Source organism: Chiloscyllium punctatum, chromosome 25 (genome assembly GCF_047496795.1).
Source record: "Chiloscyllium punctatum isolate Juve2018m chromosome 25, sChiPun1.3, whole genome shotgun sequence".
NCBI lineage: Eukaryota > Metazoa > Chordata > Chondrichthyes > Orectolobiformes > Hemiscylliidae > Chiloscyllium > Chiloscyllium punctatum.
In genome coordinates, this window is record NC_092763.1 from 39,571,100 (window position 1) to 39,643,188 (window position 72,089).

At 44.0% G+C, this 72,089-nt stretch overlaps 2 protein-coding genes across 3 annotated transcripts; both read right to left on the minus strand.

Annotated features, from left to right (window-relative positions):
• Nucleotides 1–12,017: 12,017 nt before the first annotated feature.
• On the minus strand, nucleotides 12,018–18,467 carry LOC140495871 (methionine--tRNA ligase, mitochondrial-like). Its single transcript, XM_072595082.1, has 3 exons — nucleotides 18,056–18,467; nucleotides 14,443–14,777; nucleotides 12,018–13,933 (listed from the first exon to the last, which is right to left on the minus strand). Exons 1-3 carry the CDS (start codon nucleotides 18,369–18,371, stop codon nucleotides 12,749–12,751), a joined length of 1,836 nt encoding a protein of 611 aa, XP_072451183.1. The 5' UTR covers nucleotides 18,372–18,467; the 3' UTR covers nucleotides 12,018–12,748.
• Nucleotides 18,468–25,734: 7,267 nt separating this feature from the next.
• On the minus strand, nucleotides 25,735–49,536 carry ccnb3 (cyclin B3). Of its 2 annotated transcripts, XM_072595087.1 has the most exons (12): nucleotides 49,319–49,536; nucleotides 48,867–49,003; nucleotides 45,917–46,000; nucleotides 45,646–45,761; nucleotides 44,749–44,866; nucleotides 42,049–42,147; nucleotides 41,279–41,371; nucleotides 38,875–39,012; nucleotides 33,564–33,719; nucleotides 32,950–33,099; nucleotides 32,342–32,472; nucleotides 25,735–27,089 (listed from the first exon to the last, which is right to left on the minus strand). In XM_072595087.1, the coding sequence occupies exons 2-12, from the start codon at nucleotides 48,936–48,938 to the stop codon at nucleotides 27,014–27,016; spliced, it is 1,233 nt and encodes a 410-aa protein (XP_072451188.1). In that variant the 5' UTR covers nucleotides 48,939–49,003; nucleotides 49,319–49,536; the 3' UTR covers nucleotides 25,735–27,013. The 2 variants fall into 2 exon arrangements, with proteins under 2 accessions (XP_072451188.1, XP_072451189.1); XM_072595088.1 differs by lacking the exon at nucleotides 33,564–33,719.
• Between the last annotated feature and the right edge of the window lie 22,553 nt (nucleotides 49,537–72,089).

Here is a 72,089-nt window from a genome sequence, read left to right on the forward strand (position 1 = left end):
CTAGCCAATATTTCCTCACCATTAGCGTTGGATCTACCTACTGTCAGTGAACGTGGGTCTGCTGATGTGCAACAATATTCTCACGTTAAAAGATATCCCATACAAGGCACCTACCTAGACGCTCCTGAAGGCTTCCTTCGAGAAATGCAACATAGAGGTCAACGCATTGAAGACTGTTGTGCAAGAAAAAGTGACTTGAAGGAAACTCCTGCATGAAGGTACACAACTCTTTGAGAACACCCATCGGCAAGAAGAAATATGAATAGGAACCTGAGAAAGGAATGCTAGCAATTTGAAGGACTAGCTCCACTTGCTGGAAACACCTGCCATTTGTCTGGTTGGGGATGCTGCGGTGGGATCGGATTCATCAGCCACACACGGACCCACAGGAACCCATGCCCAGTGACATGGAATTTCCGAGGTGGACAACCCATACTAGCTAGCTAGTGATTACTGTCGACAGTGAGAAAAACACAAACTGAAATATTCAGCAGGGCAAGCTGCATTTGTGAAGGGGAAATGATTACTCAGAGTCAATAGAGAACAATAACATTTCCTTCTTTGTGGATATTGCTTGTTCTGCTAAGTATTTCCAGCATTTTATTAAATGAAACGATATTTGGATGTGTGCACTCAAGTAGGGCAAAAATTACACTGCACCGGCTACTATCACTGCCAACTCCTATCCTAAAATAAAACTTTATTCAGGCAAGGTATTGAAATGTATTTTAAGTGTCAGGATTACCCACTTTTTAAAAAAAAAACCCAGTATGAAATCATTGCTCGGGTTGAGCTGGAAATATTAGAGTACGATTGCAAAGAAAAAAATGATTGTTGGACTGGATTTCCTTCCGTCAGGCAGTATTTGCTGTTTTGCATTATTTTAAAAGGGAGGAAGAAGACAGTTTCGGGATAGCGACCATGTGGCAAGTTCAGAGACTGAATACCTGCAGAAAGCTCGGTGATTGGCTTTTTTTATGAAGCAACTAATGAGTGTGTCTTCCCAACGGCCAGACTGAGAAAGTGAGCAAGCGTTTAGAGATCGGGTTTCACTGAAATAACAAACGTGCCGTGCAGTTTCATAACGGATGTGGGTGGTCTGAAAGTCAGCATTAGGTGCAGCTGTAGAGATATCAACGGTTTGTAAGAAAAAATCACTGCCTAAAACTACAGGAGAAGAGTTTTTGGTTTTGCGCCTGATCAGCTAAGCGTTTGCTTTTAAGACTCGTAAAACTTCGAAATCTTAATCTGATTTTTGTAAATTTATAAAAGTGATTAAGGTGAAGGCATTTTAAAATTATATTTAGTGAAAACAAACCCAGTATATCCAACCTTTCTTCATACCTAAAATCCCCCATCCAAGTAAACCTTTTCTCCAAAGCATCCACATCCTTCCGATAGTGTGGTGACCTAACCTGTGTGCAATATCCCAAGTGTGGCTAACTAAAGCTATATAAAGCTGCAGTATAACTTGTCTATCCTTACAGTCAATGCCTCTTCCAATGAAGGCAAGCATGCCATTGGCCTTTTTTTACTACCTTATCTACCTGCACTGCCACCTTCAGTGATCTGTGAACTTACATACCCAGATCCCACTACATATCAATACCCCTTAAGGGTTCTGCCATTCACTGTATAATTTCCACCTTGACCTTCCAAAGAGCGTCACCTCACATTTGTCCAAATTAAACTCCATCTGCCATTTTTCTGCCCAAGCCTCCAACTGATTTATATTCTGCTGTATCCTCCTCACTACCCACAACTTCACCAATCTTGATATCATCCACAAACTTAATTAGACCAGTTATGTTTTCTTTCAAATTATTTACGTAGACCATCATTATCCACAATCTCCATTCTGAAAAGCATCCTTCCACCAGTACCCTCTGTCTCCTATGATTAAGCCAGTTCTGTATCCAGCTTGCCAGATCATGTGACTTTACCTATTGTACCAGTCTGCTATGAGGGTCCTTGTCAAAGGCTTTACCGAAAACAAGGTGGACAACATTAACCACTTTTCCCTCATCAATTATCTTTGTCACCTCCTCAAAAAACTTGATCGTTACTGAGGCACAATTTCCCCTGTACAAAACCATGCTGTCTATCACTAATAATTTGCTTCTAAATGTGTATAGACCTTGCTCTTCAGAATTTCATCCAGTAATTTCCCTACAATTTCCCTAGGGTGGGGGAGTCCAGAACTAGACGGTATAGGTTTAGGTTGAGAGGGAAAAGATATAAAGGAGACCTAAGGGGCAACCTTTTCGTGCAGAGGATGGCACGTGTATGGAATGAGCTCCCAGAGGAAGTGGTGGAGGCTGGTAGAATTACAACATTTAAAAGGCATTTGGATGGGTATATGAATAGGAAGGGTTTGGAGGGATATGGGCTGGGTGCTTGCAGGTGGGACTAGAATTGGGTTGGGATATCTGGTCGGCATGGACGAGTTGGACCGAAGTGTCTGCTTCCGTGCAGTACATCTCTATGACTCTATGACCAAAATGAGACTCTCGGGCCTGTAATTTCCTGGATTATCCCTGCTACCCTTCTTAAACAATCAGTCCTCTGGGATCTCATCTGTGACCAACACCTCTTTCTGTTTAGGAGCAACTTAGCTTAGAAACTCGACATTCTCTTCCCTGAGATCATCCTCCGCCAATTCCCTCTCTTTGGTGAATACTGACACAAAGCATTCATTTAAGACCTCACCTACCTCTTCTGGCTCCACACATAGATTTCCACCTTTGTCCTTGAGTGGGCCAACCCTTTCTCTGGTTACCCTCTTGCTTTTATATATGTATAAAAAGCCTTGGGATTCTCCTTAATCCATTTTTCATGGTCTCTTTAGCCCTTCTAATTCAAGGTCATAATATCCCTGGTCATCCAAGGTTCATGTAACTTGCCCTACCTGTCCTTCATTCTAACAGGAACATACTACTGCGGTACTGTCGTTTACATTACTCCCACAGGTCCGATGTAGATTTACCCTCAAACAGCCACCTCCAATCAAAATTCTTCAGTTCCTGCCTAATGTTGCTTTAGCTCGCTTTTCCCCCCAACTTAACACCTTCACCCAAGGACCGCTGTTATCTCGATCCATGAGTATCTTAAAACTCACAGTATTATGTTCACTACTCCCTCACTGAAATGCTCCCTCACTGAAACTTCACTCACCTGGCCAGGCTCATTTCCCAAAACCAGGTCCAGTACAACCCCTTCCCTTTGGACTATTTAGATATTGTGTCAAGAATCCCTCCTGAATGGTCCTTACAAATTCTGCGCCATCCAAACTCCTAGCACGTAGTGAGTTCCAGTCAATATAGGGAAAGTTAAATCATCTACAACAACCCTGAAATTTTTACACCTTTCCAAAATCAGTCTACGTATTCTCTCCTCCATGTCCTGCTGACTGTTGAGAGGCCTGTAGTATACCCCCAACATTGTAATTTTATCTTTCCTATTACTGAGTTCTCCCAGTATTGCCTCATTGCATAAGTCCTCTGATGTATCCTCCCTCAGTACAGCTGTGAGACACTCTTTTTCCAGTAATGCAACTCCCCCACCCTTTTCCATCCCTTTCTATCACACCTGAAACATCCAAATCCTGGGGCATTCAGCAGCCAGTCCTACCCCTCTTTCAGCCAAGTCTCTGTAATTGCAATAATGTCATAGCTCCAAGTACTAACCAATGCTCCGAATTCATCTACCAAACCTATTATACTTCTCACATTTCTCTTTTCAGCAGCCTTTCCCTACCTGTTCTTGATCTTAATGTTTGCTTTGATTTCTAACTCTCCCTCAATTTCTACATGTACTACCCTACTCCTCTGGTTTCTATCCCCCACCACATTAGGTTAAACCCTCTACCAAGTATCCGCCCTCCAAGGACATCCATACCATTTGTTACAGGTCCCATCTCCCCCAGAACGAGTTCAAATGCCCCATGAATCTGAAACCTTCCCCCCCCTCACCATCTTTTCAGCACATGTTCATCCTATACATCCTCCTGTTTCTACTCTGACTAGCTCATGGTACTGGTAGTAATCCTGAAATAACTACGTTGAGGTCCTACATTTCAAACTCCTTCCTAGTTCCCTATATTCTGCTTTTAAGATCTTATCTCTTTTTTTTAAACCTATTTCATTAATCCCAACATGTACCATGACCGCTGGCTATTCACCCTCCCCTCAAGCATGCCCTGCAACTAATCAGAGACATCCAGAACCCTAGCATCAGGAGTCTCGTTTGCAGCCACTGAAACACCTACCTGTCCGCTTACAATTGAATCCTCTATAACTGTAGCATGCTATGCCTATCTGTCCCTCCCTCTCCAGCAGAGCCAATTATTATGCCACAAATTTGGCTGCTGCTATTATCCCTGGAGAGGCCATTCCCCTCAATAGTATCCAAAATGGTATATCTGTTTTGCAGGGGAATAGCTACAGGAGATTTCTGCACCGCCTGATTAGCCCTCCTGCTCGTGTGGATGAGTGGTCTGAAAAGTCTGTTTCTACGTATATGACTCTATTTCACCTTGGCAGAATATTGACCTTTGAATGTTCTCCACCAAATTTACTAATGAGAGCTTAAGATTCTCTTTGATATCACCTTTGTCACCTTCTGTGGAATCTTTGCTGCATCTATTTTACTGTATCTCTATGGACCTTGATAAGTGTAGGCCCTTCTGGTACTGTGCATCTCATATCAACATCCTTCTCTTCACAGATACTGATTGACCAACTGAGTGTCTCCAGCACTTTATTTTTACTTTACTTTCTCTATATTGGTGCTATGTCGCTGGTGATAAAAAAGCCATAGCTTGTATCCAACAACATAATGTCACAGCACTCAAGCACATTTTGAAGTGATGTACATTATGTCACCAACCACTGTTGTATGAAATGTTTACATAGCTAAACATCTATCCACACAAAAAGCAGAGTTGCAGAAAGTCTGGGGGAGTTATTGAATATTTTCATTTATTTTACAGTGAATATGAAACATATATCCCAACCATGGACAGTTTATGTGGATATTCAATGTAAATTTATGTCAGCTTGTCATATGAAAACACAATTGTCAGTTGTATCACACTTCTTTTTCATACTCTGAATTAGGAAAGTAATCAGACCTATAAATGTAGTTATTCCATTTGTGTATGCTATTCCTGAACACCTATTCTGCCCCATCTCATGGGAGAGACAAAAGTTAACACTGAGGCACAGACAATTCAAGGAACATCAACAACAAAACAAAAATCTTCTCTGACCCTTCAAATGCAATTAGAAAATCCCAAAAGTTTCTAAACTACTGGCTATTGCCACAGATTATACCCTCCTTCTACTATGATTTCCAAAAATAGTTTAACATCTTTTTAAGGACTGTAACGTGGCTGTACTTTCAATCAGGTTATGTTAAGGTGAGGCTGAGGCTATCAAAATAATTTTTAAACAGGAGGATGACATAAATGGGGAGCTGGTGGAATTGAACACTGTCAGACTCAAGCAGAGCCTTTCAAGTGTGGGTCGTGGAAAATTACTCGAGACAGTCCATTTTGTTGGAGACAAGACCGAGATCTAGAAGCACAAATTAGATAATATTTCCTCCTGCTGCTGTTCTTAAACTAATAAGGCAGATTGTTGTTTTGTTAACCAAGCTGTTAATTTCTGAGTCAGTTACGGCAGTTTGCCCATTTAGTGCATACCTCCAAGGGAACTTATGAAATAAAATCTAAACTACCTAAAATCATGGAAATACTCAGCAGGTCTGGCAGCACTTGCATACAGAGAAACAATTAACATTTCGGGTCAATAATCTTTCATCAGCACACAAAAGTGTTAGAAATGTACCAGCTTTTAAGAATGTAGCAGCCAGAAAACAGCTTGAAAAGACAAGAGAACAATACTGAATTTCTGTTATAGTATAATGATGTACTGAAACCATTTTACTTGGAACAAATAAATGAAAGTATCCAATAACTTCCCCAAACTTTCTGCAAACTGTAATTTTTGCGTGGATAGAGGTTTAACTGTGTAAACATTTCTTACAGTGGTTGATGATGTAATGTACAACTCAAAAACAATAAAGATCTGATACTCCATTACGGACAGTATAAGCCAATATTTCCCTCTGTTACACTTTATAATCCAATTAGTTTTTAAACCAGGTATTGATTCAAGCCATGTGAAGGTGCAGGATGTATGATAGTTCCCCATTATTATCCGAAGTTTATATTTGCTATTTTAATCTCTTACTACAATCTGTGTTGATCCATTTAGCTTGAACATAGGTACAAAATAAAAACTGTCCACTACAGCACATAAAATGATTTTTTATGCACAGATGATCTTTGTGTGAAGCAAAAATAGATTAAGGGTAGTCATAATTTACACTGCATTCAAGGACAATAATTTTCAGAATTCCAGCCATTGATTTATGAACTACTGCCATCTAGTGCAGTAAAATTGATCTAAATCATCCAAAAGTATAGGTATTGATTCCTGAAAAGCAAAAGAAAAACATAGAACAAGCATGATAATAAACAAACAGTCTATTTGAATTCTGAAAGAGAACTCAAATACATCAGGTGCAGTTCTATTCCTCCAATGTTTTGATCAAAAACTTAAATCCGCTCACTAATAATTACAAATTATCACAACACAGGACAACATACACCCTACGTTTAGGTCCATTACATGCTTGGCATGAAAGGTGAATGAGCCCATTGCACAAAACGGAGGGTCGGTGTGGACTTGTTGGGCCAAAGGGCCTGTTTCCACACTGTAGGGAATCTAATCTAAAAAAAATGTTGATTGTCTTGGTTTTAAGTTCACTAGTACAGCTTTAGCAGTTTACATAAGCATATAAGAACATAAAAATTAGGAAAAGGAGTCGGTCATCTGGCCCTTCGAGCCTGCTCTGCCATTTAACAAGTTTATGGCTGATCTTTTCGTAGACTCCGATCCATTTAGAGTCATAGAGATGTACAGCAAGGAAACAGACCCTTCGGTCCAACCCGTCCATGCCGTCCAGATATCCCAACCCAATCTAGTCCCAGCTGCCAGCACTCGGCCCATATCCCTCCAAACCCTTCCTATTCATATACCCATCCAAATGCCTATTAAATGCCTCCACCACATCCTCTGGCAGCTCATTCCGTACATGTACCACCCTCTGTGAAAAAGTTGCCCCTTAGGTCTCTTTTATATCTTTCCCCTCTCACCCTAAACCTATGCCCCCCTAGTTCTGGACTCCCCGACCCCAGGGAAAAGACTTTGTCTATGTATCCTATCCATGCCCCTCATAATTTTGTAAACCTCTATAAAGGTCACCCCTCAGCCTCCGACGTCCCAGGGAAAACAGCTCCAGCCTGTTCAGACACTTCCTGTAGCTCAGATCCTCCAACCCTGGCAACATCCTTGTAAATCTTTTCTGAACCCTTTCAAGTTTCACAACATCTTTCCGATAGGAAGGAGACCAGAACTGCACGCAATATTCCAATGTTCTGTACAGCCGCAACATGGCCTCCCAACTTCTGTACTCAATACTCTGACCAATAAAGGAAAGCATACCAAACACCTTCTTCACTATCCTACCTACCTGCAACTCCGCTTTCAAGGAGCTATGAACCTGCACTCCAAGGTCTCTTTGTTCAGTAACACTCCCTAGGACCTTACCATTAAGTGAATAAGTCCTGCTAAGATTTGCTTTCCCAAAATGTAGCACCTCGCATTTATCGGAATTAAACTCCCATCTGCCACTTCTCAGCCCATTGTCCCATCTGGTCCAGATCCTCTCACCACATCCCTTAATTCCTTTATTGTTCAAAAAAAATCTATCTTAGCCCTAAAATTGTTGACTGAAGTAGTGACAACTACTTCACTGGACAAGGAATTCCATAGATTTACAATCTTCTGGGGTTGTACATGCTGAATTAGATAATTAAGGGATATGAGAATAGTGCAAGAAGGTGGAGTGAGGTAGAAGTTCAGCCATTTCTCACCAGCTCGGGTTCTATAAGGGCAATTTGCACATCATGTATCAGTGTAAATAATCATTAATTGTTGATGTGACAAGCTAAGCTTCTGCTATTAATGACCATATTAGGGTATCACCACAGTTAAGATTCTGCAATGGGGGGAGAATTCAGGTTTGATCCTAGCATTCAGTTGGTTTCCAAATTTGAGTAGTAAGAGCGAGGGAGAAACAGCTCACTCTAAACAATGCTTTGCAATCCTCAGATAAAGCCCAAGGACAACAAAAGAAAAATAAATAGTACAACGAGTCCTTTTCTGTATGAAAGAATTGGTGGACTGACACATCCACACACCAGAACAACAAATACAATAACTTACCTTGACAAACTTAAAAACTATCTGGAAATTAAAAGCCAAGTTAATGAAGTTGACTTTATATACAGGGAATGTAAATTTATATTATCATAAACACAAAAGGTAGAGTCTCATAATTAACTATACATACATCGTAGAAAGGACTGTACTGCATTGACATCAAAATAGCTCCTAAAATTGCAAAGTTATGTCAACACAAGCCTATTCATTCACCTCACAAAGCCACGTTGGCAAAGGTTTAGGATCAGTAAACCTACTATAAATAAAGTGACAACAGTTTAAGAAAAGCAGCTGATCGATAAGTAGTTGGTATTTCATGTTTTAATAAATAAATTATTTCTGTTAAAACATTCAATAGGCATGACAAGACATCGGGGTTCATGTAGTGTTCATTTTTTGATTGATTTGGAACTCCAGTGTGTTTCTCTTACCCCAAATATGTCTCAGTGCAGAAAATGTTGTCAGCTTGAACAGCTCTTATACCACATTTCTAAACTTGAGTGGCAGCTGAAATTGTGTTCAATTGCATATCTGAGGCATAAAGCACAATAGCTGACAACAGTGTGGTAAGACTACAAGGCTGAGTTCTTCATGCATACCATGTATCTTGATGTGTTCACATAATTCCTTTGGTTATGTGGTAGACTGGGAATGGGTGATCACAAAGGCATTCAAAGAACACAATAGGCAGTAAAGTCCAGAGCACATTTCAGTCTAACCAATATTTGTTTCATAGTAGTGAGTGATGATTCCTTTGAGGAATCTAACTAGGGACAACTCCACAGGTGTCTCAGCTGTTTAGTGGCAGAAGAAAATTTGGGAAAACAATACTGTTAAGGGATTCTACAGTTGGAGGACAAATATTTGCAGCCACTGACATTGATCTAAGATAGCATGTTGCCTCCTTGATGCCAGAATTAATTAAGTCACTGAGCAGCTGCAAAACACTCGTGAGGAGGCCACCCAGCAAACGTGATTCATGTCAGTAACAAATTGTATAGGCAGAAAGAAAAACAAGGCCCCACATGAAGATTTTAGGAAGAGAACTAACAAGCAGAACCATAAACTCACCAAAATGCTCCTAGTGCTATCTGCTAGCCAGAAAAGGACAGACGAATTAATGACTGGATAAATGGTGCAGGAAGACAGACTTCTGATTTCTGCTACACCTGAATCAATTGAAGAAAGACTGTATCTGTACAAGGTAGACAGTCACAAATCTGATCATGTTTAATAAGTGTTTTAAACAACTTGTCAAATGATGTAAATCTAGAGGTTATTTCAGAGGAAAAACATATTGCACATAGAACTGGCCAAGACAGATGACAATATAGTTAAGCAATAGCGTGGAATTAAGTGAAGTCAGAGGGATTGGAGGAAGATCGAATTTAGATTTGTATTTTCTAATCAACCTATTCACAGATGGTATGACAACTCTGGGGCAGGTGGGACTGGAACCCTTGTCTTCTAGCTCAGAGTTAGGTGCACTACCACATTGCCACAAGTACCCTTCTAAATTAGTTTATGTTTGTGAATATACAGAGTGTGGTAAACAGGCTTGCTGAGCTGCAGACTCAGGTTGCCACTGTGACTGCAATATTATGACAATAATGGAGAACTGCCTCAAAAATAGACAGACAGTCATTAAACTCTAGCGCTGGAAAAAGCACACAGGTCAGACAGCATCTGAGGAGGAGCGAAGTCGACGTTTCGGGGAGGATCTTCACCAGCACGGAGGAAGGGTCGTCCCGAAACATCGACTCTCCTCCTCAGATGCTGCCTGATCTGCCGTGCTTTGTCCAGTGCCATTCTTTATTGACTCAAAAATAGACAGAACTGGGATTAAATACTCCTGGCCTCAAAGTGTTCAAAAATAATGATGAAAATATGCAAGAGGGATGGCTGTATTTAGAAAAAAAAAGTGTACGGGATAGTGAGAGGATACCTTGGAGTTATTGAGGACAATTAATTTGGGTAGAACTGAGCAATAACAGATCTCTAAACTGCAGACAGTTCTCCTATAACACAATAGTTGCATTCCTGTGCTATGTCATGTCGTGTTATAGAAAATTGTACAATAGAAGTAATGAGGCCTGTGGGAAATACTGAGTTAGGGACTCCAGTTTAATGAGCCTGCCCATTTCTGGTCTGTTACAGAAATACAAAGTTGTTATAAGCAAAATTTCCCGATGTATTGTTATATTTCCAGCTTTCCGGATTCTGGATAAACTCCACTCCACTAGGAGCTGGAAATATAACAATACATCAGGAAATTTTGCTTATATTTCCAGCTCCTAGTGGAGTGGAGTTTATCCAGAATCCGGCTCTCTGCCATTAAACTTTGTGAAACATTCGTAAGTTTTTTTTGGCATGAGTAAAATCTTCTTTTTGAAGGGATGGCTAAAGGGGTGGGATTCTCTGAACGGCTGGAGGTTTGGGTCTCTGGTTTCAGAGAGAATGAAGGACTGAGACCCTCAGTTTCACCCCTCTTTCAAATTGAGACTGGGTGAGCTTGGATGAGGCATAACGTGGTGATGGGTGGGGGCGCAATGGTCTGCCCATAGTATCATACCACCCCTCTCCAAATACATACACTCTCTTGTAATGTCACTGCGTCTTGAAGCTTCAGATAGCCAGCAATTAAGCCTCTGCTTAACAAAAGGCCCTACTTACTCTCCAACAATCGCTGGACATCACTGCATTTGCACCTTCTTTCGCTCCTCATCTCTCTCTCTCTCTCCTCACTCCTTGGCAACCCACTAATTCCATGCATGATTCATGTAAGCATTCCAGCAAAGTATTCCAATGGACACTTCCCCGATCTTAGTTGTAGTTAGAAGCAAAAAAAAATACACACACACACGCGCACGCGACAACCTGTTGCACTAGATCAGACATACAGAGTAAGGTGAGGCTAATACTATTGATTAGTCATAGACATCCAATTGATTAGAAGGGACAATAGTAAAGTGGATATATTGCTGCCTGAATGGCAGGTAATAGACAGCCATGGATTTTTTGTTGTATGGGTGGTAAGTATAGAGGGAGGCTCCTCACCCATGGGATCAGTACAGGGATGGCACAGTAATTAGCACTGCTGCCTCACAGCACCAGGGACCCAGGTTCGATTCCAGCCTCGGGCGACTGTCTGTGTGGAGTATGCACATTCTCCCTGTGTCTGTGTGGGTTTCCTCCCACAGTCCAAAGATGTGCAGGTCAGGTGAATTGGCCATGTTAAATTGCCCATAGTGATAGATACATTAGGTGGGAGTAGGTGAATGGGTCTGGGTGGGTTACTCTCCAGAGAGTCGGTGTGGACTTGTTGGGCCGAAGGGCCTGTTTCCATACTGTAGGGAATCTAATCCTCAAATTAGTGCTCACCCACAGGATACAATTTCAAAATTTGCAATTAACAAAACACTTGGCAGTATAATGATCTCAGTAATAAAAGTAGACCAATTGGTTAGAAGGCAGACATGGCAGAAAGGTTTAATACAGAGGCAGATTTTGTCAGCAAGGATAAGATACAAGAGCTACAGGAGCAAAGGAACCTGGGAATGTATGAAAAAAAATGCCAAAGGTGGCAGGTTGAGAAAGCGATTAATAAGGTAATGAAAATCCTGGGTTTTGAGTGGAGGCACAGATGTAAAATCAAGTTTTAATAAACTTCTATAAAACACAGATTTGGCTTCAAGTGAAGTAATTTTGTTCAATTCTGGACACTACACTCTAGGAAGAACAAAATGGCATCACAGAAAGTGCAGTAAAGATTAATGAAAATTATTCCAGGATAAGGAATTTCAATAATGCGGTTAGAGTGGAGAAGCTATCCTCAAAGTTGTGGTGAGATCTGATGGAGGTGTCCAAAATCATAAGTTGTCTGGATAAAGTAAGCAGGGAGAAAATGCTGTCATCAGAAGAAGCACAAGAACAAGAGCACACCAATGTAAAGTGAACAGCATAAGTTCTATAGGCAACACAAGGAAAAATCCTTCTAAGCCACAATATAGTGAGCATTTAAAGTCTGGAATGTATAGCCTGAAAGTATAGTGGAGGCAAATTCTACCCTGGCTTTCTAAATGGCAATTATTTGAAGAGAAAAAGGTCTGCAGTGCTATAAGTAAAAGGCAGGAAAGTGAGACTAACCAAATTGCTCTTGTAGAGTGCTGATGTGGGCACCATAAGCCAAAATGGCTGCCTTCTAGGCTGTAAAGATTCGATAAAAAGCGAGTTATTTTATAAATCTATAAAAATTGAAAAACACATTTGTCATTGAGTGCAAAAGTATTTTATATCAACATTATTATAATATTGAAAGCACTGTCACTGCCAACAAATCTGCAATATGTTGAGGACATCAGAAACATGTGGTTGAAATTTAGTAGTTCAAATTCAATTTAGAATTTCATTTTACAATTGCCTTGATTTTTGTTTTGTGCTTTATTAATCCTTTCTAACCTATTGAACAAAAGTCCTGGATCAGGCCCCAGTTTTCTTCCTTCAAAAAGACATACATTATTATGATATTTGGCCAAGAAGTTCAATTGTCTCCAACTTCGTTCCTGTAGTCCAACAGCCAACCGCGAAAGCAATCTGTCAGCAATTGTTGGGATCACTGGCTGTAAAAGGGTTCCATAAATGCGTAAGCACTCCAAAGTCACATGAAGTATTGTATCCAACCAGCAACAATCTTCAATGCTTTTTCGGTCAAGTTTCCAGGGAGCATGCCGTTGGAAAAAGCCATTGGTTAACCGAATGCGAAAACTGATAGCTTCCAGAGCTTTATAAATTTGAAACTTTTCAAAGTAATGCTCAACTTCTAAAGGAAGTTGCTCAACCAACTGGATCATTTTGTAATCCTCAGTTGTTGCTCTACTTGAATGACCCATGCAGGGTATTTTAGGAAAACACTGGTTTGAAAAATATGAGTAGATTTGGTCAGGATTCATGCGTGTGCCTGTACACCGGTTAAGGAGGCCTCCCAATGCATCTGCAAGCTCTGCATTTAGAACTTTAAGCACTTTATCATCATAATAGTCACAGTCTGTTTCTGGCACACCTTGCCGTAGCAAAAAATATCTGAGGCCATCAGCAGTGTACACAGAAAATTGTTGCAGGGGATCAATAACATTTCCAAGGCTTTTGGACATCTTCTGGCCATTGACTGTCCAATGTGAATGTACACAGATTTGCTTTGGTAATTGCAGACCAGCTGCCATCAGGAAAGCAGGCCAATATACAGTATGGAATTTAAGAATATCTTTTCCAACAATGTGATTTACTCTAGGCCACAAATGATTGTGATCCTTTGGGTAACCTGCTACAGTAAGGTAATTAACTAAGGCATCGAGCCATACATAAATTGTTTGTGTTGAATCTCCAGGAACTGGGATACCCCACTTCAAACGATTCCTCTGTCGTGACACTGATAAATCTGGAATTTCTTCCTGAAGCCAATGAACAACAATGTGATGGAACTTTTCAGGATATATCGCATGTGGATTCTCCTTTAACCACTCTAACAGCATAGGCCTGAACTTAGACAGCCTGAACACGTAATTGTTTTCTTTAGTCCATTCTACCTGTAGATCAGAAACACAGTTTAGAACAAATTTATTTCAAAAAATAAAAGCAGCTTCAATTTTCCCAAGGTAATAATTGCACGCTTTTGATTAGATAGAGTAAATGCTCCTTGTGGACAGACTAAGTTTTATTTATATAAATGTAAAAAGTCACTTCTATTAAACGTGCCTAGCACACAGCTCACAAAGATCACAAATGATGCAGCAGCATGATCTTTCAAGATTAGACAAGGACACATTTCAAAACAATGCAGAGGAAGGTTTATTCATCAGCAACCTCATTTATGGCAATTAAAGCATTACAGAAGTAAATAAAATTAAATTTTAAAAAAGACTAAAAATGCTGATTCTGCACACAGCAACATACTGAATAGCCAAATATGTTGTTCCTTTCCATTAACATCTACCCCAATGTGCAGATCTCAAATAATGCTCCTAACAGAGTACTGATTATATCTGAACATTGATCATAATACTGAACATTCTAACAATATCATATATAGGTTTACCTTATGTCCACTTTCCAAAGACACTTTAATAATATTCCCATCGGAGTCTTTTCTTTCCACAACTTGCGAATCAGACAGGAATGTCTCATCTGGAACAGAATACCATCCCTCATATGTCCCTTGGTAGAGGTACCCTTTCTCACGCAAGACACACCAAAAATGTTGGACAGCATTTTTGTGACGCTCTTCTGTGGTTCGAATGTAATCTGTGTATGAAACTAGGGATTGTTGGAATAACATCCTGAAATCTTTGGACACTCTGGAACAAAATTTCAATGGGTCTTCAGCTGTAGCATCTGCAGCTTGTTGAATCTTCAGGCCATGCTCATCTGTCCCTGAAATAATTTGCAAAGTGATGTTACACAAGACTACCTAGTACTGTAGGTAATACAGTAGTACTACTTAGTAGTGTAGTGTAGCTATCAACATCAGAATACACATCTGCCCAGAGTTTGCCCTCAGTGATAAAATAATTGGTTTAGCTGGTCACTTTCTTCACAACTTCCAGCAGACTTTTTGCAGGCTTTTCAGCAGCATTTCCAATTTGCCAGACCTTTGTTTCAGTGCAGCACCCTCGACAGAGGATCAGTAATGGAGCAAGCAAAAGGGACACCCAATGAGATCAAAGCATCTTCACTAAAACAATGCCCAAAACCAACAAAATAGATAAAATAAATTACATTTAAGTCCTGTAAAATGGAAAGAAAACAAATAGTTTGGAAATATAGATGCGATCAAGGGAGAGATAAGAGCTATCGGAAAAAGTAAACGTGGGATAGAGGAACAGTTGGATCTGAGAGGACTAATAACATCAATCACTAAAAGCTACAACACATATTGGCAAGGTCACAAGCAAATCAAGCATGAGGTTTTGCTTCAAGAGGACAGAGCTGAAAAGTATGGAAGTTATGCTAAACCTCCATCAAATCCCGTTAGACCACATCTAAAAAGGGTATTGCATGCAGTTCTGGTCCCCATACTGTACAGAGGATTTGGTGACATTGGTGAGGGTGCAGAGAATATTTACCAGGGTGATACCAGTAATGCATGGAAATACATATCTGGAAAGTATTAACAAGCTTGGTCTCTTTTCTCATGCGATAAGAGGTTAAGGGTAGGCCTGGTAGTGGTAATTTTAAAAAGAGAAAGGTTTTGATGCAACAGATGGAAAGAAAGCATCTGCTTTTGGGAGGGATCACCAATATAAGATTGGCAGCAAGAAATCAAAAAGAATTCAGGAAAAAACATACTTCACCCAAAGAATGGTAACATTGTGGACCACACTGCCACTGAGTGAGAGACTAGTTTACATTCAAAGAGAAACTAGACAACAATAAGAAAAAGAGAAAGGAATACCTGGGTACAATAGTAGGCTCAGTTGAGAAATGATGGGAGGTAGTTTGAGCACAGCATAAATACCAACACAGCTGCTTTTCTCCACTGTCTTTTTTAATCCTTTGCCAGTTAATGAGATTCCACATGTAAAATTAATTCTTTAGGCCCAGTTCAATAATTTTTATTAATTACATCAAGAACTTTTTCCTGATGCCAACGTTTACAATGGTCTTCAGTGCAGAGCCAGCTGAAGTGATTTCAGCATTGAGTTCACTGAAATGTACATCCTGAGGGGAATAGGGTATTGCTGACAGCAAATTAGAGTCATAGAGATGTACACCACAGAAAAAGACCCTTTGGTCCAACTCGTTCATGCCCATCAGATATCCTAACCCAATCTAGTCCCACCTGCCAGCACCCGACCCATATACCTCCAAACTCCGACTATTCGTATACCCATTCAGACGCTTTTTAAAATGTTGCAATTGTACCACTTCCTCTGGCAGTTCATTCCATATACGTAACACCCTGTGCGTGAAAATGTTGACCCTTAGATCTCTCTTATATCTTTCCCCTCTCACCATAAACCTTTGCCCTCTAGTTCTGGACTCCCACACCCCAAGGAAAAGACTTGGTCTATTTATCCTATCCATGCCCCTCAATTCTGTAAAGCTTTACAAGGTCACCCCTCAGCCTGACACTCCAGGGAAAACAGCCCCAGCCTATTCAACCTCTCCCTATAGCTCAAATCCTCCAACCCTGGCAACATCCTTGTAAACCTTCTCTGAACCCTTTCAAGTTTCACAACATCTTTCCGATAGAAAGGAGACCAGAATTGCACGCAACATTCCAACAGTTGCCTAACCAATGTCTTGTGCAGCTGCAACACGACCTCCCAACTCCTGTACTCAATACTCTGACCAATAAAGGAAAGCATTCTTCACTTTCAAGGAGCTATGAACCTGCACTCCAAGGTCTCTTTGCTCAGCAACACTCCCAAGAACCTTATCATTAAGTCATTTTAAGATTTGATTTCTCAAAATGCAGCACCTCACATTTATTTAAATTAAACCCCATCTACCACTTCTCCGTTCATTGACCCACCTGTTGTAATCTGAGATAACTTTCTTTGTTGTCCACTACACTTCCAATTTTGGCATCATCTGCAAACTTACTAACTATGCCTCTTATGCTCACACCCAAATAATTTATATAAATGATGAAAAGTAGTGGATCCAGCACCGATCTTTGTGGCACTCCACTGGTCACAGGCCTCCAGTCTGAAAAACAACCCTCCACTACCACTCTCTGTCTTCTACCTTTGAGCCAGTTCTGTACCCAAATGGCTAGTTCTCCCTGTATTCCATGAGATCTAACCTTTACATTCATTTGACAACACCCTCCAAACCAATGGCATCTAACATCTAATACAAGAGCAGCGGACACATGTAAATATCACTACCTGCTAATTCAGTTCCAAGCCATACACCACTGTGACTTGGAACTATATCACCATCCCTTAGCCACCACTGGATTCAAATTCTGCAACTCACTGCCTACATATGGACTGCAGCAAATTAAATCAACAGCTCACCATACCTTCTCAAGGTTAATTATGAATGGGCAACAAATGCTAGCCTAAGCAGCAAATACTTACACCCTACGAATGAATTTTTAATATCTGAATTGGTATTTTAAAGCACGATTAAATATGCAGCCATCATATGGGCTCAGCACTGTTTCTAGGCATACTCAATCAAGAGAGTTCATCATACAGTGCAATTTTGTGAAGTATCTTTTGGTTTAAAATACTTCCTAGTACCTGAATCTTCACACGCACAAGCATATATCTGACACAGCAGCACATTAGGAAATTATCGTAATAGAACAAGACTCAATGTGAACCTGACTGCAAAAAGTAGCAGATGTCATCGGCTGCCGAATGCCATTCTCTCTGCAACTAAATCATGTGGGAATATCAGAAGAAAACGCGATCGATCCTCGTTAAGATTTTTCAGCACTGCAAGGGAAACCTCCCATTTGTTCAAATCATTGGGTAACACAGAAAAAAGTTACGTTTTGGTGTCAACCCCGCAATAAGCTCAGTGACATTTCACACACAAACTTAATTGCTGCAAAACTTACGGGAAACTTTCACTCAATATAAGCGCAACCCGCTAAATCCACTGAATATAAAATTGTGCCCGCTCCCACCGTTCAATAACCTGGATGTTTGAGGCGCAGTGCCCTGGCTTAACCGGCTGCTGCTTCCCCGTACCTGTTGTAAACTTGACTTCATGCCCGCGTAAAACCTTGGAGCGGTACAAGGCGTCCGCCAGCACCGCCGAGTACAGGTGCCCGATGTGGGGACTCGCATTCACATAGAAGATGGGCGTGGTGATGAGGGAGGGGCCGCCACAGGCCGCACAGCCTGAACAACGGCTGCAGGGAACACGGGCAGGCCGAGGAGGAAGAGCAGGACGCTCCGGGCATGCCAGGTGGCCAAGGACCCTCGTGTTGCCATGGGGCGACCAGGGCCGCCATAAGCCGGGAGGCGACGGGAACACGAGCTGCCGGGATACAAAGCCCCTCATCCCGGGAGACGGCCGGGGGGGTTAAGGCCACCTACTGTCTAACACGCATGCGTACTAACCGGGCATTAACACGCATGCCCATCAGCCGAGCCGTTCTCTTTTGCGCATGCCCATTCGTAACCAATCCACACATAGGTCTTGGCAGCCAATCAGAATTCAAATCTCGACAACATGAGGACCTATAGATGTTGTAAATCTGAAAGGTGTTGGTAAGACTCCACTTGGGCACAGTTTAAATCCCCTTATTTGAGGAGAGATATAGTGGTATTGGAGGTAGTTCAGAGACGATTCACGATTTGGACCTGCTGGTATTGGACAGGGGTGTAGAAAGTTAAAAATCTCACAACACCAGGTTATAGTCTTAATTGGAAGCACTAGCTTTCAGAGCGACACCCCTTCACAATCACCTAATGAAGGAGAGGGCACTCTGAATGGTAGTGTGCTTCCAATTAAACATGTTGGACTATAACCTGGTGTTGTGAGATTTTTAACAGAGAAGATTCACGAGATTGAATCCGGAGATGAGGGGTTTGTTGTATGAAGACAGATTGAACAGTTTAGGCTTATGCCCCCCCGGAATTTAGAAGAATGAGGGAATTTCAAATTGAGGTATTCAAGATGATAAAAGGTGTGGATGAAATAGACGTGGGTGGATGCTTCCTCTTGAGTGACATACTTGGACCATAAATCATAGTCTGAGGAGAGGGGGTAGCAAATTTAAAAGAGCATTGAGGAGAAAGTGCTTGTGAATCTGTGGAATTCACTACCCCAAAGTGTGATGGATGTGAGGGCAGTGAGTAAAGTTAAGGAGGAGTTAGGCAGATTTTTAATTAGTAATGGGTTGAAGGGATGTGGACAGAAGGCAGAAAAATGGATTTGAGGAGCATATCAACCATGATTGAATAGTGGAGCAGACTCAAACAGCCAAATGGCCTAATTCTGCTCCTATAATTTAAGTAGTTATGAAACCAAAACAGAAATTCCTGGAGAAACCTATCACCAGCAGGTATGGTAGCATCCGTAAGGAAAAAGCAGTGTTAATGTTTCAGGTCTGGATATGAAGAATCACTGAACTCGAAACATTAACTCTGTTTTCTCTCTACAGATCCTGCCAGACCTGCTGAGTTTCTCCAGCAATTTGTGTTTTAGAATTTAAATCACATTTGACTTCCAGATACTGCTTGAGCCCATTCTCCACGAACAGTGCTGAAGCACAGGGATAGACCACACTCTGCCATTCTCCCTAAATCCTGCAGCACTAAAAGGTACCAGCTCTTCCCAATAAGCAGACATTTCCCCCAAACTCCTGAAGCAAAGTGAGATATTAGATCTTGATACTGGACTTCAGGGGTTATGTTACGAGGAAAGATTATACAAATTAGGCCTTTATTGTTTAGAATTTAGAAGGCTAAAGAGTGAGCTGATTTGAAGCCTTCAAGATATTTATAGGAAAAGTCAGTGTAAAGTTAAACATTTTCTACTGTTGAAGATTTGACAACTGGGGTACCTTATCTAAAAATTAGGGCCAGACCATTTCAGAAAAGATGTTAGCAAGCACTTCTACAAAGAGGAGTGGACATTTGGAACATTCTTCCACAAATGGCAGTTGACGCTAGATCCATTGATAATGTTACATCTGAGAGAGATAAATTTTTGTTACAGCAAAGATATTATGGGATATGGGTCAACAGCAGATTTATGGAGGTAGACCACAGATCAGCCATGATCTCATCGAATAATGAAACAGGATCAAGGGGCTGACTGGCCAGTCCTGTTCCTATGTTCATACATGGTGTAAATGCCTGGAAAGTTTCAAGTTATGATCAGCTGATTTGCACTGCCTATGCAAATGTTTCTCCAAACATATCATTAGGGACTTGGCCCAGATTTGAAGGAATTATCTAGGTACTTATCATGGAAGTTCACCAGTTTAAGCTATCATGTAAATTCAGTTAAAAATCACATAACACCAGGTTATATTCCATCAGGTTTATTTGGAAGTACAAGCATTCAGAGCACGCTCCAAAAGCTTGTACTTCCAAATAAACCTGATGGAATATAACCTGGTGTTATGTGATTTTTAACTTTCTCCACCCTAGTCCAACACTGGCATCTCCACATCATGCTGTAACTCCGATTAGGAGAAAGTGAGAACTGCAGATACTGGGCATCAGTGTTGAAATGTAATTGAACTGAGCATCACAATGGGGGTTACCCGCCCATCCCCACAATCAACTCAACAATTCAACTCACGTCTAGCCCCCATGCTCTCAAACTGACTAGACACTCATTGAAAAACCTCAATCTTTAAAAATGGCAGCTACTGTTGTAAACAAGGCATATCTTCCTTTCATCTGTCTTCTTTGACGCTTGATAATCTTGCCTTGGAGCCTGCATTAATCCATTTTAAAGATTTAGATGGAGAGGAATTTGTTAAGTATGTACAAGACAATTTTCTGATTCAGTATGTGGATGTACCTACTACAGAAGGTGCAAAACTTGACCTACTCTTGGGAAATAAGGCAGGGCAGGTGACGGAGGTGTCAGTGGGGGAGCACTTTGGGGCCAGCGACCAGAATTCTATTAGTTTTAAAATAGTGATGGAAAAGGATAGACCAGATCTAAAAGTTGAAGTTCTAAATTGGAGAAAGGCCAGTTTTGACAATATTAGACACGAACTTTCAAAAGCCAATAGGAGGCAGATGTTCGCAGGTAAAGGGACGGCTGGAAAGTGGGAAACCTTCAGAAATGAGATAACACAGAATCCAGAGAAGGTATATTCCTGTCAGGGTGAAATGGAAGGCTGGTAGGTATAGGGGATGCTGGATGACTAAAAAAATTGAGGGTTTAAGAAAAAGAAGGAAGCGTATGTCAAATATAAACAGGATAGATTGAGTGGATCCTGAGAAGAGTTTAAAGAAAGTAGGAGTATACTTAAAAGGGAAATCAGGAGGGCAAAACAGGGACATGATAGCTTTGGCAAATAGAATTACAGAGAATCCAAAGGGGTTTTAACAAATATATTAAGGACAAAAGGGTAACTCGGGAGAGAATAGGACCCCTCAAAGATCAGCAAGGCAGCCTTTGTGTGGAGCCACAAAAGAAAAAATGAGGGAGATACTAAATGAATACTTTGCATCAGTATTTACTGTGGAAAGGATATGGAAGATATAGACTGTAGGGAAATAGATGGTGACATCTTGCAAAATATCCAGATGACAGAGGAGGAAGTGCTGGATGTCTTGAAATGGTTAAAGGTGGATAAATCTCCAGGACCTGATCAGGTGTACTTGAGAACTCTGTGGGAAGCTAGAGAAATGATTGCTTGGCCTCTTGCGAAGATATTTGTATCATTGATAGTCACAGGTGAGGTGCCGAAAGACTGGAGGTTGGCAAATGTGGTGCCACTGTTTAAGAAGGGCGGTAAAGACAAGCCAGGGAACTATAGACCAGTGAGCCTGACCTCAGTGGTGGGCAGGTTGTTGGAGGGATCCTGAGGGACAGGATGTACATGTATTTGGAAAGGCAAGGACTGATTTGGGATAGTCAATATGGCTTTGCACATGGGAAATCATGTCTCACAAACTTGATTGAGTTTTTTGAAGTAGTAACAAAGAGGATTGATGAGGGCAGAGCAGTAGATGTGATCTATATGGACTTCAGTAAGGCATTCAACAAGGTTCCCCACGGGAGACTGATTAGCAAGGTTAGATCTAACGGAATACAGGGAGAACTAGCCATTTGGATGCAGAACTGGCTGAAAGGTAGAAGACAGAGGGTGGTGGTGGAGGGTTGTTTTTCAGACTGGAGGCCTGTGACCAGTGGAATGCCACAAGGATCGGTGCTGGGTCCTCTACTTTTTGTCACTTACATAGATGATTTGGATGCAAGCATAAAAGAGGTAGTTAGTAAGTTTGCAGATGACACCAAAATTGGAGGTGTAGTGGACAGTGAAGAGGGTTACCTCAGATTACAACAGGATCTTGACCAGATGGGCCAATGGGCTGAGAAGTGGCAGATGGAGTTTAATTCAGATAAATGCAAGGTGCTGCATTTTGGGAAAGCAAATCTTAGCAGGAATTATACACTTAATGGTAAGGTCCTAGGGAGTATTGCTGAAGAAACCTTGGAGTGCAGGTTCATAGCTCCTTGAAAGAGTCACGGGTAAATAGAATAGTGAAGGCGGCGTTTGGAATGCTTTCCTTTATTGTCCAGACTATCGAGTACAGGAGTTGGGAGGTCATGTTGCGGCTGTACAGGACATTGGTTAGGCCACTGTTGGAATATTGCGTGCAATCCTGGTCTCCTTCCTATTGGAAAGATGTTGTGAAACTTAAAGGGGTTCAGAAAAGGTTTAACAAGGATGTTGCTAGGGTTGGAGGATCTGAGCTACAGGGAGAGGCTGAACAGGCTGGGACTGTTTTCCCTGGAGCGTCGGATGCTGAGGGGTGACCTCTGAGGTTTACAAAATTATGAGGGGTATGGATAGGATAAAAAGGCAAAGTCTTTTCCCTGGGGTCAGGGAGTCCAGAACTAGAGGACATTGGTTTAGGGAGAGAGGGGATAGATATAGATATAGATATAGATATATATAAAAAAAAAGACCTAAGGGCAACTTTTTCATGCAAAGGATGGTAGGTGTATGGAATGAGCTGCCAGAGGATGTGGTGGAGGCTGGTACAATTGCAACATTTAAGAGGCATTTGGATGGGTATATGAATAGGAAGGGTTTGGAGGGATATGGGCCAGATGCTGGCAGGTGAGACTAGATTGGGTTGGGATATCTGGACGGCATGAACGGGTTGGACCGAAAGGTCTGTTTCCAGGCTGTACATCTCTACTACTCTTAAGTTTTGGCTAAAAGTACAAGTATAGTCAGAGCACAAAAAATTGCATCAAATGGAAAATATGGATCATAATATTTTTTCCATATTCAACATTTGTTGTTTAACAGATCCCATGGATTGGCAAGACTGGACTTTTTTTCCCCATGCTTCTGTAAGAAATTGGCTGACTTCTGTTCCTTTCAGCTCCTTAAGCTTGCACCACCATTCAATAGGAGCATGGCTGAATCAGTATTCTTCCCATCCACATTCCTGACCTTTCCCCATATCAGTCAAAATCACATGCTCAAGAATCTCAGCTTTCATTTATACACTAGGACTTAACTCAAACCAGAGAGGAAATTCCTCATCTCAGTCTTTAATTCACACCCCTTTATTTGGAAACTATGCCCAATGGTTTTAGAGTCTCCCTGAAAGGGAAATTTCCTCATAGCATTTACCTGTCAAGCCCCTTAAGAATCTAATTTGTTGCAATGAGACCACCTCTCATTCCTCTAAACATCAATGAGGAGAGGCCTAAACTGTTTAGCCTTTGCTTACAAGGCAATCTCTCCATACCAGGGATCATCCTAGAGAACCTTCTCTGAATCATCTCCAAAGTTATATCTTTCCTTAAATAAAGGGGACCAAAACTACTCAGTACTCCTTATATGATCTCACCATCATCTTGTGCAATTACAGTATTACTTTGCTACTGTTATACTCTATTCCCTTGAAAATAAGGATGAACTGTCTATTTGCTTTTCTGATTACCTGCAGCATGGTTTTCTATGTTTAACTTACTGATACTTCTAAGTCTTTGTTTTAAAGCTTATTGCATTTTTGTGGTTCTTTAGTTCCTCCTTCCAAAGTGAACAACTTCATTCTCCTAAACTATACTCCATATACTAACTGTTTGCCCACTCACTTAACCTATCAATTTCTCCATAAACTATTCACTTCCGTTGAAGTCATTAATATATACATCATAAACAGTTGATTTCCAGCACTGATCTCTGCAGAACCTCACTAGTCACAGGTCACCATCTTGAAGAACTCCTGCCAATGAGCCAATTCTCTATCCATGCCAAAATACTGCCTAAAAGACAATGGACTGAGTTATTGACAATCTTAAGATACTTTAGCAAGTGTCCTCAGGTAGTCTAGATACAACACACATCTACCTGTTCCCCTCTAACCACACTAGTTGAGGCTTCATTAAAAAAAAGTCAGTCAACAATTATTTCCCTTTCATGAAGCCATGCTGTCACTACTTGATTATGTTTTTCTAAATGTTCTGTTATCATCTTAATAATTGATTCTAATACTTTCCAACAATTGATAGTTATCCACTTTTTGAACAGAGTTGTCATATTAACAGCTTTCCAATCCATTGGCACTTCAGAATTCAATGATTTTGGAAAATTACTGATGACTACAAAAGGCTAAACTGTACAATTAGAATTGTTTGAGATTATGGAATCAAAACAGAAAAAAGGTACAGTTTGGCCCATCGTTATTGCAGTGGACTTAAGATGCTTAGGGCTAAGGACACAAAAGTAGATCAATACCAAATCATAATTTACATAGCATTGGAATAGTAATTTGTGCCAGACTGTGGCCCCACAGCACATTAGCGATGCACTTCCACACAAACTAGCAAAATTCAGAAAGATAAAGGAACAATTAGAATACAGAGGCAGCAACATGCTAGGAGTCTACCAACATGGGAACAGTAATCATTGGAGGATTGATCAGCAAGTTCACAGATGATAAAAATTGATGACATGGTCAATAGCAAAGGAAAAAACCCTTAGACTACAGGTTTAGGCAGACTGGGCAGAACAATGACAAATGGAATTTTAAATCCAAAAGTGAGAGGATATATTTTAAGAGGACTAATGAGGTAAGGGTGAGGGGGGAGTGGGTGGTGAATCTACATCAAATTGATCTTCTGGAAATTTTACTAAAAATGTTCTGGAGCTCAATTTTAAAGTATTGATAAGTTGATAACATTCAAGCTAGTGACCATGGTCTTCAACAACCAATTCTGCTCAGAGCTCTAATTACATTTAGTTCCAATATAGGACTTTGATCCAGTCACTCATGTTAAGTACATCAAATGATGCACATTTGTTCAATCTGAACCCTGTATTCAGAAGATGAAAACTCTGCATTTAGTGCAAATATTTACTGAGGGATTTTTTTTTTGGAAAAAATGAGAGAGAGGTTTAGATCTGGTCTGAAAATCCTGCGTGGTAACTGAAGGTATCAAAGACTTGAAGCTGTTTGATTAACACTAATGTCCCTTGCAAAAAACAGGAACAAAAACCCACACAAATTTCAAATCTGAAAGGAAAGATCAAACATATGAAAATAGATACTTTGGCCAATATTTGGTTCAAAAATACTTAGATTATTGAGATCAAGGAGCCCATTTTTGATTATGTGACTTAGCAATCAATCATTAAACAGTGACAGGAAGATCACTAAAAAAAAGGCAGACAACATATACAGCACATTAAAATAATGCATCTTAATTCATTCCTACAAGAATGCCCATGGCTCTTATTTAATAAGAAATGCTGAAAGCAGAATCAGAAGTATCCAAACATATACATATTTATATACTTTTTTCACATGTAACAAACTATTTGCTGAAAAAGCAAAACAAAATACGATATAAAATGACAGAGCTTCCAAAGCATAGCTTAAATAGTTTCAAAGTTAATATTAACAGGTTAAACATCACAAATGGTACAATTAACAGAAACACATTGAAATACTTTGCACTTGAAAATAATTTACAATTTGACCCCTGAAACAAGCCAAAAAATGGTTTATAATTAAAAAGGAGAACTTTAAATTTTACTATTTACCAGTAACATTAGAGATCCAAAGTTAACAAACATTATTTCTTCTGAGCAAGTGTATTACATTCTTAGCTAAGCTAGATAATTTTAATATCGTGCACTAATTTTCAAATAGTTTGGTTGCAAACACAGTTGGCTGCATGCATTTTTTTTTCAGGATCTTTCTACAACAGGGTGGAATAGGTGGATCAAATCAAGCAACAATAAAGACACTTAGTCAACTGTGAGGTGAAGGGGAAAAAGATGAAGAGTTTACAAGTTAATCATTAAAGTTGTGTCATTCTGCAGCACTTGTAGTTTCAAAGGGCTAGAGAGTAGATGGTGTAGTTGTCCTTGCATCTTTCCCCTCTTTTCCCAATCTACAGGAACTTCTGACAAAATGTAGAAATAGGGAGGGGTGAAAATTTACTTACATTCAGTTCAAAAGAAAGGAACAATTTCACTAACAGTGACAGAACATCATGTGAGGACACTCAGTACCCTAATTCTTTCAACAAGATTTTTTTTAAATCTACAATGTTAAGAATTGTTACTTTTTTAAAACTTGAAGTTTAAGATATCAAACCGTCTAATATATTCAGTGGTTATTTATTAACAACATAAAAAGAAACAAGCTGTGCCATGTTTTTCACAGGCCAATAGCTCATGGTCACTTACACCATATTCAAAGTTTTAGATTGAAGAGGGAAAAAAAAATTGTTGAACTTCATGTTTTGAACAGATCAGCCTCTTCTCACTTCTTTAGTTATTTTGTTATTCAATTGAATTTGAATGTTACATAATAAAAGTAACAATTATGATTAATTACACAATTGCTTCTGCTTAGCAGAGGTATAGTAAAGCAATATTACACAAGTATTTACACAATAATATATACACATGTAATCAGCTTTATGACTATGGGTGATACAGCACCACTTCCCCGGACTGTCTGGATTTGATCGGATCATGTGTCCACCTTAAGCTGGTCTTCTAACTTCAAAACGTCAATGGGTGGGATTTTTGCTACTTCAAAGAATACCCTAAAACAAAAGACAAGTAAAACTCAAGGACAAAAGTAAATATGAGGAAGTGAATATAGGAGGAGAACTAAATTAGGACTACTTTCAGCTGCAACTTTGGTTACAGTTGAGACACTTGCTTTTTCACAGATTTCAAGCTCACACTTAACCAGACCTAATGTATTGCACACCAAAACTCACCAGCTGCATCAGATGTGGATTAGTGTAAAAGTTACCTGCTGCTGCAACCAAGTGGCCATTCTTAAATTGTAAAAAATAAAAAGAATAAAGATGCAGGGATTTAAATTAGTCAAATGGTGAGAAACTAGAAACTGTCAAAAGAAAGAGGATTAACATCTCATGGACAGATGCAAAATAGCAATCTAAAAGATCTTATGGTGTGTTGGCCTGTCTTATGGGGGCTATAATTCAAAAATGAGGAAGTCTCTGCTGATGAGCAAATCTAAAACTTGGGAGGTACTCACTCAAGATAAAGAGATGATCTTTGATGAGAGGAGAAATTGTTTCACTCAAAGAACTGAGAATCTTTAGAATTCAGAGAAGTGTAGACACTCCATCATTGATGATATTTAAGGCTGGGATAGACAGATTATTGGTCTCAGAAACAAGGCTTTATTGGAAATGGGTAGACAAATGATGTTTAAAGCCCAAGATCAGCCAGCAATTGCATTAATAGTGGAGCAGACTTGACAGACTTCACTCCTACTCATGTTCTACACACAGTCTCAAGTCAAACCCTATGTGGAATACTGTAATCATAAGACAATATAGGAGAAGTATAGCCATGCAGCCTTAAGTCTGCAACAACATTTCAATCATGACTGACTTTTCTCAACCCCATTCTTTTGTTTTGCCCTCCCCCATAACTTTTAATCCCCTTACTAATCAAAGACCTTCAAATGACTTGGCCTGCAGTTTTCTGTGGCAATGAGTTCCACAATCATTATGGCATTACAGCAGCTCAGAAAGAATGTTCACCTGATTGACAATTAGGAATGAGCAACCACGCTGCCAGCCACATATCCCCAGAAAGATGATATAGAACATAGAACAATACAGCACAGAACAGGCCCTTCGGTCCACGATGTTGTGCCAAACATTTGTCCTAGCTGAAGCACCCATCCATGTACCTATCCAATTGCTGCTTAAAGGTCACCAATGATTCTGACTCTGCCACTCCCACAGGCAGCACACATTCCATGCCCCCACCACTCTCTGGGTAAAGAACCTACTCCTGACATCCCCCCTATACCTTCCACCCTTCACCTTAAATTTGTGTCCCCTTGTAACACTGTTGTACCTGGGGAAAAAGTCTGACTGTCTACTCTATCTATTCCCCTGATCATCTTATAAACCTCTATCAAGTCACCCCTCATCCTTCGCTGTTCCAATGAGAGGAGGCCTGGCACTCAACTTATCCTCATACGACCTATTCTCCATTCCAGGCAACATCCTGGTAAATCTCCTCTGCATCCTCTCCAAAGCTTCCACATCTTCCCTAAAGTGAGGTGACCAGAACTGCACACAGTACTCCAAATGTGGCCTTACCAAGGTCCTGTACAGCTGCAACATCACTTCATGACTCTTGAATTCAATCCCTCTGCTAATGAACGCTAATACACCATAGGCCTTCTTGCAAACTCTATCTACCTGAGTGGCAACTTTCAAAGAGCTATGAACATAGACCCCCAAGATCCCTCTGCTCCTCCACCTTACTAAGAACCCTACCGTTAACCCTGTATTCCGAATTCTTATTTGTCCTTCCAAAATGGACAACCTCACACTTGACAGGGTTGAACTCCATCTGCAACTCCTCAGCCCAGCTCTGCATCATATCCAAGTCCCTTTGCAGCCGACAACAGCTCTCCTCACTATCCACAACTCCACCAATCTTCGTATCAGCTGCAAATTTACTGACCCACCCTTTGACTCCCTCTTCCAAGTCATTAATAAAAATTACAAACAGAGGACCCAGAACTGATCCCTGCAGAACTCCACTTGTAACTAGGCTCCAGGCTGAATATTTACCATCTACCACCACTCTCTGACTTCGACCGGTTAGCCAGTTTTTTATCCAACTGGCCAAACTTCCCACTATCCCATGCCTCCTGACTTTCTGCATAAGCCTACCACTGGGAACCTTATCAAATGCCTTACTAAAATCCATGTACACCACATCCATTGCTCTACCCTCATCCACATGCTTGGTCACCTCCTCGAAGAATTCAATAAGACTTGTAAGGCAAGACCTACCCCTCACAAATCAGTGCTGGCTGTCCCTGATCAAGCAGTGTCTTTCCAGATACTCATAAATCCTATCCCTCAGTACCCTTTCCATTACGTTGCCTATCACCGAAGACTAACTGGCCTGCAATTCCTGGGGTTATCTTTATTCCTTTTTTTTGAACAGGGGCACAACATTCTCCACTCTCCAGTCCCCTGCTACCACCCCCATTGACAGTAAAGACAAAAAGATCATTGCCAACAGCTCTGCAATTTCATCTCTTGCTTCCCACAATCCTGGGATATATCCCGTCAGGCCTGGGGGACTTGTCTATCCTCAAGATTTTCAAAATGCCCAACACATCTTCCTTCCTAACAAGTATCTCTTCTAGCTTACCAGTCAGTTTCATACTCTCCTCTTCAACAATACGGTCCCTCTCATTTGTAAATACTGAAGAAAAGTACTCATTCAAGACCTCTCCTATCTCTTCCGACTCAACACACAGTCTCCCACTACTGTCCTTGATCAGTCCTACCCTCTTACTCGTCATTCTCATGTTTCTCACATATGCATAAAATGCCTTGGGGTTATCCTTGATCCTACCTGCCAAAGATTTTTCATGCCCTTTCTTAGCTCTCCTAATCCCTTTCATCAGCTCCCTTCTGGCTATCCTGTATCCCTCCAATGCTCTGTCTGAACCTTGTTTCCTCAACCTTATGTAAGCCTGCTTCTTACAAGACATTCAACCTCCCTTGTCAACCAAGGTTCCCTCACATGACCATCTCTTTCCTGCCTGATAGGTACATACATATCAAGGACACGTTGTATCTGTTCCTTGAAAAAGTTCCACATTTCCACGACATCCTTCCCTGACAGCCTATGCTCCCAACTTATGCTCCTCTGATCTTGTCTTACAGCATCATATTTACCCTCCCCCCAATTGTAAAACTTACCCTGTTGCACGCACCTATATCTCTCCAGTAGTCACCAGAATTATCCTGGGGAATTAATAGGCTAAGTTAAGGTCAATTTTCATAAACTTGCATCTTCCCTCGACTGCAAAGTAGGGAGGCATTATTTAATTCCAAATAAAAGTAGTAATTCAGTGAAACTTATTTTATTAATAATGTTCAAAGGGGGTACACAGAAGGACACCATTCAGGAGCTAAATCAGGAAGCAGAGATATGGAGGCCACAAACATTTACAATATCCATGAATAATTTGGATGAGGAAAGTGAATGTATCATAGCCAAGTTTGTACATGACAAAAATAGTTTGAAAGACAAGTGTCAAAGCGGATGCAGAGTTTACACAGAGATATACAGTTCCAGTGAGTGGACAAAAACTTGGCAGAAGGAATATAATGTGGGAAAACATGAGGTCATGCACTTTGGCAGGAAGTTAGAGGAGTAATGATTATTTAAAATAGAGAAAGGCTGCAGCAAGTTAAATTAGAGGGGGATTTGGGAAACCTAATGCTTATATCACAAAAGGACAAAGGGCAAACAGGGCAGTTCAGTGGTTAGCACCTAGGGACCCAGGTTCGATTCCAGCCTCTGGCGACTGTCTGTCTAGAGTTTGCACATTCTCCTTTTGACTGCATGGTTTTCCTCCAGGTGCTCCGGTTTCTTCCCACAATCCAAAGATGTGCAGGTTAGGTGAATTGGCCGTGCTAAACTGCCCGTCGTATTCAGGCATGTGTAGGCTAGGTACATTAGTCAGGGGTAAGAGTAGAGTGGTAGGGGAATGGGCAGGTTACTCTGAGGGTCGGTGTACTTGTTGTGTCAAAAGGGCCCGTTTCCACACTGTGGAAATTCTATGAAATGTTGGCTTACACTTCAAAGAGGTTGGAGTACAGAAATAACAGTCTTGCTAATATTAAATAAGGCAGTAGTTACATCACAGCTAGAATATTGAGCAGTTTTTGTCTCCTGATCCAAGGAAAGATGCACATTGGAGACAGTCCAGAGAGGATTCACTCGGTCGATCCCAGGTATAGAGGGATTGTCTTATGACAGGAGCTTGAGTAGATTGGGCCTGTACTCCGACTTAAGGAAAATGAAAGGCAACTGAAACATACAAGATTCTTAGAGGAATGAACAAAACTGCAGATTGTGCAAAGACTAATCGGGTCAGAATTCTACTGACTGGAGGCAAGAAGAATGAGAGGTGATCACATTGAAATATACAGAGTTGTGAAGGGGGCTTTTGAAGGCAAATGCTGACAGGATTTTTCACCTCATAGGAGTCCAGAACCAGATCATAATCTCCAAGTAAGGGATCACCTCGTTCAGATGGAGATGAGAATTTTCTTCAGAGGGTCACAAATCAGTGGTATTCTTCACCATATTGGCTGTGGAGACTGAGTTAAATGTACTCAAGGCTAAGAAACTCATTTTTGATCAGTCGGAAAAGAGAGCAGGGATGTTGAGGATTATCAGATGATCTAACTAATGATAGAGCAGACCAATGGGATGAAAAGCCTACTCCTTCTCAAGTCACTTCCCAGGAGCGTGTGGGGAGCTGGGACCAAATGAAGTGTCAAGGGAGGTGGTGTATTGATTTTTAATCCATAAGAATCTAAGGAAAAAATAGGAGGTACATCAGCTATGATCTAACTGAATGGTGAAATAGGCTCAAGATATTAACTAGAGTTGTGTGGGGTGCTGGAAAAGCACAGCAGGTCAGACAGCATCCGAGGAGCAGGAAAATCAATGTTTTGGGCAGAAGCCTTTCATAGTTCCTGAAGGGCAGCTTTGGTCCAAAACATCAATTCTCCTTCTCCTCTGATGATGCCTGACCTGCTGTGCTTTTGTCAACACCACATTCTCTATTCTAACCTCCAGCACCTTCACCTAAAAAGAGATAACTAGCTCACTCGCTCCCATGAAATTTCAAATCAAACGCCATAGCACTTCCTAGGGTTTTCACAGCACGTTCTCAGACCATAACTAACTTAAGTGTGCCATGTCCACTGTCTCCCTTAAATAGTTTAAAATGTTACCAGATACACAATCAACTTCTTACTTGTGAGCATACTTGTACCGAACAGCCTTCAGCTTTTCATCTGGCTTACTGTAAAGCAAAAGGTTTAGTCTCCTCAGCAGCGAGTGCAAGTCAGTGACATGATATCCAGTGTAATGTTCCAGAGTCGGAGTCTAAAATACAAGAGAATCTGGTGAGCTGGATTGCCTATTTCATGGTGATTTCAAGTTAATATAGGTCCACCGAAATATGTTAATAAGCTAATCGTATCCTCAGGTTAGGATTTCATAATTACTTAAACAGCAGGGACAGCACAAAAGAGCACAGCATGCTGGAGCACTAATACATTGTGCCAATAGTGGCACAATGTCAACTACTCCCCCACTCCTTCCCTGACCCAGCACTCAGCCACACTATTCTTGGGAAAATACACAGAGCAGATTTAATATTCTGCTTCAGTTTCCCACTTTTCCCTTTTGGGAACTGGAATCTACTGCACAATTCTCACACATCCCAGTAGCTGGTTCAGAGCAGAGCAGAGGTCGATAAGCAGAAAACTTGGTAGAACCACATTGTAAAACCACAGGGAAATAAAAAGGACAGGAGTGCAGAAGACAGTCTCTGAATATGCCAACTCAGTTTATGCTCACCCATCCTCCAAGCTCTTTCATCTTGAGGGCTAGTAGCAGGCAGGATGCTGCTAATTTAGAAGCACTCTCCCAGATAAACTCATATTCCTGCAGGGTCAACTCACAGATATAACGTGCAAGCGTCAATGTCTCAAGGTTGGCTCTAGCACACTGTAAATATTCAGATGGAAATAGATTCAGAAGATTAATCTCAGATTGCTCAAAACTAAAGCAATATTTCCAAGTAAATGTGACAAAATAATTCATGAACCGCACTAACAAAATGCTGACATGCTAGTCAAATAACTTCCCCTTCTAACACTCAGTGCTTCAATCCAGTTTTCCTCCCCATAACAAATGCATCATTTTAGTTACATTATAAACCATAAACAAGTGCCCAAGCAATCCTTCACAACACTAAAAAGGTGTCAAAATCTCTTTCAGCAATGTCTGTGTTGAATCCCTACATCACGGATAGAGGACTTTTGGCCCGTCAATGCTTCACCAACCGCCCAAAAGATCATCCCACCCAGAAGAGGAGTAAACAAAACTGTTTGGGGTCAAATTAGTATGTTCCCTTACTAGTACACTACACAACAGGAAAAATTCAAATTATACAAAACAAAGTGACCAACCTTTGCATATCTTCTCAAGAATCGATAGGCCACAGGAATATTAATATCAAACTTCAGGGTTCGGAGAATGCTAACCTCCATTGAGAGTAGTTCCTCCCTTTGGTACGCATCATCACAGATGTACAAGAAATCATCCACACAGGGAGGACACCGCTCCTGGAAATGATAAATGTGCATCAACCCAATCCACACTGAAGGCAGCTTACCATCTAAACAATGGTTCCTGCTCCAGCAGCCACTCAGACTTAATCCATGATCCAGTAGATAAAAGATTTAGAGGATTAGTATTTTTCTTTGTCAAAATACCCATGTTGACAGTGTCCAGAGTTATTCAGTAAATATTGTTATAATGGCCTCATTTGCAATGAGACTGCAGCCAAGATCAGCTAAGCCTTTCATTCCAATACCATTCATTAAAGCACAAGCAAAATGACTGGAAGAGCGTGGAGCAGGTTGGGAGAGGGGACCTACTCAATAAGGGCAGCAGGAGCTAAAACCTAGTGACAGAGCTCCTTCAACTTATTTTAGACGAGTCTGAACTAAAGTGTGACACCACTGGAAACCAGGTAGGCGATTGTTAAATATTTCTTTCATATTTCATTTGATTGGCCAAGTGGTTTTAAAAAAAACAAACAATGATATTAAGGCTTAAAAGTAGTTAGGAAATTTACTTTAAAATAAGCAAAACCCAAAACTCAGGAAAGAGACTCAATGTCGGCATTTGAACCATGCTGGGATCAGTGTCCTGGGTGAATTGTATAACAAGGGCAGTGAATAGCAATTTCCAATAATTAGTGGCAGAGTAGGGAGGAAATTGAACTCTATTGAAGGGAAGTTTAAAAATACTTATTAAAAAATACCAAGAGTAGAGTTGCAAGATAGTAAAAAAAAAGTGATAATCAGAATGTGACAGGAAGGGATAGCAATTATTAGCAAAAGCATGCAGCAGAAATTGCAACAAAGTAATATGATTAAAAAGCCAAAAGCTTAAAGTCCTTTCTCTGAATGCATGCAGCATTTGTAACAACATTGACAAGTTAAATGGTGCAAATATAAATAAATACAACTTGATAGCCATCACTGACATGGTTGCAGGGGGACCAGGTCTGGGAAGTCAACGTTCAAAAGGTATTCAAATATTCTGGACAAATAGGCAAAGGGGAAAGGTGGGGTAACTTTGTTTAAAAAAAGGGATAGTATCATTGTGGTGTTGAGTGGTTATATGGGTCCAGTGGATTGTGATGCAAGTATCAGTTTGGATGTAAATAAGGAATAGAAATGGAAAGTAGTTATGGGTGAGATGGGAGAGGAGAGTCATCTATAAGGCTGCAAAAAGAGTTGCCTCATTGTAGGACATAGTGTATTTAAAAAAAATTAGCGCAAGAAAGGCACTGCAATTGTTGAGTGATTTCAATCTACACATTAACTGGACAAAATCAGTTGGACAAAGGGAACATGAAATACTAGTTTGCAGAGTGCATCAGGATTAGTCTTAGAGCAATATGTTGCACAACTTAACCAGCTACAGGATACTTTAGCTCTATAAATGTGCAATGAATGAGTTAATAAGGTAGCTAATCATTAAGGATCCTTTATCAGACGTCAATCACAATATGTAAGAAGTTCATAGTGAGAGATAGCAAACCAGTGTCTTCAAGTTAAATAGGGGCAATTACAGAAGGATGACTAAAGTTATCTAAAGCACTATATTGAAAAAGGTCAATAGATGGACAGTGGCAGACATAAAAGCTGTTTTTATTAATGCTCAGCAAAATAAATTCTTGTCAAAAAGGAATCAGAAGGGCAAACCAACAATGTTAAATAAAGAGATAGTCAAAAAATAGTTCCCAATCAGAAATTAAGCCATATAAAGTGGCAAAAAAGTTGAAGCAGTTTAAAGAATAGAAGCAGGAGTAGTTGATTAAAAAGCAGAGAAAATTGGAAGTAAAATGGGCAAGAAAAATACAAAAAACAGCAAAACCTCTACAGCTGTGTTTAAAAAAAAGTAGCTAAAGTGAGTGTGGGACTGGTGTTGAGAGGAGGAATAATGTTTGACAAACTTGCTAAAGTTCTTAGAGCATATAATGAACAGAAATGATAAGGTGAACCAGTAGGTATAGTATTTGGATTTCTCAAAAGCATTTAAATAAGGTGCCACAAAAAAAAGGTTATTGCACAAGACAGGAGCTCAGGGAATTGGGGATAACATTAACATGGATTGAGGATTGGGGTTTACACAGAATGTTTGGAGATATATATAACTAGTAGAATGCCACAAGGATCAGACCTCAATTGCTTACCATCTTTATTAAGAACAACTTGGAGGAGGGGGCAGAGTGCAATATATTCACATTTACTGATGATAAAAGATAGGTGGGGGGGGGGGAGGGAAGGGGGTATGCTGTGACAAGGACAAAAGGAAACTACAATGGAATATAAATAGTTGAGTTGGGGGGGGGGGGGGAAAGAATGGGAGGGCAGAGCAAAAAAAAAACTTTACAGAGGGAGTTTACTTTAGAAAGTTGAGGTCATGTACTTATGTAGGGGAATAAAGAAAAAAAAATCAAAAAGCAAGCCATTATCTAAGTGGGAAGGGACTCAAATAACAAAACTGCAGTTCAGATATTTGGCTGCCTTTTGCATGAAAGAAAAAAAAAAGAAGGAAGGTTCACATGCCAGTGCAGCAAATAATTAGAGACAAACAAATTTTGACTTGTATTGCTAGGGGGCTGAAATTTCAAAACAGGGAGGACTTGTTACAGCTGCACAGGGTGTTGGTGAGGCCACACTTGGGAGTAGGGTGTAGTTTTTGGTCCTCGCATTGAAAGTATATACTGAAAATGGAAGCAGTTTAAAAGTGATTCATTTGGCCGATTCCTGGAAATGTAAGGATTAGAAATTTATTTATTGTAATTAAGGAGAATGAGGCATGATCTTGTTTCAAGAAGATTGGAGACAGCTTAACAGATTACATGCTGATATGTTGTTTTCACTAGTGGATGTAGTTAACATAAGGGGATATAATACATATCCATTTCTTCAGTCAAAAGGATATAGTGTGTCTGGAATTCTCAACCTCACTTATAGGAGCTGGATAACAAAGTCTTTAGAAGAACTGGTAGATTTTTGAAGGAGTTGAGGACTGAGAAGAATTGGCACAAAAAAGTGGAGGCCTTTAAAAGAAGATCAATCGTCATCTAAATAGCATAAAAGACTTGAGGGGATGAATATCCTATCCCTGTTTTTAATTTCTTATCCAAGATTCTCAATGTAGCATTTATATCAATTCATAGGAGCATGACTAGAAAAAGTGACTATCAAATAAACTGACATTAGGAGTTAAAGTATCAGAAAGAGTATGCAAGTATTAAAGGGGAATTGCAATTCTTAAGACCTAAAACAGTTGAAGGTATAGGTAACAAAACAGCAGGGTGAAGAAAATGAAGCATGTACAAAAGCCAGTGTTGGAGGATAGTAAAACATTGTCAAGCTGGACAAGTTAAAATAGCAGGGTAGGGGGACATGGAGTGGTGATGGACGAGAAGGACTTGATAGAAGTCAGGATACAGGCAGAATTTAGATAAGCTCAGCTTTATATGAACAAAGTTATGAGAAGTAGCCTACTTAGTCCCCTGAACCTGCTATACTATTCAAGAACTATTTTACTTCACCTTCCCACCTATCCCTCAGACTAATGAGCAAAGGGTGAAAAGTTATCTACCTGAACATTAAGACTCGTGGGTGGCACGGTGGTTAGCACTGCTGCCTCACAGCGCCAGAGACCCGGGTCCAATTCCCGCCTCAGGCGACTGTGTGGAGTTTGCACATTCTCCCCGTGTCTAATGGGTTTCCTCCGGGTGCTCCAGTTTCCTCCCACAGTCCAAAGATGTGCAGGTCAGGTGAATTGGCCATGCTAAATTGCCCGTAGTGTTAGGTAAGGGGTAGATGTAGGGGTATGGGTGGGTTGCGCTTCGGCGGGGCGGTGTGGACTTGTTGGGCCAAAGGGCCTGTTTCCACACTAAGTAATCTAAACTCTACTTCCACCATACTTTGATGAAGGGAGTTCCAAAGACTCATGAACCCACCAGAAGAATATAGTCTGAGTTAATTAGATTGCTCTCTGTTCTAGATTTTTCCCCCCACAGAAGGGAACGTTTTACCATTTCCACCTTGTCAAGACCCTTTGGGTATATTTCAATCAAGTCCTCTCTCATGTGGCTGAATTCCAGTTTCTACATTGTTAGCCTGTCCAACGTGTTATTTTAAAAAAACACTTATTCCAAGTAGCAGACTGGAATCTCTGAAGGCACTTACATTAGTCACTTTAAAAGGACCAAATACTGTATACAATACTCTTTATGGTCTCACCAGTGTTCTATATAAGTGAAACATAACCTCTCCATTTCTGTACTCAATCCCCTCACAATAAACATTCTATGACTTTAATTACTTGCTGTACCTGAATCTTAACCTTCTGTAGTCCCTTCACCATTTAGATATATGTTTTCATTCTTCTTGCAAAAAACAAACAAAAGGGCCAATTTCATAATTGACCCAAAATATACTCCATGACCAGATCACTGCCCCACTCATTGGACTGATCTATTTCCCTTCGATAGTTTTACAATACTTCACAACTTACTCTCCTATCCATCCTTGTGCCAACAGCAAATTTAGTTAGCTATTACGCATTCAGTCCTTTATCCAAGAAATTAAATTTAAATAGTGAGTGCTGGAGGCTCCAGCACACCATTCATCACATCTCAACTGAAGAATGGCTACAACACCCAACAATCTTTTATCCATACTAAAAATTCCATACTACCTGGACCAGGAGCTTTCATATTCCACAATCTTTTTATGTGATACTTCAAATGCTTCTAGAAATTTAAGCACTGTACATCCACCAATTTGTCCTTATCCATAGTACAAGTTATTTTCTCAAAGAACACAAGCGAATTGGTTAAACAAAAACTTCCCTTTCACAATGTTGACTCTGCCTGATTAATTAAAATGCACTGGTACAGCATCTTTATTAATGACTTCTAAAATTATCCCAGAGTAGATGTTAATCTAGCTGCCTGTAGTTTCTTGCTTTCTGTCTAACATTTTTGAAGAGAAGGATTTCACCTAAATTTTCTTAATCTAATGGAATTTCTCCAGGATAAAAAGGAGGAGATTATGGAAAATTAAAACCAATACATCAACAATCTTATTTGTTACTTATTTTAAGAAACTAGGATGAAGCTCATCAGGACCCATTGAAGGGTGTGAGGAAAGAGTTTAAAAGAGTCTGAAAAAAGTTGCTTACATCAAATTTTGCAGCAATGAGGATTGCAGTAGAACCCAGAAGTTGCAGTGTTTCCCTCATACACACAGTCAGTGCCAGGTAATGATCCACTAGCTTCACTGCAAGGTACAGAGTCTCATGATTCAATTCAAAATTTTCCTTTTGAAAATAAAAAAAAATATTAAATTATTGGATTGGGAGCTTTGCATGAAATTAATTACAGCGTAGTGCAAAAAGTTATGAACAACATGTCCAATGGATCTATGAATAGAGTCAAGTTAAGCCACATGTATGCTAACCAAATGCTTTGAGGACACTGGCAGTTACCTGGAGGATACCAAATGAATGTTACTGTTTGTCCACTAGTTCTATTATACAACACCAAACTGAAGGTGTAGTTGTACAGCACCAATAAACAAATATGCAAAGGTGCTTCAATAAAATTCAACATTAAGCCAGAGATATTAGAACATATTTTCAAAAGCTGCAAAAAGGTTTAAGAAATAGAATGAGGTAGCTTTTAGGGTGCAATTCCAGACATTAATGGATAGGTAGCTGAAGGCACAGCCAATGGTGAAATCATTTTTTAAAAAAAAGTACAGGAGAAACAAGATCACCAGGCTTGATGAGGTTATGGACTTGTGAAGAGAGATTAAAACATACAAATCAGACTTATTAAATAGCATGACAGCTTTGAAGGTTTGAAATGGTCCACTGTTTTTAACATTATTGGCTTTTCTTTAGAAAATTTGAAGGGAAAATAGTGAATAGGCAGCTAGTGATGGAAATCTACTGATTGGAAGATACCTAAATCTTCAGGTAAAACAACATGCTTCAAAATTACTCACCCTGTTATTAGTCTCATCTTTGCTTCCATTGTAAATGTCCCCACTTATGGGTAGTGTACTTTTTCCACAACCTTCTGCTGGATAGCTAACTGGAAAACTCTACACTTACTGAGATCAGACATATATTGGAAGGATTTACAAGCTGATAGTAAAAGTGGTTTGGCCAAATACAGAAGCAAATTCTGAAGTCAACAAGTCCTGGCACGGGACTCAAACCCAGAGGTAGGGATGCTACCACTGCACTACTTAATTAGCAGATTAACTTCACTGACAGGCAAATGCATTTTTTGTAATGTGCTGTCTGGATGTAATAGATAACCAAATTCCATTTAGGTGAAGATCTCTGGTGGGTTTATTGAAAGCTAAACTAGTAATCACTAAACACAGCCTGGGTCTAGGGAGTTAACGTACAGAATGGCAGCAGCATCTGGACAGGTAATTACATTCAGGTGCCTGGCCTACTTGCATGTCAAGCTCCTTAAAAGGGACATTATGCAAAGTGATAATTAACAGGCTCATTAATATGAACATTTCATATTGTTGAAGCAAACTAATCGATTGTGTGTTTCCGGACTACACTTAAACTGTCCGAAAACTTCAAATATTTCCACCGAGTGTGCCTCCATGTTTAATATACAAGTCGATAGTACAGTTGCTACCTACAACTTGAAGTCTTGCAATTCAATCCTTGTGAATTGTACAAATTAAAACGTAACCTGAAGGAAGTGCTAGAACCTTTGTTTTGCAGAATAAAAGTTTGAAATTGATTACATTGGTGAAACAATCTCAGAAATATTGAGAAACATTCATTCCTGCAAGCTAATGAGAGTTTGGGTTGAGTGGTGATTTGGTGAAGAAAAACTGAAAATCACTCCAACTTTACTCAAATCCACTCTCCCACCTTGTGGAGTTATGGGCACAACCCTGAAGGCCCTCTTGGCCACGAATGGCACATATTGCAGGATAGAACCAAAGATGTAAGGTTTGTAGCTCAGGTTGAGGTTTAGGGTGTAGGTTTGGTATCCAGACGTTTCATTACTTGGCTAGGTAACATCATCAGTGGCGACCTCCAAGTGAAGCTGTTGTCTCCTGCTTTCTCTTTATGTTTGTCCTGGATGGGGTTCCTGGGGTTTATGGTGATGTCATTTCCTGTTTGTTTTCTGAGGGGTTGATAGATGGTATCTAGATCTGTGTGTTTGTTTATGGCGTTGTGGTTGGAGTGCTAAGCAAAGACATGCCAGAGAATTCCTAAAGGTCTGGCACTCCAACCACGATGCCAAAAACAAAACACATAGATGGTATCCAAGGTCTATCAACCCCTCAGAAATGAACAGGAAATGACATCACCACAAACCCCAGGAACCCCATCCAGGACAAACATATATAATTGGAAAGCAGGAGACAACAGCTTCGCTTCACTTGGAGGTCACTACTGATGTTACCTAGCCAGGTAATGAAACGTCTGGATATCAAACCTACAGCTCAGCAAGCAAACCTACACCCCAGAACCAAAAATTACAAAACAAGCTAAAAAGAAAAATCAGTCCAAAGTGTCTAAAAGATGACCGTTTACTCACCTGTACCTCGACCATCCAATCGACTAAAATTCCCCTCATCTCAATATTCAGGTCAGGTTGCTTTTCCATATAGCCTTTTAGAACAAATTGTTTCTGCCAAACACAAACACATGGTTCTAGAATGTTTATTTTAATGTTAATTCATTATTAATTGCACACAGTCCATTCAAACCACAAAAACATTAGAAAATTTCAGCTTCCAGCTGTTCCCAATTTCTACCTATTGCTCCATTTCATGAATAAACCTGGAATCCAAGAGGTTGGCTATGGATTCTCTGTTGCAAAGTTGGACTATTTGGAACATCAAAACTAGACTTTGTAAAATTTATTCTATCACAGAATCCATCAGACATCAAAGTCCTGAAGTAATACACCAACTCCAGAATACTTAGTTCTCACATTGGATTTGACTCCCTATTTCTAGAATCTAGACAAGTACAGAAACTAAATTGTACAGAGTAAAAAGTCAAAATATTTATCCAAATATTTTTGAAAGACCTATGCTTTGATCAAGTTCATTAGCATAGTTAGCAAACCTGCAGGTGGCATCAGTACTTTTGTATAACAGCTATCCAATTTCTAGACAGCTCCTCAAAGTGTTAGACAGCAAATGCAGAGCACTGGGTATAAAAATATGGAATGACAAGACAATTAAAACACAGACTAACTGTAACAATCTGCCAATCCCATCCACTTTGTTTCAAAGAATACAAGACCAATGATGCTTTTAGGGAGAAAGCAGGAAAGTTACAAGATAATAGTTTACTTACTTCCCTCTCCTTCATATAGTTGAATATATCATTCACGTAGATTGCATTCAGGAATGGGTCTTTCAAATTCTCTTCATCAACTTCATCATAGTCAGGCAACTAAAACCATGAGAAAGTCTCCAATTAATTATAGAGTCAGGAGTGATAGAGATGTACAGTATGGAAACAGACCCTTCGGTCCAACCAATCTAGTCCCACCTGCCAGCACCCAGCCCATAGCCCTCCAAACCCTTCCTATTCATATACCCATCCAAATGCCTAACATGTTGCAATTGTACCAGCCTACACCACTTCCTCTGACAGCTCATTCCATACACGTACCACCCTCTGCATAAAAATGTTGCCCCGTAGGTCTCTTTTATATCTTTCTCCTCTCGCCCTAAACCTACACCCTCTAGTTCTAGACTCCCCGACCCCAGGAAAAAGACCTTGTTTATTTATCCTATCCATGCCCCTCAATTTTGTACAACCTCTATAAGGTCACCCCTCAGCCTCCGACGCTCCAGGGAAAACAGCCCCAGCCTGTTCAGCTTCTCCCTAGAGCTCAGATCCTCCAACCCTGGCAACATCCTTGTAAATCTTTTCTAAATCCTTTCAAGTTTCACAACATCTTTCCGATAGAAAGGAGATCAGAACTGCATGTAATATTCCAACAGTGGCTTAAGCAATATCCTGTACAGCTGCAACATGACCTCCCAACTCCTGTACTCAATACTCTGACCAATAAAAGAAAGCATGCCAAACGCCTTCCTCATTATCCTATTCACCTGCGACTCCACTTTCACGGAGCTATGAACCTGCACTCCGAGGTTTCTTTGTTCAGCAACACTCCCTATGATCTTACCATTAAGTGTACAAGCCCTGCTAAGAATTGCTTTCCCAAAATGCAGCACCTCACATTTGTCGGAATTAAACTCCGTCTGCCACTTCTCAGCCCATTGGCCCATCTGATCAAGATCCTGTTGTAACCCGAGGTAACCTTCTTCGCTGTCCACTGCACCTCCAATTTTGGTGTCATCTGCAAACTTACTAACTGTACCTCTTACGCTCACATCCAAATCATTTATGTAAATAACAAAAAGTAGAGGACCCAGCACCGATCCACTAGCTACTCTGAAATGCTATTAAGTAGCATTGTCTATACAGTTTTAGTTCAACAACACCAGAATGAAATACAGAGACCTAGTGAGGAGCTTTGCATAACAGATGCCAATAGTGCATGGAATCTGATGAACCTAAGCCTAGGTTGATACAAAATAATTTTACAAGGATATTTACAAGTGATAATAAATTGAATGGACAAGGATACACTTCCCCAAATCAGGGGGTCTTAGTCTTAATTGTTTTCAGGACTTAATGTTAGGATTATTTGGTCAGCAGCTTTATTCTCAGGTATCTTTTATCTCTAATTTCAAAAAGGTATTGAGAAATAAAAAACTTTTCTTGAATAGAATTTGAAGGCAGTCTTCTTCTAAATTTATTCCTTGGAAAAAAAGTGAAAAAAAAATCTTGCATCCACAAATATTTTCCAAACTGACTGAATCAATTTGAATTTTTGGTAGAGTGGGAAAAGCAGATGGCTGGCCTGTCTTTGGTAAGTAATCATGAGTCGAGTATATCATTAGCAAGGCCAGTTTGGTCACCCATTCTGAACTGACCGAGAAAAGGTGGTAGTAAGCAACGTTTTTGAACTTCCACACAGCAGTCGCACAACTAAAGTTGCGAGGAAGCAAATCTGTACAGAGAGAAACTTGCAGGTGGTACTTTCAGGTATCTGCTGTCCTTATCCTTTTATGTGGTAGGCATCAAGCATTTGGAAGTTGCTGTCTAAGGAGGCTTGATAAGTTTTGGCTGCTCTTAAAAACAAAAATCCCTCAACTACTAAACAGTTTTAAGTAGGTTACTTTGTCCTAGATGACATCAAGCTGGATTCTTGTTGGAACCAAATACACCTAAACAAGCTAACTTTTCAGACTTGCAGGCTGATGTACACAGCAGTAACAGAGTAGAGTTGCTATCCCGAGTACAGGTTGTTCTGCTGTAACGCACATTTCATTAACAAGAATTCACTAAAGTGATTGATGAAGCACAAACCTTTAAAAGGTCAGTTTGCTGTAACACGATTAAATTACCAACACTAAGTGCTGTTTCTAAAGCGCGATTTTTCTGTAAATCAGAATTGTACAAGAACACAACCATTGCATTAAAAAACTACTTGTATAGCTCAACAAATCTAACAAAGAGAAAGGCGGCATGAGAATCACAGCAGCCTATGCCAGTGTCTGCTGAAACCAAAAAGGTGGGTTGGTCAGGAGGGCCTGCCACATTGCACTGACTGACATATTGTCAAGCTAAATGAAACAAACAAATTTGCCCTTCAGTCCTCATCTACCCATCGACTCATGGCACTTCATCCTCCAAGAAGAGGAACGTTGTCTTACTCAGCCCCATGGTACATTGATCAAGAACCCACTTGCTGCACTTTGCCAGCCTGGCCATTAACATTCCAATATGCCATTTCATTTTCAAAATTACTCACTGATTTGAGACTACTGGTACAGAATAAATGTGTCGTTGTCTACATGGCCAGCACAAATTTAGCTTTAAACATAAAAGTACTTTTAGATGGAGTAGTGGAGTCTGTTGCTAGATTGTCAAATCCAGCAGCAGATCCCACTGCTTCATCTAAAGTTTGTTTACCTTGGGGTCTACTGATTTATCTACATCAGCTGCTTTTTCCTCGGTTGGTACCGGTCTCTTGGGTTTCTTCTGTACTCCTGCATTATCCTGATGCTCCAGAGGAGCTTTAGGTTCTGTACTGAAGGAAGAAATTAGAAGAATGGAATTCTTTAGTACTATCTACATCATTCATTGTGTAATTAATAAGTCGGTCACTAGCATCACAAGTCAATTTCAATATCTTTAGAAGAGTACCCAAGAAGTTTCTCTACAAGATTCCTCAATCTCAGCAGTATCCTGATTATTCCAAACTTTATTAAAATCAGTAATTCAAATGTTAACAAAGCTGGATCACATTTTACAATTGAAGAACTAAAATTGTATAGAATCCAAATTAAACTTTCAAGCAGTAAAGTGAATGAAAATTAATGTAATTTACAGAAGAATGATATATAGATGGGCATGTTACAATAATACTTTTTGTAAGCGAGTATGTGTACACTAACAGATGAAAGGTAAGTATATAGTTATGAACATTTACATTTAGATACAAAAAAATTGAGATAGTGTCCTACTACCTTTTTTGGGGTCTGGAACAATTTGCAATTATACCAAATTTATTACCATTCCAAGATATTCAGTTTGAGATGTTAAAGAAGAATTCCAGCAGGATTCAAATGTAGCAGTTGGGAGATTACCAAGAAATTATCCCAGCTAAAACATTCAGCCCTCAACCACCAGAGAAACAAAATAACTCATCTCAAATTTCGTTTGAGGGATGCTCCTGCCACTTGCCTTAGTTACTACAGTTAAAGCAACTTGAAAAATACAGAAATTGCAACACGGTGCTATACAAAAAAATGAACACTGACATATACTCAGAACTCAAAACATGGAACCCAGAAAGAGAACATTCACCTTTTTAAATTATTCTCTTCATTTTTCAATGTTTCTTGTGCAATGACACTTTGAGTTTTCTTACCCACCACCTTCCCAGCTTTTTTCTTTGAAATCAGATCTTGACCTTGTTTGGCCTATTAGTGGTGAAAAAACATTAGGATAAGATATTAGTTAAACAACACACTTTCTCTAGTCAAGTTTTAAAAAGGAAAGGTATAAAACCCATTTATTTTGGGCAGAAGGGTGGTTTCACCCATATTAAAGAAAGCAATCCAGTCACAGAACTTACATTTGTGAGATCTTCAAAAGCTGATCTCTTCTTGGGCCCACCTTGGGGCGATGAAGGGGAACGTTTGAAATGAAGGCAATCATCCTGAATGGAGATGTAGGAATTAGGTATGCAATTGAAATCAAGATACACAGTGCTAGAAAAGAATATTTATTACTGATTATGGACAATACAGAAAGAGGCCCTTCAGCCACCTCATCCACGGAGACCAGGTTTCCTAACTGAAAATCCTATTTGCCAGCATTTGGCACATATCCCCCTGAACATATCATATCCATATACTTGTCCAGATGTCTTGCGTGTGGTAATTGTACCTGCCTCTACCAATTCCTCTGGCAGCGTTTTCCACATGCATACCACCCTCAGAAAAAAGTTTATTTTCTCCTTCACATTACATTAATTTGCTTCTCAACAAACCTGCCATTTCCTCAGGCAGAGACAGTAAATAAGCTACATGAATCCTGACTTCCACTGATACTGTTCAGGGTAACAAATGCAAGGAACCACCTTGGCTAAGAATCTAAAAAAGGGGAATTAATATGCTAAACCACAGAGTTGTTTGTTCGCTGCTTTAATAAATCAATCAAAACGAATTAAAATAGATAATCTTACATTACAAATTTTGGATTATAAAACAATTCAAGAAAAACAAACATTTGTTTGTGAAGGACTTGTATAATGCCAGGATTGCAAAGTCAAAACTGAGTTGTATTTCGAAAGTACACTTGGACCAATCCCATTAAAAAGAATGGGGCTGATTTTAACAGGCTTAAAATATATAATTTTAGCAGAATTAGCTTTCCCCTTCCAATCTGATGTTAACAGCATTCTAAAGCCCTGAGAAAATTGAATTTTGTTCAATATTGGAATGTTCAAAGACAATTGGGAATGAACAGAATGACTTGTTTCAGAGGGCAGTTCAAAGTCAAACGTTACTGTGGATCTAGAGTCACTTGTTTAGCCAGATCAGAGGATGGCAGATTTCCTTTCCAAAAAGGAAACAAGATGGGTATGTACACCATCAGGCTAACTTCTTAATCGCAGATTTTACCGTACTCAGAATTTGACTATTTGCCATAGTTGGATTTAAAGCCATGTATCATGAATATTAACTTGGAGCTCTCGATTAGGAGAAAGTGAGGGCTGCAGATGCTGGAGATCAGTCTAGATTAGTCTAGAGATATTACTGTTATGCCACTGCCTCCCCCAAAGTAAAATGAGGAGCAAATGTTTCTGGAAAGGTTATTTGAAACCTCCTTGCACCTGAAGTGAAGTATGTAACAATGATGCTAAATACTTCTTGCTTAGGAGATTAATATCAACACACATCTTCAGAGCCAATTTGTCCACGTTGAAGAATATGAAGGCATCATTCCAGCAATCTAAAATGCTAACATCTTTTGAAGTAATAATATTGTTACACATTTCCAACATTGTATGTTCTTACTCAATGCTGTGTCTTGGTCAGCATCAAACCTGTCCTCAAGAACAAGTGGAGTTAGCTGCAATGGATTTTGAATTCTTCAGTGAAGCATTAGAGTTTCCAAGAACTACAAGAGAGTGACCTCTGCCAGCAAAACCAAAATTTGCTAAAAGCTATTTTCACAGTGAAGTCCAGATATGTTCAAAAAGTATAACACCATAACTCATACTCCAAGAGGTCATCAAGAAGCCATGGGTGAAAAAACAGCTACAATTCAATCTTACAGGACTTGTTTTGTTTGAAAATAATACATTACAATTTGCCAACATGCTGAACAATGCAACACTGATGTAAGACAAAATTGTAAAACATTAAAAAAGGAGGAAATCATCTCCAACATACCGTCAATATTAAATACACACCAATAGGACCAATTTTTGCTGCAAAACAATGGACAAACTACTCCAATTTGAGGAAGACAAACATCTAGAATTTGAAAGAGGATGCAATTGTCCAAATGCAAGTATATTTAATACAAAGTTCAGCAAAATGTCACAAGCCACAGTGCGTATTTAAAAAAAGGATGTATTACACATCTCTGGAGCAGGTGGGACTGGAACCCAGGCCTTCCACTTCTGAACAAGGAGGCCTGGGTTCCAGTCCCACCTACTCCAGACATCTATAACATCATCTCTGGAAGGGGATTAGAAAATATCTACCTTGGAAACAATCAGTGGAAACAGGTGTTTGGGCTGTGCAACAGCTGCTACTCTGCTAGAACAATTAAAATTTAAGCATGTGACCAGATTTAATTGCAAATTTTGCCATAATTAACCATAGGTCTTTATAACCAATGAACCTTTGAAGTTTACCAATGAGAAACAATCCATATCCAAGGCATTTAAATCGCACTTTTGGATATAGGAGTACAATTTAGGCCAAGTTCTACTTTAAAATATAGGAAGTTATGTTGACATTCAGCCAACTTCAGACTCAAACTAAGATACTCAAAATTAAAAAAAAGAAAATGGTGGAAATAATTAGCGTTTCAATTTTTGCAGAGAGGGAAACTAAATTAACCTTTCAGATAGTTGTCAGTTCATTAGAACGCTAACCAGAAACGTTAAATTTGTTCCTCTGTTGTTGCATGGTCTCGAGTATGTCCAGCAATCTATGATCTTTCATATTTACAGTTTAGGAGATATCCTGCTGTTGTTAGCCAATATTCAGTTAGATCAACAGATCGAAAGTAGACTTTCAAGTATAAACATATACCACACGACTGATTTCCTTCCGTTTAAAACCAAACAAACATTCTCCCTACAGAAAATATCTGTTGCGACATATTCTAACGTAATAAAAATTGTGCATTAAGCAAAAGCATCAATCTGGAAAGCTTGCTGAAGGCTTTTTAAACAACCCTAATTTATCTCTCTCTCTCTCTCACTCACACACACACACACACACACACACACACACACAACTTCAGGTTTTTTTTTTAAATGGCATTTAAGTTAATGCTCTTACCTTCTCCGTTATAGAAGGTTCCTTCCCAAATGATCTACATTGAGGGATATTTGCTTCCGAGGCTTGCGGCATTGCTCCGGCAAGCCTGAAGGAGGGAGGGGAAAGAGGGAAGGTAGGGAAGAAAAGGACCAGATAATCTAAGGAGAAAAAAAATGAGAAGTTAACATTTGATTGGTGGGAGTAGAAGAAATGGAGTTCTATTATTTGCCGTAATATCATACTATAACAAAACGACACTCATTTAGCAAATACATATGGTCGCATCCCACATGCTATTGACTCTCTAATCGAAGTGCAGTCCTCTTGGGATTTGTGCATGCGTGGGAGAAGGGGAAAGTGGGGAAAGAGAAAAAGGGAATAGTAGATCCACATACAGTAAGATATTTGCAACAAATGCATCATTGCTAATGCAACCAAACCGAATGAAACGAGCGGCAGGGCAATTCACTAACCTGCTGAAACTTCAACTTTGTGAGAGCGATGCTGATTAAAAACACCAGACTGGGTGAGAGACCCTAAATGCAGAGAGTTGAGGAAGGAGGGTTGCTCCAAGTACAAGGACAACGCGATTACCCGTGCTCTTTTAAGGTGTAAGTTAGTTAGTGGGTAATAAACAGTGAAAAACTCCTGACTCCACACACACCGCTCACTGCCCCTGTCCCACACACCTTTTTTTTTGAAAAGTGCGGCACAGCCACGAGTTTTCCACTATTGGCTGCAGGCTATTCAGAACTGGCCAATCAGAACGCCACCAGGATGCGTTGCTAGTTCGCAGTTGCTAAGGGAGGAGCCTTTTTCAAAATGGAACGCGCCTGACCAATGAGGGGAAAGGGGCGGGGCTCTGAGCCGCACATCTTAGTGAGTTGGTGGCAAAGGGAACTTGTCTCTTTAAAGGCAGAGCCAGCCAGCAAGAGAAGGCAACTGGAATTTTTTCTGCTCTGGTGGTATTTGTGGAGCGAGAGAAAGGAAAACAAACTAATCCAGCAAAAAGAACCAGAGTTCATATTTCGAGTCTAGTATGATTCTTCATCAGAACATTACCTTGTTGCTGTCTCCTGCTGTTTTCCTGGTATCTATAGTATTCCACATTTATTTAACAATGAAAACATCGGGGAAGGGAGGCATCTGTTAAATAAACGAATGAGAGGGCGGCAGTTCCAAATGATGTTTCTTAACGGCATATTATTTCATTAATTTGCATTTGATATATCATAGTTAAATATATTATGAACACATTAGCATTCACTTAATACAATTTATAACTTTTTTTTGCTCCCTGATTGATTCCAGTCTAGTTGTTATTTACTTTGTCCAGAGCTGTTTGTTGGTTCAATGAAAACTCCAATGTGAATTCTAGTCTATAGTTGAACATAATCCTGCATATGCATTAACTATGTTGTGGTTCTGTTCGCCGAGCTGGGAATTTGTCTTGCAAACGTTTCGTCCCCTGTCTAGGTGACATCCTCAGTGCTTGGGAGCCTCCTGTGAAGCGCTTCTGTGCTGTTTCGTTCGGCATTTATAGTGGCCACTTCACAGAAGGCTCCCAAGCACTGAGGATGTCACCTAGACAGGGGACGAAACGTTTGCAAGACAAATTCCCAGCTCGGCGAACAGAACCACAACAACGAGCACCCGAGCTACAAATCTTCTCCCAAACTTTGAATGCATTAACTATAATTGCTTCCGTCAAAAACGTTTCCTTGATGTGAATTGAGGATTCATAGCAGGTAAATTTACATACTTTGAGAAAATGGTGCATTATTGATTTTTTTTTAGCCTTGCAGTTGCATGCTTTGAATTAAAAAGAATTGCGGATACTGTAAATCAGAAGCAAAAACAGAAATTGCTGGAAAAGCTCAACGGGTCTGGCAGCACCTGTGAAATCAGTGTTAAAGTTTTGGTTAGAGTACCATTCTTCTGAATCTGATTTGATGTATTTTGTTTGGTGTTTTGTATCCTTAATTATCACATAGTAACAGTTTGATACTTACTAGGGCATGATGGTATGGAGGTGCCAGTCTTAGACTGGGGTGTATAAGGTCAGAAGTCACGTAGCACCAGGTTATAGTCCAACAGTTTTGTTTGACATCACAAGCTTCTGGAGTGCTGCCCCTTCATCAGGTGAAGTGATGGAAGGCATACAGGCACAGAATTTATATGCAGAGAGATTAAGTGATCATACAATGGTGTGAAGTGGAATGGCAACTAATAAGTATCTGCAAGTGATCAAAAGTGTCAGACGTGAGTAAAGTGTCAATAGCTGAATAATAAGTAAAATGGATGATGTATAATCCAATTAATTGAGGTAGAGACATAATTACAAAAAAATTAAAAATAAAGTACTGTTGGAGACAAACCAAATGGCTAGAATAACATTCATACCAATTGCTATTCACTAAGGATTGGCTTAGCATTGGCTGGTGTCAGCAGCAATGGCTATATGATTAATGACAGGTCATCTTCAGATTGAGACTCTGGGCTTTTCTCATGCTGTTTTTATACCATGGGGATTTTCATTCGACACTTCGGTTTCTGTACTTCTGTTGCATGTTGATTGTGTTTCTTCCTCAAACCAGTTCAATGGTCCTCTTTTGCCTCAGTAGTTTTGGAAATAGTTTCTCTGGCTGTACCAGACACTTCAGGTGGGGAAAAGGATCCCCACCCCTCCTCATAAACCCAGGAGGACAACTGTTTCAATTTTTAAAATTTGAACAGAATATTGAATTTTCTCTATGTAGTCATTCCAGTTCTCTGTATTTCCATCATACAGTTTGATGGAACCAAAATTTCCCATCATTTCTTTTTAAATTGGGAAGGCCTGCATAGCATAACATATCACAAAAGAAAGCATTACTTTGCTTCTCCTTATTTAAAACAAAGTATTCCTACATCTTTCCAAGTGTCAGCTCATGTCATTTCCCTTCATATAGGATATTCCTTATTCATGGCATTTATTAATAGTGGAGCATATGCCGAACTTCTTTCACACTGTTCACCTCTTCCCTGGGGTGAACTTCTTTTTTGTACTGCTTCAGTATGGAGATGGAGTCTTCTAATTTATTTTCTTCTTTTTATCAAAGTGCCTCCAAGATCTTCTATTTTTGATAAATCAGTGGATTGACCCTGTGAATCGCAAAGCAATTTTCATTCTTGTTGTCAGTTTTATATATCAAGAAAGACTAGGAGGCCGAAACAATGTACAGCAGGAGTTTTGTTATGGAGATGTTTACTCTACAAGCAACAGATTAAACTGAACTGTTTCCTGTCCAAAATAGCCGATGACATTGTGGTATTAAAGATTTCAGGACTTTAATAACTGTTCATGGATTAAATGAATCAACAAGGATAAACTTACACATGGAAAGCAGCAATAATTCTGCCTGGACTAAGCTGTTAATGAACAAAGACAGGTGATTGCATAGACACTGAAAACAATTAGCCATGTCTTGGGAAGGGAGTCAAGATTACATAAACAAAACTGCTTTGATACCTGTTTGATAAACTTGATGCTTTATTGCCACAGAGGACAAGGATTGCTTTGCAGAAGAATTTAAGGAGTTAATCACTGGAAAACTGTGTCTTCAAACAGACAGTTAAGACCAATTGTAAAATGTCAAGAAAAAGTTACTTCTCATAAGGAAACAAGCTGCAGTCTCAAGGACTCTAGGAGATTAATCAATATTTTGAATGAAAAGACTTGAAGTAATTGCACAGAGGCTAGTGGGGAGATTCGGAATCTCCTGTTTTTTTAATTTTATTAAACAGTACAAAATACAGTGAACAGTAAACAGAAAGCAGCAGTTCACAAAAAAACCGACTATGTACGGGGCAAAGGGCAGCAAAGCCAAGTCCGGCCGTTCAACCAGTTTTCAGGGAGATGAGGACAAACCTCAAATCCCACTTCTGTTCATCACAAAGATAACAGTAACAAACACAGTCAAGACAGTGCAATCAAATGAGAAACAGTGCATAGAACACAGACCCAATATAGCTATAAAAAAGACATCTGACACCTGTCTACAAAACATACTGATCAGACCATCCTTGGCTGGCCTTCCTGCAGGACAATGCTCAGCCTTCCCGTCTCTGGCCGCCCTGCTTACTGAACCTCCTGTCTATTTGTTTTTTTTTCCCCTTTTTCTTCCATTTTTTTCCTTTTTTCCCCCTTACACTACCACCTGATAGTGGTAGTGTTTATTTCTCCTCAGCATCCATGTCGTGCATGTGCAGGTATTAGACACAGTGGAAAACAACAAGTGTGTAAATCTTTATTTATATTCCACGACCAGGAAGGAAGGAAACATGCTTCTTAAAGAGCAATGCTGCATGATCAAATAGTGGAGGGGAGGGCAGGGATTAAATCAAAATAGAGTTGGAGGGGGAAATAATACACTCCACTCCCTGCGGTGCCCACCTTTCCCTGAAAATCTCGGGGGTGTTGGTGGACACCACGTGCTCCTTCTCCATAGACACCCAGGCTCTGACATAACTGTGGAAAAGGGGTAGGCAATCGGCCCTAATGACCCCCTCCATGGCACACTGCCTGGACCTGTTTATGGCCAGTTTGGCCACACACAGGAGCAGACCTATTGGGTGTCCTCTGGCCTACCCTCACCCCTCCACACCAGGTGCCCAAGAGCAGGAGCATGGGACTGAAGTGCAACCAAACACAGAGGAGAAGGTTTATAGCAGGTGGCCGAAGATCAGGAGCATGGGACTGAAGTGCAACCAAAAAAAAAACAGAAGGAGGTTTTTAATGAAATTCAAAAAGGGAGTGCAAGTGCCCACACCATTTTATGTGTATATCCCAACTGTGGAGTCCGTGAACCACGGCAATCTACGGGTTGCAGGGGACTGCTGCGTGCAGCACCCTCCAGCCCAGATCCCCGAGAGAAAGGGGGACGACTCCCGCGTAGAGAACCCTCCACTGGAGATCCCCACCGCTCAGTGGCAAATGGGCACGCCAAGGTGTGTCCGTACGGTGGATGAGGGAGAAGAGGTAGACACAGTGTGCAGCAGCAGTCTATATAGGGCCCTCCTTTTCACCCCCTGGAAAGGAACAAAATTAAAATTCCGGAGGCAGCTCAGGTTGTGGGGCCTAGGCTCCCGCGGGAAGTACAGGACCTTGGGGCCAACGTGAAATTCCGTCCGGGCTGGGGTGAGCGTGGCCGGGATCCCACAGCACACCTGAGCATCCTCCAACTGGTGCACTATGTCAGGTCCGAGCACCGCCATTTTAAGGCGTCGGATGGCGGTGGCCACGTACCGGACGTCTACCGTTGCCCTGCTCGCTGTGTCCTGCGGCAGCGTCCAGCCCAGGCCCCCAGCATGTCCCCGACCCTGGTCGCCCTCGCCACCACGGCCCTCCCCTCCGACAGCCACTCGAACCCGCGAGTACGGAGGTGCGGATTCCTGAGCAACGGCTCCCTGACGACAGCCGCTACTCCAGCCGGAGGGTAGGCGCGATGCGATTCGACCATGTTCCAAACAGTGATCTGGTCCTGGTGAAAGACAGGCAGTGTCTTGAGGGTGACCTCCAAACCGTCACAGTCAACAAACAGGAGCTGCGTGTCGTAGTTGAGGTTACGCACCTGGCGGAAAAAATACGTCGCCAGGGCGCACCACCTAGGAGGAGGCTCGACGTAAAGGTATCGCCGCAAGGTTGGAAGGCAGAACGTCGCGACCTGGGTGCGGACGCACACCAGCGACTGACCATTCTCCTAAATAGGGAGACTCAGAACCTGCGCGGCGACCCAGTGCATCTTTTTGTCCCAGAAGAAGTCGACCAACGTTCTCTGGATGTCAGCGACAAAGCCAGGAGGAGGGACCAAAGTGACCAGCCGGTACCACAACATGGCGGCCACCAGCTGGTTTATGACCAGCACTCGACTCCTGTAAGATAGCACTCGGAGCAGTCCTGTCCAGCGGCCTAGGCGAGCCGAGACTTTGGCCTCCAGCTCCTGCCAGTTGGCCGGCCAGGATTCCTCAGCCGGGCTGAGGTAGACCCCCAGGTAGAGGAGATGGGTGGGACTCCAGCTGAACCCCCGTAACTCCTCCGGCAGAGAGTCCACCCGCCACGGACCGACCAGTAGTCCGGAACACTTGGCCCAGTTGATCCTGGCGGAAGACGCCGCCGAGGACACGGCCTGGCACTCGCGCATCCTCCCCAGGTCAGCCAGGTTGGTGAAAGTGAGGAGCACGTCGTCGGCGTAGGCCGAGAGGACCACCCCCGTGCCCGCGCCGCGCAGAACCAGCCCCGACAACCTCCTCTGCAAGAGGCGCAGAAAGGCTCCATGCACAGGGAATACAGCTGGCCGGACAGGGGGCAGCCTTGACGCACTCCTCTCCCGAAGCGAAGGGGCGCCGTCAGGGACCCGTTAACTTTAACCAGACACTCTGTGGCGGCGTACAAAAGTCGGATCCGGGCGACGAACCGCATCCCGAACCCGAACGCCCGCAGAGTCCCGAGCAAGTACTCGTGATCGACCCTGTCGAACGCCTTCTCCTGGTCGAGAGACAGGAAGGCGCTCGGCAGACCAGCCTGTCGACAGAAATGGATCAGGTCCTGGACCAGGTGGACTTGTCGTGTATCCTCCGGCCCGGGACCGTGCAGGACTGGTCCGGGTGAATCATGTGGGCCAGCACGGAAGCCAGGCGAGAAGACAACACCCTGGCGAAGATTTTGTAATCCGTGCTGAGGAGGGAGACCGGACGCCAGTTCTTCAAAGAACGAAGGTCCCCTTTCTTCGGCAGCAGGACGATGACCGCCCTGCGCCAAGAAAGGGGCAGCTGTCCGGCATTTAGACACTCCCCCAGGACCTGTGCATAGTCGTTCCCCAGGACGTCCCAGAACGCCCTGAAGAACTCCACAGTCAGCGGGGGGCACCTGGGACTCAAAAACGTCACTGCAGACGGAGTCCGCGTCGTCCCCGGTGTCCGCCACCGATCCCGAACCCTCCTCCGGGAGGTCGCCCTCGGTCGCCGACCCCTCCCCCACCCCTCCCCCCCTCCCCCCCCCCACCCACCCCTCCCCCACCCCTCCCCCCCTCCCCCCCCCCACCCACCCCTCCCCCCCCCCTCCCCCCCTCCCCCCCCCCACCCACCCCTTCCCCCCCCCTCCCCCCCTCCCCCCCCCCACCCACCCCTCCCCCCCCCCTCCCCCCCCCACCCACCCCTCCCCCCCCCTCCCCCCCCCACCCACCCCTCCCCCCCCCTCCCCCCCCCACCCACCCCTCCCCCCTTCGGGGGAGGGGGAGTGGGTGTGGGTGCGGCGGCACCGCCGTCAGCCGTTGGCGAGGGCTGGGCAGCCTTCTTGGTGGGGCAGTTTCTTCTAATGTGGCCCACCTCACGGCACAGGTGGCACCGCACGCCGTCCGCCGTCCAGAAGGCGCGGTAGGCCACGCCCTCATGGAGGAGGGTAAACGAGCCCTCCGTGACCACCTCCCGGGCCAGGCAAATAAACACCTGGCGTCGGAAGGAGTAGATGTGCCGGAGGGCGGGGTCCTTCAGACCGAGCAGGAGCGGTTGGATCCCCGACCGGATCTCCCCCAAGGTGGTGAGGTGGGGGAGAAGGAGCTCGCTGGCAATGAAGGGCGGGACGTTGGAGATCATGACCCTCTGGGCCGTAACCTCCAGAGGGTCGACGGGCAAATGTGTCCCGCCCACAGCGAGCCCCCTCTCCACGGCCAGGTGGACCGCCTGCTCGGTCCTAAGGAAAAACACGGCCTTCCCGTACATCCGGGCCGCAGCGACTATGGCCAGTGGGCCGACCACACTAGCCATGGCCTTGCTGCAGGCCTCGATGCTCATATTGGGGTGGGGATAGGCCTTAACCCCCAGGCGCTTAGTGAGGTGCCTGAAGGGGGTGTGGTTTTCAGCCGGGGCTGGGACAGCCGAGCCTAAGGCAGCGGCTACCCCGGCGTAGGTGCGGCTAGGCCCCGCGACCTTTGGGCTCGCCATCCTCTACTGCCGGTGGTGGTGTCAGGCCTCTGGCAGCAGCAGTGGTGGAGATCGCTGGGAGTGTCCCAAGCAGCGACGGCGGAGACCTGCCTCAGGTGACAACAGCGGTGGAGGCAGGCCTCAGGCGAGTCCCAGGTAGGCCCTCGGTCGCTGTGGTGTGGGGCAGACCTGTTGGGGAGGGTCCCCAAGGCAAGTCCCAGGTAGCCCCAAAATTGAGTCCCAGGCAGCGGTGGTGGAGGCAGGCCTCAGGCAACAGCAGTGGTGGAAAGTAGGCCTCCGGCAAGTCCTGGGCAGGCCCTCGGTCGCAGCAGTTGTGGGGAGCAGGCCTGTTGGGGAGGGTCCCCAAGGCAAGTCCCCGGCAGCGGTGGCGGAAGGCAGGCCTCTGGCAAGTCCCGGGCAGTTCCTCCAGTCACAGCAGTGGTGGGGGGGGCCGGCCTATTGGGGAGGATCCCCAAGGAAAGTCCCAGGCAGCCCCAAAATCGAGCCCAAGGCAGCAGCGGTGGAGGTAGGCCTCAGGCAACAGCAACAGTGGTGGTGGAGGTCCTGGGGAGGGGCCCCAAGGCGAATCCCAGGCAGCGCTGGTGGAGGCAGGCCTCTTCTCAGGCCACAGCAGCAGCAGTGGTGGAGGTCCTGGGGAGGGGCCCCAAGGCAAGCCCCAGGCAGCAGCAGGGAGGCAGGCCCCAAGCAGCACCAGGGAGAGTCCTTGCACGTGTGCGCGCACACACAGAGTCACAGTCCTACACTGATCTGATATCTCCACACAATGGGGGGAAAACACCCGAGTGGTCAGTGACAAGCACTGCCCTTCACATCAAAGGGCAATGCTGTGTGATCAAAACCATGTATATTTATATATTTTTTTCCCCCACACTTATTATTTCCCCAGCACCCATGGTGTGTGTGTGCAGGTGTGAAACACAGTGAAAGACACACCTCTTGTTTAATTTTTTTTTTTTTTTCCTTTTTTTTTCTTTTTCTAAATCAAAATAGAACACTCCCATTTATCTTTTTTTATTAAACCCACACACTACCACCTAAGTGCGGTAGTGCTTATTTTTTCCCCTGCACCCATGGTGTGTGTGTGTAGGTGCGAGACACAGTGAAAGACACACCTCTTGTTTTTTTTTTTCTCTTTCTTTTTTTTTCTTTTTTCTTCTTTTTTTTCTTATTCCCCACACTACCGCCTAAGTGCGGTAGTGCTTATTTTTTCCCCTGCACCCATGGTGTGTGTGTGTAGGTGCGAGACACAGTGAAAGACACACCTCTTGTTTATTTATTTATTTTTTTCCGCCTAAGTGCGGTAGTGCTTATTTTTATTCCCCAGCACCCATGGTGTGTGTGTGTGCAGGTGTGAGACACAGTGAAAGACACACCTCTTGTTTATTTATTTTTTTTTCTTTTTTTGTTAATTTAACCCCCACACTACCGCCTAAGTGCGGTAGTGCTTATTTTTATTCCCCAGCACCCATGGTGTGTGTGTGCAGGTGTGAGACACAGTGAAAGACACACCTCTTGTTTTTTTTTTCTCTTTCTTTTTTTTTTCTTTTTTCTTCTTTTTTTTCTTATTCCCCACACTACCGCCTAAGTGCGGTAGTGCTTATTTTTTTCCCCTGCACCCATGGTGTGTGTGTGCAGGTGTGAGACACAGTGAAAGACACACCTCTTGTTTATTTTTTTTTATTTTTTTTTATTATTTTTTTTTTCCTTTTTTTTAATTTTTCTATCCCCACACTACTGCCTAAGTGCGGTAGTGCTTATTTTTTTCCCCTGCACCCATGGTGTGTGTGTGCAGGTGTGAGACACAGTGAAAGACACACCTCTTGTTTATTTATTTATTTTTTTTTATTTTTTCTTTTTTCTTTTTTTACTACCGCCTAAGTGCGGTAGTGCTTATTTTTTCCCCAGCACCCATGGTGTGTGTGTGCAGGTGTGAGACACAGTGAAAGACACACCTCTTGTTTATTTTTTTTTATTTTTTTTTATTATTTTTTTTTCCTTTTTTTTAATTTTTCTATCCCCACACTACTGCCTAAGTGCGGTAGTGCTTATTTTTTTCCCCTGCACCCATGGTGTGTGTGTGCAGGTGTGAGACACAGTGAAAGACACACCTCTTGTTTTTTTATTTATTTTTTTTTATTTTTTATTTTTTCTTTTTTTACTACCGCCTAAGTGCGGTAGTGCTTATTTTTTCCCCAGCACCCATGGTGTGTGTGTGCAGGTGTGAGACACAGTGAAAGACACACCTCTTGTTTATTTTTTTTTTTTTTTTTTATTTTTTTTTTCCTTTTTTTTAATTTTTCTATCCCCACACTACTGCCTAAGTGCGGTAGTGCTTATTTTTTTCCCCTGCACCCATGGTGTGTGTGTGCAGGTGTGAGACACAGTGAAAGACACACCTCTTGTTTATTTATTTATTTTTTTTTATTTTTTCTTTTTTCTTTTTTTACTACCGCCTAAGTGCGGTAGTGCTTATTTTTTCCCCAGCACCCATGGTGTGTGTGTGCAGGTGTGAGACACAGTGAAAGACACACCTCTTGTTTATTTTTTTTTTTTTTTTCTTTTTTTTTCTTTTAAAAAGGGAGTGCAAACGCCCAAATGCTCTTTTTTTTTTCTTTTTTTTTTCTTTTTTTTTTCTTTTTTTCTTCTCCAAAGGGAAGGAAACACTCAAGTGGCCAGTGTTGGTGGACACCCGCATGCTCCTTCTCCAAGGACACCCGGGGGCGTTCCTCCTTTTATTTTTTTTTTTTTTTTTTCTTATATTTAACCCCCACACTACCGCCTAAGTGCGGTAGTGCTTATTTTTATTCCCCAGCACCCATGGTGTGTGTGTGCAGGTGTGAGACACAGTGAAAGACACACCTCTTGTTTATTTATTTATTTTTTTTTATTTTTTCTTTTTTCTTTTTTTACTACCGCCTAAGTGCGGTAGTGCTTATTTTTTCCCCAGCACCCATGGTGTGTGTGTGCAGGTGTGAGACACAGTGAAAGACACACCTCTTGTTTATTTTTTTTTTTTTTTTTATTTTTTTTTTGTGTGTGCGTGTGTGTAGATGTGCGACACAGTGAAAGACACAAAGTGCACAAATCTTTATTCAATTTCCACCACCAGGAAGATAGGAAAGACACCCGAGTGGCCAGTGACAAGCACTGCCCTTCAAACCACAGGGCAATGCTGTGTGAGCAAAACAGTGAAGGGGAGGGTCGGGACTAAATCAAAATAGAGTTGGAGGGAGAAATGATGCACTCCACTCCCTGCGGCGCCCACCTCTCCCTGAACGACTCCAGGGTGTCGGTGGACACCGCGTGCTCCTTCTCCAAGGACACCCGGGCTCTAACATAACCCCGGAAGAGGGGCAGGCAGTCGGCCCTAACGACCCCCTCCACGGCCCGCTGCCTGGACCTGTTGATGGCCAGTTTGGCCAGGCCCAGGAGCAGACCCACGAGGAGGTCCTCGGACCTGCCCTCCCTCCTCCGTACCGGGTGCCCGAAGATCAGGAGCGTGGGACTGAAGTGCAGCCAGAAACAGAGGAGAAGGTTCTTAAGAAAATCAAAAAGGGAGTGCAAACGCCCACAACCAATATATACATGGTCCACGGACTCCACAGCGCCACAGAACAAGCAGTTGGGCTGGGAGTCCGTGAACCACCGCAATCTGCGGTTGCAGGGGACTGCTGCGTGCAGCACCCTCCACCCCAGATCCCCGAGGGAAAGGGGGAGGACTCCCGCGTAGAGAGCCCTCCACTGGGGATCCCCACCGCCCGGTGGCAAATGGGCACGCCAAGGCGTGTCCGGACGGTGGATGAGGGAGAAGAGGTGGACGGTGTGCAGCAGCAGTCTATACAGGGCCTTCCTTTTTATATCCCTAAAAGCAACAAAATTAAAATTCCGGAGGCGGCTCAGGTTGTGGGGCACAGGCTCCCGCGGGAAGTACGGGACCTTGGGGCCAATGTGGAATTCCGTCCGGGCCGGGGTGAGCGCGGACGGGATCCCACCGCACACCTGAGCGTCCTCCAATCGGTGCACTACGTCGGGTCCGAGCACCGCCGTTTTAAGGCGTCGGATGGCGGTGGCCACGTACCGGACGTCTACCGCTGCCCTGCTAGCTATGTCCTGCGGCAGCGTCCAGCCCAGGCCCCCGGCACCCAGCACGTCCCCGACCCTGGTCGCCCTCGCCGCCACGGCCCTCCCCTCCGACAGCCACTCGAACCCGCGAGTACGGAGGTGCGGATTCCTGAGCAACGGCTCCCTGACGACAGCCGCTACTCCAGCCGGAGGGTAGGCGCGACGCGATTCGACCATGTTCCAGACAGTGATCAGGTCCTGGTAAAAGACAGGCAGCACCTTGAGGGCGACCTCCAAACCGTCACGGTCGACGAACAGGAGCTGCGTGTCGTAGTTGAGGTTACGCACCTGGCGGAAAAAATACGTCGCCAGGGCGCACCACCTAGGAGGAGGCTCGACGTAAAGGTATCGCCGCAAGGTCTGAAGGCGGAACGTCGCGACCTGGGTGCGGACGCACACCAGCGACTGACCGCCCTCCCCGATAGGGAGACTCAGAACCTGCGCGGCGACCCAGTGCATCTTTTTGTCCCAGAAGAAGTCGACCAACGTTCTCTGGATGTCAGCGACAAAGCCAGGAGGAGGGACCAAAGTGACCAGCCGGTACCACAGCATGGCGGCCACCAGCTGGTTTATGACCAGCACTCGACTCCTGTAAGATAGCACTCGGAGCAGTCCTGTCCAGCGGCCTAGGCGAGCCGAGACTTTGGCCTCCAGCTCCTGCCAGTTGGCCGGCCAGGATTCCTCAGCCGGGCCGAGGTAGACCCCCAGGTAGAGGAGATGGGTGGTACTCCAGCTGAACCCCCGTAACTCCTCCGGCAGAGAGTCCACCCGCCACGGGCCGACCAGTAGTCCGGAACACTTGGCCCAGTTGATCCTGGCGGAAGACGCCGCCGAGTACACGGCCTGGCACTCGCGCATCCTCCCCAGGTCAGCCGGGTCGGTGAAAGTGAGGAGCACGTCGTCGGCGTAGGCCGAGAGGACCACCCCCGTGCCCGCGCCGCGCAGAACCAGCCCCGACAACCTCCTCCGCAAGAGGCGCAGGAAAGGCTCCACGCACAGGGAATACAGCTGGCCGGACAGGGGGCAGCCTTGACGCACTCCTCTCCCGAAGCGAAGGGGCGCCGTCAGGGACCCGTTAACTTTAACCAGACACTCTGCGGCGGCGTACAAAAGTCGGATCCGGGCGACGAACCGCGTCCCGAACCCGAACGCCCGCAGAGTCCCGAGCAGGTACTCGTGATCGACCCTGTCGAACGCCTTCTCCTGGTCGAGGGACAGGAAGGCGCTCGGCAGACCAGCCCGTCGACAGAAATGGATCAGGTCCCGGACCAGGTGGACGTTGTCGTGTATCCTCCGGCCCGGGACCGTGTAGGACTGGTCCGGGTGAATCATGTGGGCCAGCACGGAAGCCAGGCGAGAAGACAACACCCTGGCGAAGATTTTGTAGTCCGTGCTGAGGAGGGAGACCGGACGCCAGTTCTTCAAAGAACGAAGGTCCCCCTTCTTCGGCAGCAGGACGATGACCGCCCTGCGCCAAGAAAGGGGCAGCCGTCCGGCATTTAGACACTCCCCCAGGACCTGTGCGTAGTCGTTCCCCAGGACGTCCCAGAACGCCCTGAAGAACTCCACAGTCAGCCCGTCCAGCCCCGGGGTTTTGCCCCTCGAGAGCCGGTCGAGGGCGCCGGTCAGCTCCTCTAAGGTGACGGGAGCGTCGAGCCTTCCGGCGTCCTCCGGGCTGAGCTGCGGCAGGTCCTCCCACAGAACTCTGCGAGCGTCCTCGCTGGACGGATCCGGAGAGAACAGAGCCGTGTAATAGTTTCGGACGTGGGCCCTGACGCCCTCCGGATCCGAGACGAGGGACCCGTCGTCGGCCAGCAGCACAAGGAGCTGCTGACGGGTGCCGCGCCTTTTTTCCAGCGAGTAGAAGAAGGGGGAGCCGCGGTCCAGGTCCTGCAGGAGCTGGATCCGCGACCTCACGTACGCGCCCCGAGCCCCGACGAGCTGCAGGTCCCGGAGCGCGGCCTTCTTCTCTTCGTACACCCCGCGCAGGGCCGGGTCCGCGTCGGGCTGACCGAGGCGTGACTCCAGGTCGAGCATCTCCCTCTCCAACTCCGCGATCCTGGATTTCCGCCTCTTGGTCGACCCCCTCGCGTACTCCTGACAGAAGACGCGGACGTGAGCCTTGCCCACGTCCCACCATAGCCTCAGGGAGGGGAAGCTTCCCCGCTTCCTTCTCCAGCCGGCCCAGAAACGACGAAACGAGTCCCGGAACCGCTCGTCCTCCAGCAGCAGGTTGTTAAAGTGCCAGTACGCGGAGCCGAGCCTGGCGCCGAACGGAAGGAGTTCCGCCCACACCAGGTGATGGTCCGTGCACGACACCTGCCGCGTGGAGGCCTTCGGAAAACAGGAGGCGTACGCCCGCGAAACGTACAGGCGGTCGATTCTGGACGCTCCGACCCCAGGCCTCACGAAGGTGAAGGCGATGGAGTCGGGATGGAGAGTCCGCCAGACGTCCACCAGGTCAAAGGACTTGACCAAGTCCCCCAACCTCTTCCCCGACGCGCAGCCAGTGCGGGTACCGCCGTGGTCCCTGCCCTCGAGGACGCAGTTAAAATCTCCCCCGAGGACGACGCACTGGTTCTCGTCGATGGAAGCCAGATGAGCGGACAGTTCTTCGAAGAAGCTCGCTTGCCTCGGCCCGGCCAGGGGAGCGTATACGTTCACCAAGTGAAGCACCGCGCCCCCCAGCCGAACCGTCAGGTGAAGCAAACGGCCTGGCACCGGCTCCCTGACCCCCAAGATCTCGGGCTGAAAATGCGGGGCCAACAGGATAGCCACCCCGCCAGATCTGCGGGTGAGGTGACTCATGTAGACCCCCCCTCGCCACTCCAGGAGCCAGGTGGCTTCGTCTCCCGGGGTAGTGTGGGTTTCTTGCAGGAAGCACACCGCATACCTCCCGTCCCGGAGGACCGAGAGGGTCTGGAATCTGCGCTGTGACTCCCTGCTGCCGTTGATGTTGAGGCTGGCTATAGTAGTCTCCATGTCGGAAGCATTGTGCTACCACCACCAGTACAGTTAAAAACAAATACAATTACTGGGAGGACGAGGGAGGGGCACAGGAGTCCCTCGCCCTCACCAGGAGTGCCCCCAGGAAGTTCCTGACTCGCTTTCGCTCGTTGACGTCGAGCCCAGGCGCCTGGCGAGCAGCGTGGGCCGACCAATAAACTTTTTCATAAGAGCTCCAGCGGTCGAGCGCCAGTTGGGCTCTATCCCGGCGACCTCGAGTTTCCTCGACAAATTCCCGGAGTTCCTCGAGGGGGATGAGGGGGAGATCGGCGGGGGGCACCTGGGACTCAAAAACGTCACTGCAGACGGAGTCCGCGTCGTCCCCGGTGTCCGCCACCGATCCCGAACCCTCCTCCGGGAGGTCGCCCTCGGTCGCCGACCCCTCCCCCACCGAGAGGATGGGGGCTGGTCCGGCGCCGCCAACAGGCCTCGAACCCCCGGCGACCCCACCCCCAGGGTCACCGGCGGTACCTTCCTCGGCGCACCCCGTCCCGGAACGCCCCGAGTTCGGGTCGTCGGGCGGCGGAGGCTCGGGGCCCCGCTCTCCTCCCGACACCGGGACGCCTGGCTCCTCGGGGAAAAGGTCATCCCCCAGGAAAAGGTCGTCCCCCAGGGCCAAGGCTCCCGGAAAAACAGTCTGGGAGGGAGGAGCGGGGATAACACCTACCTCCCCTCCGCCGCTCGGCGACCCAGTAAAGGGTCCTTTGTCGACGCCCGCACCGCGGCCCTCGTCGTCGTTGTTGTTGGGCAGGTCAGGCCGCGGTGCGGGATCGTTGGGGGGTCCCGTGGGCCCGTCCCCTGGAGAGGGGCAGCGCCGCCGGCGCGCTGCAGGACTGTCTCTCCCCTCCAAGGGCCAGCCCCTCTTCCCCAGAGAGACAGGGGGGGATTTATGGGCCTTTCCCTCCCCGCCCGCCTTGGTGGTCATGGGGCCTGAGGCCCCTCCCCCCAGCCTTTCCCGGAATACGATTGGCTGGGGGAAGGCAGGGGGCGTGGCCAGGGTGGGGAGGGTCATCCGTGTCACTTCCTGCCCCGCCCCTGGTTTATCAGGTGACGGCGGGCGGGGCAGGGGCCCAGTTCCCTCTCCGGGGCCCGGAGACACGGTGGCTGCAGGAGATTGGGCAGCAGTGGTCCCCCCCAGGTTAGTGCCAGGGCGGGGCTCAGGCTCGGGGTCCCCGGGGCCAGGTGTTGCAGGGCCTGGGGCAGGCGTCGCAGCCCCAGGGGTTTCTCCATCGGGGCGGGGGGTAGACGTGGGGTCAGGGTCGGGTACGGGTCCGGGGGTTCGGGGGTCAGGGTTCCCGCGCCGGGGCGACGCTGGCACGGCCGCAGGGGCATCGTCGTGCCGGGGCGGGGCAGGTCGTGGGCTGGGTGTCGGGGATGGGGATAGGGTGGTCTCCCCGTGGGCGGGCCTGACGCGTCGCGCCTTCCTGAGCGCCTTCCGGCCGGCTGGACGCTCACCCCCCTCCCTGCCGGAGGCTGGAGGATCGGAAGCCTCCGGCTCAGGCTCCGGTGCCGGGGCCTGTGGTGTTGACTTTGGGGGAGGGGGAGTGGGCGCGGCGGCACCACCGTCAGCCGTTGGCGAGGGCTGGGCGGCCTTCTGGGTGGGGCAGTTTCTTCTAATGTGCCCCACCTCGCGGCACAGGTGGCACCGCACGCCGTCCGCCGTCCAGAAGGCGCGGTAGGCCGCGCCCTCGTGGAGGAGGGTAAAGGAGCCCTCCGTGACCTCCTCCCGGGCCAGGCAAATAAACACCTGGCGACGGAAGGAGTAGACGTGACGGAGGGCGGGGTCCTTCAGACCGAGCAGGAGCGGCTGGATCCCTGACCGGATCTCCCCCAAGGTGGTGAGGTGGGGGAGAAGGAGCTCGCTGGCAATAAAGGGCGGGACGTTGGAGATCACGACCCTCTGGGCCGTGACCTCCAGAGGGTCGACGGGCAAATGTGTCCCGCCCACAGCGAGCCCCCTCTCCACGGCCAGGTGGACCGCCTGCTCGGTCTTCAGGAAAAATACAGCCTTCCCGTACATCCGGGCCGCAGCGACTATGGCCAGTGGGCCGACCACACTAGCCATAGCCTTGCTGCAGGCCTCGATGGTCATATTGGGGTGGGGATAGGCCTTGACCCCCAGGCGTTTGGTCAGGTGCCTGAAGGGGGTGTGGTTTGCAGCCGGGGCTGGGCCAGCCGAGCCCAAGGCAGCGGCTACCCCGGCGTAGGTGCGGCTGGGCCCCGCGACCTTCGGGCTCGCCATCCTCTGCTGCCGGTGGTGGAGTCGGGACTCTGGCAGCGGCAGTGGTGGAGGTCGCAGGGAGGGTCCCAGGCAGCGACGGTGGAGACCTGCCTCAGGCGACAACAGCGGTGGAGGCAGGCCTCAGGCGAGTCCCAGGTAGGCCCTCGGTCGCAGCGGTGTGGGGCAGACCTGTTGGGGAGGGTCCCCAAGGCAAGTCCCAGGCAGCCCCAAAATCGAGTCCCAGGCAGCAGATGTAGAGGCAGGCCTCAGGCAACAGCAGTGGTGGAAGGCAGGCCTCCGGCAAGTCTCAGGCAGTTCCTCCAGTCACAGCAGTGGGGGGCAGTCCTGTTGGGGAGGGTCCCCAAGGAAAGTCCCAGGCAGCCCCAAAACCGAGCCCAAGGCAGCAGTGGTGGAGGTAGGCCTCAGGCAACAGCAGCAGCGGTGGTGGTGGAGGTCCTGGGGAGGGGCCCCAAGGCGAGTCCCAGGCAGCAAAGGCGGAGGCAGGCCCCGGGCAGCAGCAGTAGAGGCAGGCCTCTCCTCAGGCCACAGCAGCAGCAGTGGTGGTGGTGGAGGTCCTGGGGAGGGGCCCCAAGGCGAGTCCCAGGCAGCAAAGGCGGAGGCAGGCCCCGGGCAGCAGCAGTAGAGGCAGGCCTCTCCTCAGGCCACAGCAGCAGCAGTGGTGGTGGTGGAGGTCCTGGGGAGGGGCCCCAAGGCGAGTCCCAGGCAGCAAAGGCGGAGGCAGGCCCCGGGCAGCAGCAGCAGTAGAGGCAGGCCTCTCCTCAGGCCACAGCAGCAGTAGTGGTGGTGGTGGAGGCCCTGGGGAGGGGCCCCAAGGCGAGTCCCAGGCAGCGAAGGCAGAGGCAGGCCTCAGGCAGCAGCAGCAGAGGCAGGCCTCTCCAAAGTCCCAGGCAGCAGCAGGGAGGCAGGCCCCAAGCAGCAACAGGAACAGTCCTCGCACAGTCACAGAAATGGTCCAATCTCTCCAGCAGGGAAGGAAACACACAAGTGGCCAGTCACAACTCCAGGGTGTCAGTGGACACCCGCGTGCTCCTTCTCCAAGGACACCCGGGGGCGTTCCTCCTTTTATTTATTTTTTTTTTTTTTTCTTATATTTAACCCCCACACTACCGCCTAAGTGCGGTAGTGCTTATTTTTATTCCCCAGCACCCATGGTGTGTGTGTGCAGGTGTGAGACACAGTGAAAGACACACCTCTTGTTTATTTATTTATTTTTTTTAATTTTTTCTTTTTTCTTTTTTTACTACCGCCTAAGTGCGGTAGTGCTTATTTTTTCCCCAGCACCCATGGTGTGTGTGTGCAGGTGTGAGACACAGTGAAAGACACACCTCTTGTTTATTTTTTTTTTTTTTTAATTTTTTCTTTTTTCTTTTTTTACTACCGCCCAAGTGCGGTAGTGCTTATTTTTTTCCCCAGCACCCATGGTGTGTGTGTGCAGGTGTGAGACACAGTGAAAGACACACCTCTTGTTTATTTTTTTTTTTTTTTTTTTTTTTTTTTTTTTTTTTTTTTTTTTTTTTTTAAATTAACCCCCACACTACCGCCTAAGTGCGGTAGTGCTTATTTTTTCCCCAGCACCCATGGTGTGTGTGTGCAGGTGTGAGACACAGTGAAAGACACACCTCTTGTTTATTTTTTTTTTTTTTTAATTTTTTCTTTTTTCTTTTTTTACTACCGCCCAAGTGCGGTAGTGCTTATTTTTTTCCCCAGCACCCATGGTGTGTGTGTGCAGGTGTGAGACACAGTGAAAGACACACCTCTTGTTTATATCTATCAGCCAGCACTCCCAGATTGGCCCAGGTGAACAACCCCAATCAATAATCTCATAGTCAATAAGATCCACTTGTTTCCAATCAATACAGGACTCGAAAGAATTATAAATCTATCACCTCATGAAAGATGAAAATTTGTATAAGAGTTGAAGACCAGAACACTCTCTTTCGCAGAACTCTGGATGTTTTCTGTGGGAGGGATTGTGGCCAAGTTACACCGTTAATCAGGTAATAGCCAAGTTGAGTTGCGAGGCTTGACTTGCTTACTTGGGTCTGATTTTTATTGCCTCACGCAGTAAAGTTTAAATTATTGTTTCAGTATTGGATTGGCTGTCAGATATTTTAATAATTAGGCTGAATTAAAGGTAACTTGTGGTGATTTACCTGCGACACCATCATCATTACATCAAGCAATTGGACTCTTAAAATGACAGTCCACCGTACTTGCAACCATACACAACAAAGTTGTTCAGATAGATTGAGAGGCTGAGCCTGTGACTCACTCCATGAATAAGATTGATGTTGCCTTTTACCCTCATCCACATCACACGTGTAATGGAAATGAAAATGGCTGCCATCACACCCAGAATGGTGGAATGTTTCATTCCATGAGGGAAGGGTTGGGATCCATGTTTGTGTGATTTGAGCCCCTTCAACATGCCAAAGCATTAAACAGCCACCCTCTCAGTACAGGTGAATGACATCTGTTATCACAAAATGCTGCATATGGATCTCAAGCATTGACCTACTGTGTCCAGAAAAAAATCATAGCTGAAAATAATCCAGATTACATCATTCAACATTACCTCTCAATCTTAATACAGTGAGGCCAGGCAACTGTAGTGGACTGGAAAGATTTGCACTGGTTCCCACAGTAGCAATAACCTTCCAAGGATCTCTAGCCTGCACAAGCTACAGAACACCTTAGTTAGTAAAATATTCACATCATTATCCTTTCTGCAATGTTGCATTTCTTAGGTAGTGTAGGTTTGGGGGTAGAGGAAGAGATCCTCATTATTGGTGCCATATGTATAACCTGCTGCTGTATGCCCCAAAATGCTTGAGAGGGCATACAGTTAAAGCAGGGCAAACAATGGTACAACATCCACGTAGAGGCATCCACTCATCTCCTTGTCAGGGGCCACCCTAAGTTTGTTTAAGTGCAATTTGTATGTGCTTTAATTGCTGAATGATCACATTACTGAGGAGCTGGTCTGTGTGTGACTGAGCACACAAAGGCTCATTGAAATTGGCCCAATGGATTCAGGCACATAAACACTGGTTGTCTCTATGGCCACTGCACTAAGGGGTGATACACAAGTAATAAAGACACAAGTGTCCACCAGCCTAGGACCTGCATCAACCTACAGTGAATGTGGTGCCAATTCCTACTATGCAGCCTGCAGTCATAGATGTGCTTGTGATGCAGCAAAGTTTAGTGAAGCAACAGTTGTTCATATTCCATGGAATAACAGCAGACGAAAGACGGTCAGTGGCACTACACTCTGTTTAGAAGTGGCAGTCAGATTGTCATGTCATGCATATCTGGAAGGCAACGCTTTTTACACCAAGGCCTCCTGAAGGACATAGAATCATCACTCACATCAGATTTCAATGCAGGTCACATCTTGGACACAGATAGAGGTCAACTTCGCTCCATACAACTGGAAGGTACACTGATGCTATGGATGAATGATGGGGATTGTGAGAGTTACAGCATTGTGCTAAGTAAAACACGACGATGTTCTTCGGACAGAGAAGCACCTTCACTTTTCGACAATGCAGTAGCATTGAACACTGAGTTCTATGAAGTTATCTTTCACTGATTGTAAATGTTTAACGTTGCTGAGGCCAGAATCACATCTGTAATTCGACTGCAAGTGCAGATAAACATTTTGATCTTTCTACGCAGTTTATGCTTTTAATAAACGTTAAAGTTACAAATGGATGGAAACCTTCACAACATCTGATGCTCCCCTATTCAATCATTGCAAAGTTTCATGCTAATATGTGTGATAAGTTTTTTTGCCCAAGCAGGGTTAGAACATTGTGTGGCACTTAGGGTGGCTAACTCTCTATCTTTAATTTTGTACTTGCAGCTACAATGACATTTGCCCATTCAACAAGGATAAAAAGTGAACATATATTAATAAAGGTGAGGATATATTTGCAATGAAGGGTCACATGTGCCCTCAGAATGTCACAGTCATAGAGTCATAGTGTCTTACAGCACAGGAATTAGATCATTCAGTCCAACTCGTCCATGTCAACCATCATTCCAAACTAAACTAGTCCCACCGCCTGCACTTGGACCATATCCTTCCAAACATTTCTTATTCATGTATTTATTTAAATGTCTTTTAAACGTTGGAACTGTACTCACATCCATCACTTCCTGTGGAAGTTCATTCAACACATGAACCACTCTCTGTGAAAAAGAAACTGTCCCTCATGTCTTTTCTAAATCTTTCTCCTCTCACCTTAAAATTATGTCCCTTATTCTTGAAATTGCCCACCCTAGGGAAAAGACACCTACCACTCACCTTACCTATACTGCTCATGGTTTTATAAAATTCTATAAGGTCACCCCTAAACCCCTTTGTTTTCCTCTGACTATGTCTTGTGTAGCTCCAGTCTACAGAACTGGGGTGCAGAGAACATAAGCTTTGGGGAAGCTTGTTTGCCTTGGAGTTTTTGGGCATGTAGTCTTGGGGATATTTGTGCCTAGGTAACCCAGACATGCAGTCTTTGCAAGACCCTCCTCAGGTTGAACTCACAGCGTTGAGGGTAGAAGGCATGGGCACTTAGAGTCATAGAGCTGTACGGCATGGAAACAGACCCTTCAATCAAACTCATCCATGCCGACCAGATACCCTAAATTAATCTAGTCCCATTTGCCAGCAGTTGGGCCATATTCCTCTAAACCCTTCCTATTCATATACCCATGCAGATGTCTTTTAAATGTTGTAGTTGTACCAGCCTCCACCACTTCCTCTGGCAGCTCATTCTAATGAAATACCACCCTCTGCGGGAAAATGTTGCCCCTCAGGTCCCTTTTACATCTTTCCCTTCTCAACCTAAACCTATGCCCTTTAGTTCTGCACTTCCCCAACCCTGGGAAAAGGGCTTGCCTACTTATCCTATCCATGCCCCTCACCTTAGAAGAGTATAAAGAAAGTAGGAGTATACTTAAGGGGGAAATCAGGAGGGCAAAACAGGGACATGAGATAGCTTTGGCAAATAGAATTAAGGAGAATCCAAAGGGTTTTTACAAATATATTAAGGACAAAAGGGTAACTAGGGAGAGAATAGGGCTCCTCAAAGATCAGCAAGGTGGCCTTTGTGTGGAGCCACAGAAAATGGGGGAGATACTAAATGAGTATTTTGCATCAGTATTTACTATGGAAAAGGATATGGAAGATATAGACTGTAGGGAAATAGATGGTGACATCTTGCAAAATGTCCAGATTACAGAAGAGGAAGTGCTGGATGTCTTGAAACGGTTAAAAGTGGATAAATCCCCAGGACCTGATCAGGTGTACCTGAGAACTCTGTGGGAAGCTAGGGAAGTGATTGCTGGGCCTCTTGCTGAGATATTTGTATCATCAATAGTCACAGGTGAGGTGCCGGAAGACTGGAGGTTGGCAAACAATGTGCCACTGTTTAAGAAGGGTGGTAAGGACAAGTCAGGGAACTATAGACCAGTAAGCCTGATGTTGCTGGTGGACAAGTTGTTGGAGGGAATCCTGAGGGACAGGATGTACATATATTTGGAGAGGGAAGGACTTATTAGGGATAGTCAACATGGCTTTGTGCGTGGGAAATCAGGTCTCACAAACTTGATTGAGTATTTTCAAGAAGTAACAAAAAGGATTGATGAGGGCAGAGCGGTAGATGTGATCTATATGGACTTCAGTAAGGCGTTCGACAAGGTTCCCCATGGGAGACTGATTTAGCAAGGTTAGATCTCATGGAATACAGGGAGAACTAGCCATTTGGATACAGCACTGGCTCAAAGGTAGAAGGCAGAGGGTGGGGGTGGAGGGTTGTTTTTCAGACTGGAGGCCTGTGACCAGTGGAATGCCACAAGGATCGGTGCTGGGCCCTCTACTTTTTGTCATTTAC

What these genes read in the sequence shown, in the direction of transcription:
- LOC140495871 (XM_072595082.1), bottom strand. Translation starts at nt 18,371, where the DNA reads ATGAGGGGCTTTGTATCCCGGCAGCTCGTGTTCCCGTCGCCTCCCGGC. An exon ending in TGAAGTCAAGTTTACAACAG is followed by an intron (nt 14,778 to 18,055) that starts GTACGGGGAAGC and finishes AAATTATTTCAG; the next exon opens with GGACAGATGAGCATGGCCTG. An exon ending in CTTTGGAAAGTGGACATAAG is followed by an intron (nt 13,934 to 14,442) that starts GTAAACCTATAT and finishes TCTGATCTACAG; the next exon opens with GTAGAATGGACTAAAGAAAA.
- ccnb3 (XM_072595087.1), bottom strand. Translation starts at nt 48,938, where the DNA reads ATGCCGCAAGCCTCGGAAGCAAATATCCCTCAATGTAGATCATTTGGG. An exon ending in GAAGAGAATAATTTAAAAAG is followed by an intron (nt 44,867 to 45,645) that starts GTGAATGTTCTC and finishes TTCTTCCTTCAG; the next exon opens with TACAGAACCTAAAGCTCCTC. An exon ending in CGGTACAAGTATGCTCACAA is followed by an intron (nt 27,090 to 32,341) that starts GTAAGAAGTTGA and finishes CTTTTGTTTTAG; the next exon opens with GGTATTCTTTGAAGTAGCAA.